Raw genomic sequence first — 72,089 nt, 5'->3', positions numbered from 1 at the left:
GATTCTCTATTTTATGGATGGCACCATTTTGGGGGGATAACTTTTTACTTGGAAAATGTTATGTTATATATATCCAAAAGTAGACAGGATAGTATAATGAATCCCAGTAGTTAAAAATCATCAACTCATAGCCAGTGCTGTTTGATCCCTGATGCTACTCTCTATCCACTCATTTTATTTTGAAGCAAATCTCAGACACCATATCATTTCATTTGTAAATATTTCAGTATGTATCTCTAAATGATAATGACTTTTAAAAAATGTGTTATCGATATTTTACTGTTATACCCCTAGGGAAAATATCTATAATTTGTGGCACTTTTTTTGTAAACAAATTTTTTATTTATCTTAATTAGATTTTAAGTTGCTTTTGTCTTTGGAGATTTTTAAAAAGAAAATTGAATTAGGTCTACTTCAGTGTCCGCTGATTTCTTTTTATGAAATTTGTATGATGCTGACATGTCATATCACAGATCTGCAATAATATTTATCTTGATTTTTCATTCTGCAGCCTTCTTTTGAATATGTTCTGTAGCTGATGATTTGTGAAAAAAAATATTCTTGCCATTTCCAATGAAGTCTTCAGAAAAGCCATATATGTACCTCTATTATTTTTGGTCCCAAATGGAGGATTCATAATTACTGTATCAAATGATTTGGACATTTCTTTAGCTAATGAGTATACATCACATTGAACCATGTCAACATTTGTTAATTTAAACTCTTCCACATTTCTATTATAATAAATATTTTCCATGCATCTTCCTCTCTGTCAAATCCAACACACACATAAAATGTGTATCCTGGTTAGAAACTGTTCTAGAAGTAGCTTGGGTTATTTTGAGTCTACTCACTTGTTTCAGGCAACTCTTTAATTTCTTAAGCCTTAGTTTCTTCATTTATTTTTATTTTTATTTGTTTTTTGAGATGTGGTCTCCATGCATTGCCCAGGCTGGAGTGCTGTGGCTATTCATAGGCATGATCGTCATAGCACACTGCAGCCTCAAACTCCTGGGCTCAAGCAGTCCTCCTGCCTCCACCCCCTGGAACTACAGACACACAACACTGCACGGGACCCTTAACTCAAGAGGCACCCAGCCTCTGCCTAGGCTGCCCAATGGCATCTTTTTAAAATTTAAGTTTTGTTTCTATTAAAGTAAAAACATGTGGTTTGAAACATCATAGTACTAGAAGACTTATAATGGGAAAACAGCAGTCCTCATGCTCTAATCTATTAATATCTCTACTCCAGATTTCTGTTTTTCAAGAACACCCACTTTAATTCTTTTAACTGTTTCTTCTGATGTGCTCCACTTTAATTCTAAATAACTGTTTATACTGCTATTTCTCAACGTATTAAAAGTATCAGATCCACTGATTTTCTTCTATAGAAATGAAGATTTAACATTCATACCTAACTCTTACACACAAAATTTCTCCTTTCTCAGTTCTCCCCATATCACTATTTTTGATTAAATAAATATACAATATTTATTTTGACAATGTAAATTTTATTTATAGCTTATTATATTTTTTATTTGTATAACTTTCTGTTTTCTCAAGAATTAGTAACTGAAGTGTTTTTATTTGCTTATTTTCTGTTATGCATATCACAAATTATCCCCAAGCAACAGAACTGTGAATACTTTCTCCATACATTTATGTATGTCAAATAATCTGTCAGTTCCAGTTTTTTCATGGAGATATCCTTTCTTAAGTCCTCTTGAACTCTGAACAGTTCAGATTGTTGTTAAGAGACTTCCATTCACCATCATTCTAAGAAATTTTTACCTTTCTCCTGCATGGGATTTTCTGATTCCTGGGACCAGTGTCTTTGTCATTCTCCACGTTCCTTTTGGTGGAATGCTTCCCTCAGGGGCTTCCAAAAGGGCATGCTTGGGAGATATATGGAAGACTTGTATGTCTGAAATTGTCTTTATTCCCCCATCACATTTAATATTTTGGCTAAGTGCAGAAATCTGGATAAGAAAGAATTTTTTGTGTGTGTGCTTCTGTGTTCCTACTGACAAATTGAATGCTTCTGATTCTTGGTCCTTTCTATGTGACCTGTTTGTTATTGTTCCCCCTCTGGAAAATTTTATTTGTAAAATCTCACTGTGATGTGCTTTGGTGAAGATCTTTTGTTATTCAAGGAGCTGGGTACCTTGTAAGTCCTTTTCAGCAGGAGACTCACTGGTGCTCTTCAGTTCTTGGAGTTTCCTATGTTATTTCTTTGATAATTTCTTCACTGACATTTTCACTTTTCTTTCTCTATGGAATCTCTGCTATTTGGATGTTAAACCTTTTTCTCATGATTTTTCATCTTTTTGACAATTTCTTCTTGGCAGATTCCTTCAAATCTGGGAGATTTCTTCAACTCTGTCTTTCATTTCTGACATCTTTATAAAATTTCGAAGAACATTTCCTTAATCTTTTAATGTTCCTTTTTATTGATTCCTGTTTCCTATTTCATGAGTGTAATATTTTTCTTATATCTGTGAAAATTAATTATGATGTTTTGGTAGTTTTCTTCTCTTTTCGTTATCTCTGTTTCTTCCACATTCCCCTTTTTTCCCTCTTTCTTTGCTTCGGGTCTCTGCAGTTCATGTTAGAAACTTCCCTTGATTGTCTGATAATCTTTGGTTATCTGTTCATATTTAAGTGTGAGGCACTAAAATGCTCTCTATGCCTGGATGGGGCTTGTTGGCCATCTGCTTCACAGGAGCATTGGGGGCTAATGCTTCATTGGGGAAGAGCTACATGTGTCTCTGGTTGGTTAGTTTCCTAAGAGGTAAATCCTCTACTGTCCTGTCTGAGGAGTAGTATGCTGATTGCCTCTGTTCTAGGAGTTGAGCTGGAGAAGAAGGCTGGCAGGGATCTCACATTTACTCTGTAGACTTTTATGTAACCTCCTCGTATTCAACATGGCAACCCAATCTCATTTTCTCGCATTGCCAAGTTCAGAGCCTCTCTAGTTAAACCTTTTTACGAGTAAATCTCACTTCCTTTGATAGACTAAAGAGAGGTTATTGTTACCGCCCAACTGGGCCCCTTGCCCTCCACCCAGTGAGGGCCAATATACTGAGACAGCAGGGGTTGCAGTGGAGAAAAGCTTTATTTCTCAAGACAAGGAGATGGGAGTAATTTCTCCAATCCATCTCTCTGAGAATTTGGGGGCTAAAGTTTTTAAAGGTGGTTTGACAAAGGGCTAGGGAATTGGATCTGCTGATTAGTGAGGGATGAACCTGATAGGGTTGGGACACAGAAATCATCTTTTTAGGTGGGAGATTTCCTGGGTAGGGGGTTTCAGGGTTGTTGGATCCATTCCCACGCCTATCCACGGGTCTGGTTGGTGTCAGTAAGACCCCCCTGGAATGCAGAGTCTGAAAAATACCTCAAAGACCAGTCTTAGGATTTACAACAACAGCAATGTTATCTATATAAGTAGTGGGGGAAGGGACAAATCTCAGGCCCATCAGGGAGGATAGTGCCATTAAGCAGTAACCATTTACAGTAGCAAGGAAGTTAGGGAACGATGGCTGGTTAACTTCTGGCTATAGCTATACTTCTATAAAAATCAGCCTTTGAGTACTATTTATACCTTATGGCTGTACATTATTTTAATATGGATGGTGGAGACCTTAGCCCTAACTAATTCTATGAAAACTTTCAACTAAACCTCCTGTTTCGGCTTCATCCTTCACTCCCATTTTTGGAGAAACTGGACACCTCTAACTCCTGAACGAGACTAAGATTCTGTGCTCTAAATTGTATTGCCTCTGACTCACGTCCACCACTGCAGGCTTAGTCTAGTAGGCTGAGTTGGCTACCCCTTGTCCATCCCTTTCAGCTTCCAGAATTGTGCTGACATCTCATATGTACTTCTGCTGCCCTTATTCTTGTGGGTTTGTGCCTTTTTGATTTGTTTACTCTTATGTTGGTAGGATTTCATGTGTTTTATGTGTTGTATATAAGTGGAAATGCATGACACAAGTTTTAAGATATTGATGGAAAAAGACCTAAACTCTGTAAAATAATTTGAAGAGGTTTATTCTGAGCTGAATGTGTGACTGGCCTGGAGCACATGGCCTCAAGAGGCCCTGAGAAAATGTGCCCACAGTAGCAGTGTTAGAGTTTGGTTTTATACATTCATGGAGACAAGAACTACCCTAAGTCAATATGTGGCAGGACATCTCAAAGTCGGGAGGGGATTTGCAGGCTTTAGGTGGATTTAAAGATTCTTCGATTTGTAATTGGTTAAAGAAATGAAGCTTTGTCTAAAGGATTGGAATGTTTTAACTTAAGATAAGGATGTCTGTTAATCATAGACAAGCCATCCTCCACTCAAGTGATCTGTAGAGTAAATTGATGGCCTGCAGGTGTGGTTTAAGCTTTGCTTTGTATGGCCTGAGGCCTGTTAATGAGTTACAAAGGATATCTCCAAGAAGGGAGGAGGGCATGATGAGGCATGTCTGACCTCCCTTCTCATGGCCAGAAACTCAGCTTTAGGGTATATCTGGAATCCCCTTGGCCAAGAGGAGGTCCATTCAGTCAACTAGGGGGCTTAAGATTTTATTTTAGTTCACCATTAGCTCACTTAAAAGGAATTAAACACATAAAACAGTGTTTAGGTACATCAGCAATAATGACTGTGAGATGGCTGCAAAAACAGAACATGGGATCACAGAAGCCAAAAAGAACCTTTCAAGAAGAGCTTCACATGTATTAAAGGCTAAATAAGATAGGAAAGGAAAATGAGGCTTGGATTAGACCCCGCTCTGCCTTCAACCGAGCATGTACTCCCTTACCCACCCTTTGTGTAGGTAAGGAGTGCTAATTATTCCTGAAATGTTTATGATCAGAGCTATCTTTGTGTTAAAAGGAATTTGTCTTGAGCCCTGTGTGTGTGTATGTGCGAATGTGAATGTGTGTGAATGTGTATGCATAGTGGAGGGATTGTGATAGGGCAGCGGGCTCCAACCCTTTTGGCACCAGGGACGGGTTTCATGGAAGACAATTTTTCCACAGGTGGAGGCCAGGAGGTTGAGGGGTGGTGAGGGGGCGATGGTTTTGGGATGATTAAAGTGCATTACATTTGTTGTGCATTTTGTTTCCATTATTATTACATTGTAATATATAATGAAATAATTATACAACTCACCATAATGCAGAATCAGTGGGAGCCCTGAGCTTGTTTTCCTGCAACTAATGCTGCCACTGATCTGACAAGAGGCAGAGCTCAGGCAGTGATGTGAGCCATGGGGAGCGGCTGTAAATACAGATGAAGCTTTGCTGGCTCACATGCCACTCACCTCCTGCTGTGTGGCCTGGGTCCTAATAGGCCATAGACCATGGACTCTCAGCCTGGGGGTTGGGGACCACAGTGACGGGAAGAGAACCAGGACAGACTATGAAGTAAGGGATTGGGAGGCTAAGAAGGACATGAGTTGCTCTTATATAAACAACCTATAATGTATTCTGGAATTACTTAACCTGGCTTAACCTGAATAAAAATGTTCAAGTCAAGGAATGATAATCCTATAGAGCAATTTGCTGCAGGCCATTAGTACTCTTTGTCACCAACCATTGAATTCTCCTGCAGAAACATTGTAGCCTGGAATCTGGAAATAAGTAAGCTTCAGTCTTACTATGTTTCTATTGATTCTAAGGTGCTTTTTTTCCATATCACTCAAATCAGGATCCATCATAGTTTAATTAGCAGCATTTTATTTTTCCTTAAGGGCACATGAAATTATGGTGCATTTTACCGTTGATGGCACTGATGAAATATCATTGGAAAGAAAAAAATAATATTCACTCAGCAAACATATCAAACCATGTATAATCATAGCTCTAAAGTGTGTTAAAAGCTACTTTTTTGTTTGTTTTACTTTATGAATTGTTGCAGAAGCCCAATCTAAATGGTCTGCTTCTCATAAGTGAATGCCTTTACCTCATCTGTGTGGTTAGGGTTAGTAGTTGTCTTAAGAGCAGGGTACCCTGCTTGCCTCCAAGTCCCTGGAAACACCCCAATTTGCTTTGACTTTCCTGTCAAATGTTTCTAGTTAAATGCCTTCACTATGTTCTGCTTATATGTAAGCAAAAATTTTGCCAAAAGCATCAGGTTATATTGGCAAAACTGTATCCATTTAATTTTTGTGCAAACATAAGTTTATCATATATTTATTACGGTTTTATTTAGAAATTTAATTTTAAAACTAAAATTTATAATTGAGAATATAAAAAGAATCCAAATTGAGTATTTTTGTGACAAAACAGATTAATAGTTATATTTTGAAATGTCCTTTTTCTTTTGTTGATGAGAGACAAATTTCGTCAATCCTGCTTATGTCTCACCACATTTGCTGCCTCAATGAAAACAGTGCATGAGATGTAGGAAACCACAGTGAAAGCTGGAAAATCAGCATGACTTTGAAGCAGATCATAAATATATTTGCAGGCAACCCTGAATTCTGTGCCTGGCATGGATCTTCCTGGCTATAAATCACAAAAATAAACTTGGGATAAGTATTTTATTCATGAAAGAAAAGGGGGGCGAACCTTTGTTGTCATTTTAATGAGTGTCAGTAGAGTGTTTTTCAAGCTAATCACCAGAGAAGAAGGAAAGGAAAGTTCTGGAATGTGGCCTTAGGGAGATCATTATTCACGAGCATTATACCACTAATATGATATGCTGGATTTTATGTGGGAAATGTAAATGCATAATTTGAAAGATTTTTCATTCCTCTGTGCTGATAATTTTTCATATTGCTTCTTTTTCTTCTCACGTTCATACCTGTATAAAGTCAAAAATTTCATTTTATACATGCTTCAAATGCTCATAAATAGCCTTAGAAACTTTTTTCTTTTCTTTCTTTCCCTTCTCTTCCTTTCCTTTCCTTGCCCATTCCTTCTCTTCCTTCTCTTTTAATTTCATGAAGTAAAGTCTTGCATTATATCCTTTGAAGTCCTCATCTGTCCAAGTCTTCCTTGCACAGATACAGTGCTGCTTAGCATTTGACCACATATGAAACAAGATGCAAACTTAGCCCTTATCTGAATTTGCTAACTCAGACCTATCTATTCAACTAATCTGAATCTGAAAATTTGCCCATCTGACTTAAGAAAACTGACTCCCTTGTGTTCTGGGCTCAGCCAGAGCCCAGCCCCTCACGTGGCAGGGGGCTTCCCATCTACTCCTTATCCACAAACCATCTGTGCCCTTGCTTCATGTGCCCTTAGAGATGTGCTTCCTGGCAGGAGGTCAACTGGTTTTGGAGAACGTTCTCTAATGTCTTGAAAACCATCCACAGACATGCATACGTGCAGAGCATAATAAAGAATTAATGGGAACCATGAGCTTAATTAATCATATCTTAAAACTACATTGGCTTCAGTTATCTGTTAGTTTGGGCCTTTTTCAGAATAGAGTTGCCTTTCTAAGTAAGAGTAAATTTCAAATGTTTCACCACAAAAAAATGTCAAGTAAGTGAGGTGATGGATATGTTAATTAGCTTGACTTAATCACTCTACTTTATACATCACATTGTACTCACATCATACTCCATAAATATAATTAGGATTTGTCAAGTAAAAATAGTATAAATGCAGAATGGTTGCCTTTCTCCTCTATTTTACCTTCACCTAGACACAGCCATCACCGAATAAGGGGTGGAAAAAGAGAGCCTATATCTGTTTCTGCTAGATTCCCAAATCTCTGCTTGATGGGCTGATTGAGGGATGTCACCATTATGATTTCAGTCAGACTCTAGAAGGGCCACAAGTACATACAGTTAGACAATTCATGAGGGAAACTGGAATTTGTCACATAGGTTAAAGAGAATTTACTGGTAGTTTTTTTTATGGTTGTTGGGAAACTTTCTTAATTACTTTTAGAAAAGATTTAAAGTGACGTATTTATAATAAAGATATAGGGCAAATAGTATTGAACCAAACTAGCCACAGGCTTTCTTCTGATGCCCCAATCAGCTTTGGATCAATCTGATTTTTAGGAGAGGAAACTAGAAATATTATTGTCATTGTTTTCTTTTTTCTTTCACCTAGAACGAGAATAGCCCAAGCTGAAGAAATAATTCAGTGGCAAATATTTAGACAGTGCTGATCTTGAATTTATCAGCTACAGAGTCACCTTGTGTGTACTCCCTGCCCTGCACAACTTCATTGTTAAATGGAATGCTTTTTGTTCTGTTTTTCACTACTGCTAAAAAAAAAAATGTAAAAATAAAAATAAGTTTTTTAAATTTGCCTGAACTCTCTTTTTAATCCAGAGGAAGAGAAGAATGTGTTTTCATCTTGTAGTTGTTATTAATTACAGTGAATTGTATTTTGAGGGTGACATTTTTGATGGATTTTTTTCTGTCTTCCTGGTGTTGTAGCATGAAAAGAAAACAACAATGACAATAAGAAGCAATTAGGGAAATCTAAAGGAATTTGGAACTTTTTGCTTTCCAATGAATTCAAGTAAACTCAGTCAAGTTAGTGTATATCTCTTAGGTGATTTGGAATATTTTACCAGCTGCTAGATATATTTTATAAATAGTAGAAAAAAGTAAACCGATATTTTCACCTATAAAGGAACAGGTATGATGTGTTATGAAGACTAAAGCGTGTGGAGGTGGATGGAAAGAAAAATGAGGGAAAATGCTGATTTGAAGACCCTGTCACACTGACCGACGACTCCCAGAGTAATTTAGGGAGACTAAAATCACTACATGTGTAGCAGTGTGAACCAGGAGCTTGAATTCATTGGATTTTCTAAACCCAAGGTAGCACTAGATTTATATTTTAGCAGGGAAGGATATTTTTATTATTATTAAATAGTTATTTCAGAATTACATTAATACTACCAGCAATTCATATCTCCTTGGACATGTAGCCTCAAGAAAGAATAATCTAAAACTCATATTTTTTGGCTCTGTTGTATAATTTCTTCTCACAAAATATTCTTGTTTAGAAACTTCCAGGTCTATAGTACATTTGCTTCAGGAAAGGAAAGAGCTTAATTTTCAGTGGCAGAGGAACCGTTTTTATTCAAGAGTCCTGTTGGTAGATCCCAGAGGAACACTGTTAAGTTGTGAGGTACAGGTGCAGTCCTTGCTTTGATTATTCCCGGGTCTGCAGTTTAGTTTGAACCGAATACACTATGTATTCTCTTCACTCTTCTGTCAGTCCAGAATTGTACCTCCGTGGTTTCCAGAGGCAGCACAGGAGAGTCATTACTAGCACGGCCTCAGGACCCGAGCAGCAACAGTTCGCATCTCTGCTACTCGGTCAGCCGTGTGACCTTGGAAGGTTGCTTACCCTCTCTGTGTCTGAATTTCCTCAGCTGCAAAATGGAAATAATTATTCGCTTCATAAGATGACTGTTAAGATTAAGTGAGTTAATATAAGTAAAGCCTATAGAATATTGCCTGACACGTTGTAAGCACTTTGTAAATATTAGTTGTTATTATTGTTAGTTTCACAAAACCTTAAGCTAATACTTAATTTTTTAAATTAAATTTTGTTTTTAAATGTATTCTGTACAACATTTTTTTTAAAAACTGGGATAATCCCAAATTAGGCAGATGATATAATGAAGCAGTATTTACTTTGTGGATTGTCTTTTATTTATGTATAAACATTATGAGTCCACAAGTATTTGGGTTGTTACAAGAGATACATAAAAAATATCTTTTTTCATCTCATGTAGGGGTTACGATTTTAAAGAAAGGAGTTCTGTCCCCTCCAGTTGAGTCTCTCATTCATTCCATGGGGTGCTTAATAAATAGACAGACTTCTAAGAGGTAGGGTTACCCCGTGGTACTTTACAAAGAGCCTCAGGGGGCTTCTTGCTCAAAGGAGGCAGGACTAGTTCCTTGACGCCAGGCTACAGGATGAGTTTTCAGAAGTAGCAGACCACACTCCTTGCTACCCCTTTCTTCCCAACTGGGAAGGAAAAAAAAAAAAAAAGACGTGAGGCAGATAACCCCACAGTTTAGCACTGAAGTACCAACTGATCTCTGGGGGTGTTTGATCTGGCAAGCGTGACCATTTGATCCTTCCCTTTGGGTGAGTTCACGGCGATGTCCCCATCCACACAGAGAGAAATTACTATAGATGAGGTGAAAGAGTTAGGAAACTCAGGATTATAATCATATTCTTTATCTTGGCTTAAAAAATGATCTACAGATTTTCTTTTCTTTCAGTTGAGAGATTTGCAGTTTATTAGTGCTGTTATTGAATACTGCTGTTTTAAAAAGTGCATTTTTCTGAAAGGGTGCAAAGTGCATTCCAACAAATATATATTGAGCACTCCGAGTGCCAGGCATTGTACCAGTCCATGGATGCCCTAGAGGAGCATAGAGGCCAGAGGGGAAAGAAACAGGAAACAGATCATTTCAGAACAATATCAGAGATCTGACATACAGCAGGGAATTCTGATGTCCACCCCAGGTGAAAACCCCCTGTAGTGAGGGTGTGATCAGGAGGGACAGCACAGTGAGCCCTTTTCATGTTCACCTGGATTCCTGTGAAATGGGTGGTACTGAAGTCAATGTCTGACCAAAAAAAGGGTGAATTTTTTATATGTAAATAATACATCAGTAAATCTAAATTAAACAAAACAGAAAGTTAATATCTATATTTTTTTATTAGTGAAATGGACATAAACCAGGCAAGTAACTTAGGTTTAACCAGGTTGAAGTCAATAGGCTGGTGAACAGTGAATAAAAACACTGGAGATGTCTGTTGTGGCCACCTTTTTGTTAGAGCAGATGAGGAGTGAACTTAAACTGTCCTTGTCCTCGAACCCTGCCCTGCCACTTCAGAATGCTGACTCGGCTACAGAAGAGGCCTAGTACAAAGGAGCAGATGAACGCAGCAGGCTCGTGGAAAAACAACTCAAAGGGCATTTCATATCAGTACGGGCTCAAAGGATCATGCATTGCACACTGACTATGATTTGTTACAGCACAGATTGTCTAATTAATAGTAAATAGGACATTAATAACCTAGACTGAAAAAAAAATAAAGTAAGAAGTAACTTTTTTCTACAAAACATTTAACAAAGCTATTTAATGAACACTCAGTGAGCAATGAGTTAAATAGCATGTGCACAGGCTTTCTTCTGCCACCCAAAGCCATTTTTGGTATTTCCTCTTTGGGGGACAGATAATTAGATCTAATTGTTGTCTTTGTTTCCTGTTTGGGGGACAGATAATTAGAACTAATGGTTATTTTCCCTCCCTTCTCTTTTCCCATGCAGTCATTAAATCCCATTGATTCTACCTTCTACATATTTTTCACCTCTGTTCATTTCTCTCTCTTACCACTGTCATTGTCTCAGTTCAGGCCACATGAACTTGCCAGAATTTATTTTGGCAGTCTCCTAAATGATTCTTCACTTGGAAAAGTGATCTTTTACATTAGAGGAGGATATAATATAAATAAATAGTAATACCAATAATGAGTACCATTCACTGAATGCATATCATATACCTGTAACTGTGCAAAGCACCTTAAATGCTTTGGTTCATTTAATCCTTAGAACAACCCTACAAGGTAGTTATCATTACTCTCCCCATTTAGCCCTAGATGGGGTAAGCAACTTGTGTAAGGCTACCACCTGACTAGGGGTAGATCCCCTATGAACTCTCTGCAGCTTGTAGTCTTAACTACTGTGCACACTCCCTGTCATATTTGCCAAGTTTTCCCTTAACTAGTAAGGCTCCCCCACAGTATTAACCTGTGCTGCATTACTCAGCACAATGCTGAGCACATAAGCATTCAAGAGGTTTTTTCAATGGATAAATTCAGGAACCATTATGTGAAGAGTAGAAAGCTAAAGTGCTATATTCTTTTACTTATCCCATATCATTAGGAAATGAAACTTTTTTAGATAAACCATTTTTAATTAAGGTAAAATAGACATAAATAATTTACCATCTTTACCATTTTTAAGTGTACAGTTCAGTAGGTAAACCAATTTTTTAGCTAGCTGAAGTTAAGCCATTTAAGGGTAAAAGATTTTTTTAAAAATTCTGATGAAATGTTTCTAAAATGTAATCCATCCTTTACTACTTTAGTAGTATGAGAATTCTAATTTGATCTTATCCTCATGACAAAAAGCTATTGTTATGAACAATAAGTGTTGTATATGCTAATTATTTAGTAATTCCTTCTGAGCTATGGTTTTAATTACCATCTATATGCTGAGGAAGCCCAAATCTTTGTCTCTGACCTGGATTGTTCGCCTGATCTTTACATCCATCTTCACTCTACCACTTGGTCCTGAAAACTCATAATGTCCCAAAACCTCTTACATACCCAGACCCCCAAATCTGCTTCTCCAAAATTCCATATCTTAGTGAATAATTCCACTGTCTATCCAGTTGCCAGCCATAAACATGGGCATAATGTTTGTCTCTTCCTTTTCCTTCACCAACCCACCAATCAATCAATGAACAAAGATCTCATCAATTCTACCTTCTAAATATCTCTCAAATCCTTCACACTTCTGTGTCTGTCCCTTGCCTCATCCCGCCATTATTATCTTTGCTTGGGTTATTGTAACAACCCTGTAAATTGTGTCTTATATCCATAATTTCACCACAGTAAAATTTATTCTTCATACTGCACAGTATATTTTTAAAACTGAAGATATGATCATGTCATGTTTCAGCTTGAAAACTTTCAATAGTTCCTTATTGCTCATGGGATAAGGTTTGAACTTCTTCAACATTGCTTCAAAGCCTTCCATGATCTGATGCTGACTTGCTTTTCCATGTCTTGCCATCCCTGGTCTTACCTGTCCCTCTCACTGAGCACCAACACTAAGTCGTATTGAGCATTTTCCCCTTACACGTTGTGCATTCTTTTGCTTCTAGGGCTTTGCACGTTCTATCTGGAGAAGCCCCGACCTTTAGGATAGGCATCTCTCCTACTCATGGTCACAGCACCCATTTCCACTTGTATTACTGGGTTTTACCCTATTTGTGTCTCTGTATCATCTTCCCTCTTCTCCTCCCTCAAGACTGTTGGGTCTACAGGACAGAGCTGTGCCCCTCTTCTTTACCCTGAATCCCTAGTACCAACTCTGTGTTTAAAGCATCATGGGCATTGACATATTCTAATAAGCTTTTAATTTTACAACAGTTTTAAATTTACAGAGAAATTACAAAGATAGCATGGGAGAGGTCTGTTATACCAGTTTCTCCTTTTGTTAACATCTTACGTTAATATAGTACATTTGTCACAATGAATGGGCCAGTATTGATACCTGATTATTAACTAAAGTCCATGCTTTATTCAGGTTTCCTTAGATTTTACCTAATGTGCTTTTTCTATTCCAGGATCCCACACAGGACACCGCATTACGTTTAGTCGTCATATCTCCTTAGGCACACACCTCTTGACTGTGACATTTTCTCAGATGCTCCTTGTTTTTTAAGATCTTGAGAGTTGTACTGGTTTGGTGTTTTATGGAAAGTCCTTCTACTGGAGTTTATCTGATGTTTTTCTCATAATTAGACTGGGGTTATGGGTTTGTGGAGGACCACAGAGGTATCACATCATATCAAGGTTACACACTATAAACATGACTTATCACTGGTGATGTTAGGATTGATCACCTGGCTGAGGTAGTGTTTGTCAGGTTTCTCTACTGTGGTTATTCTTTTTCTCCCCCTTTCCATACTGTGCGTAGTAAGTTACATGTCTAGCATACATTTGAGGTGTAAGGGGTCTTGTTCCACCTCCCTGAGGGCAGAGTATCTACAGAAATTATTTGGCCACTGGGAGCTCTTTCAGTCAGCTGCATTGTTTATTTGACATACCTTTATTTGATTTGTCTTGAGCACTCCCTGACTTTCTGGCACCACAAGATGCTTCAGGTTCACCTTGCTCTGCCCCAGCCCTAGAATCAACCATTTCTCCAAGGAGCCCTGGTTCCGTTTATTGTGAATATGTTAGAAACCATGATCTGAGTGTTGGGTGGGCACTAAACTAATTAAATTAAAATTTTTACAAGCCACAAAAGTGCAAAGAATAATATATGTTCTGACCACCTTAAATGACCAAACATTGTTTTTCTCTTTATTCTTCAGATAGAGTTTAAGAAATAAAACACTTCCAAAGTGGAAGGTCATTTTTTTCCTCCTCAATCCTAAACTCCTCCCTCTCCCTCTCTTCCCAGAAGCAACTACAATCTTAAGTTGGTATGTAGACATTTTTTTCGAGCATTCATGGAATATTTACAGAAACAAATATGTATCAATGACTGTTGGGGCTAAATGTGAGTTCCCACACTCCACGCTGTTCTAGTTGGCAGTTGTGTCTCCACTTCAGCCACTTTCCGTATGCTCAGTCCCTGGCATTGCTATTGCAGCTAATGTTCCATTTGTTTCTTCTCTCATGAGATGACTTTTCTCTGCTGTTGCTTCCAGCCACTCTCTCTCTGCTCTAGTCTGTTTCACCCCATCTCCTCCCAGCTTGCTGCTTGGTAGGCTTCCCGTAGTGTCCTCCTTATCAGAGGGAAGAAGACCAATAACCTGATGTTGTAGGCTTTGGGAAAATAATTTGTACACTGAGAAGTGCTAGGCAAGTATAAAATCTTACTGCTCTGTTCACAGGGCCAAAAAATGGGGGCTTGGGGCATCATTCATTTGTTTAAAATACCTGGATTTTTAACAGCTATTTTTGAACTTAAAAATATTGTCAGTTGCTTCTAGTTATTTCTGAGTTGTACTTCTTCTGGAAGGTTGAGGCTGCCGGAGTTAAGACCACTGGATATCTGGAAATCAGGATAGTTAATTTTATCATTCTTCATTTTAATTTTTCTTATAAATACTCTTCTTTAAGATATAGGAACAATACCCAAAATAGAGCGGAAAAAACTTATCATTGAAGAGATTGCTCATGAAACTAATGATTTCTTTGGCAAATGATTTAAAATGAAAGGCTAATTGTATAATTATAAAATGAAAGTCCACAGCTACAATCACCATCCATACAATCACCAAAAATTTTAATTTAATTTAGTTAGTGCCCACCCAACACTCAGACCATTGTGTTGCAATGTGGGCAGTTCAGTTGATAATGTTCTGGGTACGTAGTGTGTTGTCTGCTTACCTCAGTAAGTGGAAATTTTTGATTTGGGGTTTCCAACCCCCTTATTAATAAATATATCTAATTTCTTCCCACAGTTTACACTTATTTGACAAAGGCAAATTTGGCAGCAATTACTTGAGGACAGTTCGTACTGCATCTGGATAGTCAACTCAGGCACAATGAAGCACTTCCTGAGGTAAGAGTTTATGGTTCCCTGACGAGCCCTCCAAAGTGGAGAAGCTTCCTTGCTGGTTAGAGTAATATTACTGTTCACCATTTATGATCCTGTGACCAGGTCTCTTAGGATTCCATCGAATAGCATTGCATTTTGACTAAGAATAATTTGGTCACGAGGTTCCTCTGCCAACTCTATCTGTATGTTGATGCTAAGTACTTGTAGGTGACAAGAGAGCATGGGGACAAAAGCATGAGTACTTTGGACAACGCTGATGCCACGTGTATCTACAGAATGGTATGCTGCTGGCCTGCAAGTGAGGTTTAAGGAATTAGCAGCCAATGAATCAACTACTACAATTTGTATAAAATCACTTTCCTGAAATAAGTAATTTTAAATATCCCTTAATTTAGATTTTGATTGGCTGCCTTATCCATACAGGCATTTAAAAAATTTTTTTTTTGGTCAAAGTATATATTCTAAGCTTCTGCTCTTTCTGCCTCAGGGATGTCTCTGAAGTCTGTATTAATTGTTGGTTTCCTGAAGATTATGCTGTATAAAGTATGTCATATGTTGGTCTTTTGGGTGATCTTGTTTTCTTTTGAAAGCCATTTGTCTGGTCTTGTAGTTGTAATTATTTTCAAGAATATTGATTGCCATTCACTCTTCTATTAATGAAATTCCCAGAGAAATTTTACATAATATTAAAATATGACAAAATGAAATTAGACTGGTCATGAATGTTAGAAAATACAACACACTTCCCAGAAGATTATGTTTCTTTTCCTCAGGACAGTGACCTACCTCTATTATACATTCTCATCTTTTGCTCTGGCTTGTTTTCTCTAAGCAAATAATTAATGGACTTGCTTCTTTTAGGAAATTATTTGATTCTTTCCGTGGCTGTAATTTAAGATTTTTTTCCCCAATGGTTTTGGTTCCATCATTTTTTCTAGAGCACCTAGATCAGTTTGTGGGCCTCACAGTGCTGTGGTGTGGCTACTGGTGTTTGCTGGATCTTAGAATTGTGAAAACCTCTCCAGAGGTTACTCTTAAACCATTTACAAACATCAGCATTTGTTTTATTGTACAGAATACTTCCCAGCCTGTTTATCTCAGCTACACACACACACACACACACACACACACACACACACACACAAATAGTATTTGAAAAATCACAGGAACATTTGCCAGCTGAGTATTTGACCTGATATGTTCTTGGTTGTCATGGTAATTAACTGATCTGTTTATACATTCATGAAAAATTGGTCTTTATGAATGCCTCCTGAATGTAAATGTGGTGTCTTTTAGCTGTAGAGCTATTTTAACAGAAAGCTTTAGAGTTAGAAGCAGCTTAGAAGTCAGGAGCTCCCTTTGTCAAAGGGAGTGATGGTGGTGGTGAGGTCTGTGCCAAGCCCTGTACTACTAAATTTCTTCTTCAAATGTCTCATTTGTTTTAGAAAAATCTGAGCAGCCTCAAAACCAGCCATTTTAGGAGCAATAGTAGCTTATGTTGTTGCATTGCATAGGTACAACACTGCCTTTAGTAGAGATTATGTTTTAAAATTAATTTGTGTACGATGATTTAGAACTGGTACAGTGAAAATCTACCATGTAATTTTGCACAGACTAGCACCAAGGATAACAGAACCAACACAGCCCTATTAGTTATGTGTTCTGATAACAAATTTTTCTCTTTTAACTTGGCACATATACTTTATAAATATCATTTGGCATCAATTATTTATGTGAAACTGAAGCTATGATAACAGATTACACATGAAGAAAGAAATTTGAGGATTTTCATTGTCCATTGGTTTTGAAATAAATAAATGGAAACTTGATCATTGTCTCTCCTTAGCTGATTATTGCTTTTAGCTTTAGTTTTTGTTTTTAATGATTTTAATTATGGTATAAAGTATGTGCATTCATTATGTGTTAATATTTATGGAATCTGAAAGGATAAGATGGCAAGAAGTGATAATCCTGTATTATAAACAATATCAGATTTAGATTGCTGTTTATTCCCTGTAGTCTATTCCCACAGATGTTGGACAATTTTGGCAATCTTTTCATTCAAATCAAAGAGAAGGTTATGTAAACATAGCCTGAATAAAATCAGGTGTTAATTCTTGAGTTCAGTAAATATATTATGAAGAATGAGGAGTTGACTTTCTCTGAGAAGAACTCAGCATTATTTAAAAACCCACAGAGTAATTAATCTGTCAACTTCCAAGATGCTCTAGAATGAAATGCTCCATGCACAGCCCTAGAAGAAATCTTAAGAAACCAGGTTGTGAGAAAGAATGGATTTTGATCTACATTTAAGATACATGATACGCAATTGCTACCATCAGAGATATATATATAGTACAACTATCCAGAGCATAAAGGAAGGAGAAAATATTCACTGTGTATTAAAAATTACATGAGATATAAAAAATAAATGCCACTGGATTAGTACACCCAGCTAAAGGGTGTATTTAAAATTGAGAATAGGTATGAGATAGTGGATACGTACCCCATAGTCATCCAATCGGACTTTAGCTTTGATCTTCATGAAAAGAAAACATGGGATAAATGCATAAGAAAATGTGCCTACATGTGATCAGAAAAAGAAAGGGCTCTTTTTGAGTCCCCAGTAGAACTAAATCTTAGAGTTTAGTTTTTATGATATTTTATTCACTTTCATTCAATTGATGTATATAATACAGAAGACCTAAGATTTATACTGAAGATCTTTTCCCTTGCTAGGATTTAGTTATTGAGGTTATATTTTTTAAGCCATCAGAACATTATTAATTTTGAAAATTTCGAATGAAGGGAATTTTTTCAGTCATCCTATATAAATAATTTCTTCCAACTGTTCCAGCCTCACAATCTGTTTCTTGGCCATGGACTTCACTGAGTATTTTCCTTCCTCAGGCAGAAAAGAGGAAAGGAAAATATCTGCCAAGCTCAAACCTCTGTGGGGGAAACTGAGCAATACAGCAGACTTGTCCCTATGTCCTTGCTTTGAAGCAATCGAGGGGAAAAAGTATTTTATTGTTGTGATTAGGTAAATAAAGGCTTACAATGAGCAAAAATAACTGTAAATTGGGTTAAGTCATTCACACTTGGTTAACATCTTACTCCACTGATTCATTTAGTAAGCATTTACTGCTAATAATGCTAGTATTTATACTACTTTTATTTTCTCTTTATAGCAATTGTAATAAAGTAGGACTTAATATTCCCGTTTTACCAAGAAGGACAAGGAAGCTTAGCAAAGTGAAGTAACTTACCCAGAGGCACACAGATATTTGAATGGGAAGACTAAGATTTTAGTATTTTAAAGTAAGGATAGAGAGAACAGGAGGTGGAGAAGATGCTGTGGACAAAGCAAAGAAAGTATGACCAGGGCTGCAAGCACTAATGTTGGATACATAGCCTGTTTAGGATGAGTAGAAGATGAGTTGCAAAGATCAAGTTCAGGGCAGTTCTTGGTCACCTATCCAAGCACAGCATGAAACAGCCCAGAAGCATCATAACATTTTCACCCTGGTTTAAAGTGGACTTCAAAGAGAAGGGAGAGTCAGATGAAAAATGTTTTCCCCTTCCAACACATATCTAGGCTTCTCATAAAGCCAGAAATCTAGTCCAATCCCTGCACCTCACAAACAAGAAAGCAGAGATGCAAAGAAGCAAAGTAGCTTGTCCCAAGTCACACAAGCTCATAGTGGCTAATTGGGACTAGACTCCAAGTGTGACTTCCAGACTGCTTAGTCAGACTTTCCATTCAGCACCAACCAATTCCCACTGCTTTTGAAGGGCAGAAGGTATAGGAACCTGTTGTTATTCCAGAATTTTATTAGCATTGCTTGAGGCATTGACTGAGCCTATGAGATGTAGAAGTTAAGTCCCGAAAAGGGGAAGGTTATGGCTTGTGCATCCAAATACTTCTCTCACCTAGCCATAGTTTTCTCTTTTCTAGGACACATATGCACGTATGTATGTATGTATGTATGTATGTTTGTATGCGTATGTATGTGTACATATATAAAGAACACACATGTATATCTATACACACACATATATCTTAAATTATTTTGTTTCCTGCATTAAAACAAACACAAACTGCTTCCACACTCTTGTTAAAATAGGTTAACCTGAATCTTTTTCTAGGCTATTTTCTGTAGGTGACCTCTCCAGAGCCTGCCTGTTGCCCTCAAGCTGCCATCTGAGATCCTTTGGGAACTCGGTCACCTGCATCCCAACTCTCCTGCCCCTGGGCTTACCCTCAGCTTTTCAGGGCCAACTCTTTGGCCACTTCACTTTTGTTAAGCTCCTCCTGCAGAGCATGAGCAAGACAAATGAAAGCTGTGGGCACTCAACAAGTGTTGCTTTGAATTTGATTCATTCACCTATTGGAATTTTCACTTTTGTTGAGAAGTGAATAAGGCACGCTGATTTTCTAGGCTGTCCTTGCTGCCCTTGTGGGATAATCAAGAGTTGGCTTTCCTGTCCAGTCTCAGAGGAAAGTACTTTCCTCTGCCTCCTTAACACCCCAGGCATTTTTCTTTTATGGAATTATCACACTGTTTTTCAACCTTTTGTTTCTATTGTCATTTTCCTTATTAGATTATAAGTTCCTTATGGACAGGGATGTCACGTCGCTTGCAGTGAAATTAAGTTTTTGACTGATGCTTGCTTTTTCTACCTCTATAATCCCCACTCTTTTTTCTTCTGTACTGTACAGCCGATCTCATTTTGTATTTGTTTAGTTCCATGAAGAAGTAAGTGAACTACCTTTCAATTATCATTTTTTGTTTCTGCCCCAATTCATTTCAAGTCTCTTTTCTTCAACTAGTGTAGGTCTTTAACTTTAACACTAATTAATTAATAAATTAATTTATTCACAATACTGGGAATATCCTCTTACTGATTGTTTAAAGTTTTTTGAATTAAATGTATGTAGTAAATCTATAATACTAACAGGCCCATTCCCTATCCCCTATAGAAGATTTTGAGGCCTATGTAATGGATGATGGAGCATTAATGATACGCTTTGATGACTTTCCTTCATTTACATATTTATTTAATTTTGATGTCTTTAAAACATTTTTATTTATCAGTAAAAGTTTATATTTGAGATTATATTTAAATACTTTTTCAATGTCAAATTATAATGTGTCTGCCACTTCCTCTTATAAATAAGACAAAAGAATTATCCAAAGAACAAAAACCAAATCTGATTTTTAAAAATAAATCTTGTAAAATGTGTACCTATTTAAGCTTCAAATTTTCTATTGAAATAATGTCATTAATAAATTAAGAGAAACCTGTGCCTCCTTTTCTTTGAAAGTAAAAAGAATAAACCATTAATTTATTTATTTTAATTATCCCTCAATCAGCTATTGCTCTCTAAGCCCTCAGACATAATTCCCCTGGAATGTAAAGACTGCCCTTTGCTATAGCAATAGAATTTGGAATAATATCGACCTATGATAGATATATACCCACAATCCCCTTAATTTTTCCTTTTCAGAAGGCAGTGTGATCTCTTCAGCAAAAAAATGGTGGACAAGACCATGGGGCCCCACACTGCCTGGGCACAGGGGCTCTGCCCTCTCTGGGGGGGAAAATACTCTTGTTTTTCTAGAGACCCACAGATGATTGAAAGCTCATTATAGAGATAGTCCCATTTACAAACTAAAGACCTGTTGATGAGTTAGTTCCCAACTGGTTGCCTGGTTAGGAACTTCAATGAAGCAACGAAATGAAATGCTGGAAACATTGAAGAACTTGCTCTTCTTTACGGCCATTTAGACGAAAAGTATTTCATTTGGGAAACTGTGGTCTGAACCAAGAACTATGATTATTTTTGTGCATATCTTTCCTCACCAATAGTATACTTCTTATTTATTACAGGATTTCTTCAAGGAAGAATTAAGTTTCATTAGCACGTTCATTGAAACTGTTCAAAATAAGCCACTTTTATTGTTCTAAAAGAAGACATCAGAGTCACAAATTTAAGATGATGGAGTAGTGTGGCTCTACAGGTACCCACACCCCCCACCCCCGCAGGAAAGGGCTACAGGGTTCTAGGTGCATCTCCTTGTTATGGAGCCCTCACCCCTGCTGAATGGATTCCTCTAACAAAGCGTCGCAAGACAGGAGCTCGCTTTTATTTGGCAGCTGACATATGATCCATTTTGAATAATTTACATTGGGTGGCTATTCTGGTTCAAGCTAGAGAATGAATGTTAAATAATAAACGTGATTGTAATTGCTTTATGGAAGAACACTGCTGTGAACTCAGCCATAAACATCACTCCACAGCGTATTAATAAATAGTTGTAACAGAAAATACTGGAAATGGAACACATGTAGTAGCTCTTATTATTCAGTCATATTCTCCCAGTGCTTAAGCAAGGCATTCATCTTAGAAACTACAGTAATTCTTTTTTGGAACACTACCAAAAAGCTGTCGTTAAGAAAACAGAAACATACCCCAAAAACTGCTGCGTATGCATGTAGTTATTAAAAAGAGGAGGTGGTGATCAGTATTTTCTCCTTCTAGTCTTAAAGATTTCATTGTTTTTCCTACAAAATCTAACATCTCTTCAGTAATGAGTTGAGAATCTTCCATTAGAACAAAGAAAACTAAGTCTAGTGTTAGGAAGAAGAAAAGCAAATATTGCCCCAGTTAAAATTAAGCTTATTGATTTGCTGATTCAGGCTAGGAGGAGAAAGGAGCAGAGGTACAAACCCCTTGAGCATAGGGTTCAGATGGTGGAGAGGATGTGGGATGGAAGGATGGGATTAGAAAAAGCAAATGGAATCTGTCTCACAGGTACATTTGAAATGCCTCCTCTTGAGGCATGCATTCAGGAATATAACAACATAAGATGAAAGAAATGAAAAGGAGGAAAGGGTACAAGGAATCCAAAAGTCCTTAAATTCAAATAAGAAACAAACATACCTTTTCGTCCTCCCTTCCCTCTTCCCTTCCTTCCTAAACCAAGCACTGATTAGCTCAAGAGCATTTACAGATCTGTTTCTTAATTTCTTCCCTTTCAGGGTATACATGGCACACCAATTTAACATTCTCTCAAAATCTTTAATCCTTCTTATTGTTCTGCTTTTGATCTTCAGTAGTTTTTCCATAAATTTTATGATTTAGGGACTTAAATAGGTCGAAATAATTTAAGAAGTGAGCACCTGGCAGTATCTGATGGTGAACAGCCATCCCAAGTTGCTCAGATGGAGTTTTGCTGATCTGGTTCTTTCATGAGGAAGCAAGTTGGATGTTGCTTCTGTCATTAAAATGGGACTTCCAAAGTAAAGGGTAATCCAGGTGTTTCCATCTCTGACTATGCCTTGCCTGGACCAGGTTTATGACCTAAACACAAAATAAATTACATCTGTCAAAACATTGTTTGATCTGATGATCTGGATTTAAAAAAATAATATCCAGCATAGCAAGCTGGACTTTTAATGAAATATTTGTGGGCATACTGGCCCATTAGAATAATAAGGAAAAAATTGAAAATATATGTTGGATTAAAAAAATTATAAATATATCTTGGGTAATAAATAGCATTATCAGTTTCTATTGGCCTATGATGAAAGGGTAAGCAGTATATTGATGTCATTTCATAATGGAAATAGGCATTCCTCTTTCCTGATTTGTGACATTGTTCACATGATTATGTGAGAGGGATGTGATACACTTCACAGAGTGGTGAGCCCTAAGAAGCGATGCTTCATCCCAAACCCCACTGTGGATTCTACTGGGTTTCATGTCTTTGACAGTGTGAACATCCTCAGGGGAGTTTAAAAAAAAAAAAAAAGATAAAAGCAAGCAGAATATGATGTCTTTGCTTTCCTTTTATGTAAGTTTGTCTTGATGCAAAACAGTAACACAGGCATTTTTCTCAGAAGCAAGGAGACCAGTGGGAGAAATTACAGTTGGGCTGTAGGTCACTCTACTTGTGGACACTTCCTGCCACCTAGGATGACACTTCTTCTTCTTTTTTTTTTTTTTTTGAGACAGAGTCTCACTGTGTTGCCCAGGCTAGAGTGAGTGCCGTGGCGTCAGTCTAGCTCACAGCAACCTCAAACTCCTGGGCTCAAGCAATCCTACTGCCTCAGCCTCCCGGGTAGCTGGGACTACAGGCATGTGCCACCATGCCCGGCTAATTTTTTCTATATGTATATTTTAGTTGGCCAGATAATTTCTTTCTATTTTTTTAGTAGAGATGGGGTCTCGCTCTTGCTCAGGCTGGTCTCGAACTCCTGAGCTCGAGCGATCCACCCGCCTCGGCCTCCCAGAGTGCTAGGATTACAGGCGTGAGCCACCGCGCCCGGCCAACACTTCTAAGTCTTAAGCCACATTATTGTATAGTTCTGATAGAGAGGTCACGGGGAAAATTTTCTGTGGGTTAATTTAAGCTATAGCATCGTTGGTGCCTTGTAACTTAAGTAGGGAGAACACAAAGATACTCTATAAACAATCATCAAGACCCTTCTCTAGGAAGATTTAGTACTACAGGAACTGGACTATCGTGTGGTTTCACTTGTGCTAGAGTTCTGATGCAGACTCGAAAGGGGGCTTCATTTGAGGGGTGAGCCCACACATGAGGCCCACTTCACTGAAAATTGCACATGACATAAATGTCATGGAAAGCTTTTATCCTTGCCTTCATAATAGGAATAACGCCTCCCAGTAACTAATATCATTACCATTTGGCTGGGGACCAGTTAACAAAGATATTACTCAATCGTTTTTTCTGGCATAGCTATTCAGTATTTGGAAAATGAAAAAACTTCCAAGAGAGCTTCCAAGAGAGCAAGTCGAGGTTTTATAAATCTTCTCACTTGTCTAATTAAAATGTTCCACTAAATTTATTTTTAGGATTATTTTTTTTTGGAAGCTGTTAACCTAAATCCTAACAGATCTTAGAACATATTTGACTAGAACAGTTGAATGTTAAGCTTTACAATATATAATAGTAAATCCATTTTTTGTCTTTCAGCACAATCTGGTTGATTTTGTACTGACTACACATAGAAATTTTATATACACATTTGTAATGGCTTTTGGTGATCACTTTATACATTTTAATTTTTGTTATAATTTTCATTTTTTTCTTAAATAAAATAATATATATTTATTATAGAAAAATATACTTAATCAAAAAATAAAATAAAAATTTTAATAATTTCATTACCTAGTGACACCACTGTTAACATTTTTGTTGTGTACCCTGCTTTATACATTACTATTAAATTTTTTGTTTCATTGTTTAAAGGAAAAGCAGATAATTCCGTACATACTCCTTTCTAACTTTTTTTTACTTGATAAACATATCATGGACACTGTCATGTTATGAGATATCCTAGGACATCTAGGATATTTTATTGCCTGCCAAGTATTCCATTGTGTTATCTCAATGTAGCAGCTTGGTTGTTTGTACTGTTTCTTTCCATTTCCTTTGCATTTATTATAAGATATAGACCCCATGCCTTTGTACAAATCAGACTGTTAGAATTTTCATTTTTAACACAAGGCTGTTGAAGATATGGAACCAGAGCAATTTGAGCAAAGGAGCACAGCCAAGGTATTCATGCATTTTCAGGCTTGGATCACATTTTGAGGCTATTAATTAACTACTCCAATTTATCTGAATAATCATAGATCACTAATAGATCACCTTATTTTAGAGCTGGAAGGAATTAGTGAACTTTTGAGAATTAAAAAAAAAAACTCATCTTTTAGACATTGCACTAATAGACCAGGCATGGTGGCTTACACCTGTAATCCTAGCACTTTGGGAGGCTGAGGCAGGAGGATCGGTTGAGGACAGGAGTTCAAGACCAGCCTGAGCAACATAGTTGAGACCTCATCTCTACAAAAAATAGAAAAATCAGCCAGTTGTGGCATGTGCTGAATAGTCCCAGCTACTCCGGAAGCTGAGGCAGAAGGATCACTTGAGCTCAGGAGTTTGAGGTTGCAGTGAGCTATCATGATGCCACTGTACTCTAGCCTGGGCAATAGAGCAAGACCTTGTCTTAAAAAAAAAAAAGAAAGAAAGAAAAAGAAAAAGAAAGAAAGAAATTACACTAATAGGAAGTAATATATAAATAATTCTGCCTCCTAGGAATGCATAGTATGAAGAGAAGATAGGTTGATTATATAAGTTCCTGGATAAGGTCCTCTTTACCTCTAAAGCTTGAGTCATTTTGAGACTCTGAGGTCTCTGAAGCAGTAGGCACTCACATTTTAAAAATTAAAAGTCATCATAAAAGACAGATTTACATGGGCCAGAGATATGTGAATAAGCACATGACTGGTGACAACATAGTTCATAGTTTGTTGAGGTATTATTGGAGTGAGGTAGAGTGTGCAGTAAGGAAAACTTTCTTTAGCAATAGCCAAAAACAAACTTCTCAAGAGGTAGAGTTTTTGCGAAATTTAAATTAGAGAAAATTGTTACCTCTAAGAGATTCAAGGGTCAGCAGTGCTTGTTCAGTGAACTGATGAGGAGGCCAGTCCAAGGAGTGTTAGGATTGGTCAGCAGAAGAGGCAGGTGGGCACACAATCAAGTCCTCAAGGAGGACAACAGTGCCTAAGGGTGGGAAGTGAACAAGGGCAAGCTGCCAGGCTGTTTATGGAGACCAGAGGAGAGTGCACTCTTCCCCCATGTCTAAGGAAAAGGCCACTCCTAAAACACTAGCAGTGTTAAAGGACTGTGTGTTTCAAGGTACTGATTTATTTCCAAAATGTTTTTAGGCAATGGTGGGAAAATAAAGGATTTCAATGCTTCACCCTCAGTTTGTTGGAATATCAAATTTACTAGAATAGGACATTCTGGAGTTGCTTTGAAGTCATAGTAAACTTAACTACCGCGAATAAGTAACATGGGATTAGGAACACAATGGCTGCAAATCCAGAAGTCTAATGGCTGATTTTCTTCTGGGCTTCTTTTCTTGCTGGTGGTGGCTGCTTTCTCTTCTCTTCCAGAGTTCTATTGGAAGGGTGCTGTCTTTTGTTTTTCACAGAATGTTGATCCAGGTATGCCTGTATTTTTACTGTAAATTTTTGTGGCGCTGCCTGAAATTTGTAATGCGGAAGCTCACTGGAAGATGTGAACTGCAACGGATCTGTTACAATACCAAGCCTGGAGCTTCTAGAACCATGAAAATCGGTAAGCATGAAACCAAGATGTAAGTAGAACAGTTGGTGGGATTAAGGATGCAATGTTATATTTCAGTATGGTGACTTTAAACCATTTGTAAAGAATAACTGTTTTTGTTACTGCTTTAACAGAAACGTCACTAAAGGATTCCAAAAGTAAGGTAAGTAAAATTATTTATTTTTCAGCAACTTTTCATTTGGAGGCTTAACTCTTTCATAAAAAGTAAAAATTTGAAGGAAAATATACCATTGGCTATGAAAACAAATGAAAACTTTCATCTGAAAGAATCATTTGCCCATTACAAACTACTGTACTTTTTACATGACAACAGCCACTGTATGTGAATTTCTAGGCAGATTTGTGAAGCTCTTATTACTTTATTGTCAAATTAATCCTTTTTTATCCATCTTCCAAAATCATAAATATTCCTTGAAATAGGAACAGTATTAACTCTCCAGTATTTCCTCCATATCCAAATCATTTAACATTATACTCAAGAGTTTCCAATAAAATCAAAGAAGCCACTATGCTATGCTAGCTTTCATAGCACAGAGAAATCCTGTTTTCTTTTTTAAGATTTTTTTTTTTTTTTTTTTTTTAGAGACAAGGTGGTTTCACTCTATCACCCAGGCAGGCTGGAATGCAGTGGAGCGATCATAGCTCACTCCTGCCTCAGCCTCCCAAGTAACTAAGACTATAGGTACATGCCACCACACTGAGCTAATCTTTTTATTTTTTTGTGGGGATGTGGGAGGGGAGATCTCACTGTCTTACCCAGGCTGGTCTCAAACTCCTGACCTGCAACAAGCCTCCCACCTCAGCCTCCCAAAGTGCTGGGATTACAGGTGCATGAGCACCTTGACCACTCCCGGTCAAGATTCTTAATTTTATCTTATTGTTTAATTTTGGCATCCTTATAACTATCTCCCCCATGTGCCTCACTCTTTAATCAAAAACATAATGTCCATTAACAATGGAAACTGTCAGGTGAGGAGAAGATACAACATTTCAATCTAAGTATCTTGAAACAGATGAAAATGGTAAAAACAAAACAAAACCCCTCAAATTTTATGTATTTTCCTAATAAAGGTAATCAGGAAAATTGCACTACCCCAATCAGGAAATCATACTACTCCAATTGTAAAAACATCAAATTTGTTGAAATTCAAGTACAGTAAATCAATTTTTGCTTTTAGCTTATATCTTTATATAGAAGCTTAAATAAATACTTAAAGCCTCTATCACAGTACATCTCAAGCCACTGGTGTGAATGAAAAGGAAACTGATTGAAACATGTTTTCCAGCTGTTGCAGACTTCAGTGAGTGTTCACTTTGATGCTATTGAAAAAACTATAGAAGACATCATGGAACTGAAAAAAATTAACCCCGACATAAATCCACAGTAAGAATATGTTTCTTATGTCAGAAATATAGAACACAAGTCATATGGCCACACATTCAGTGTTTCTCTCTCTCCCTCTCTCTCTCCTTCCCTCCTTCCCTAAAATAATCATCTGCAATGTTTTGACTTTCAGATGAAGAATAAAGAAAAAAGGTGCCTTTTTCATGTTTGTAAATGACAGCAACTGTATGCATCTTTTGTGGTTTATACTTGTGCTTCTGAGATGCAATGGATGTCAGAAATGTGATGGGTGCCCCATTAGTGAAAGATGAGATAAAGCAAGCCCATTCATCACCAGTCACTCTGTTCAATGCCTGTGTTTTACATTAACAGTAAATGTTCAAATTGTAAATGTGCCTGAGCTGATACTGCTCCATCTAGAATAGTCCTTCAGTTCCTTCATGAATATTCCTTCATGACAGGCTGATAATCTTGGAGACAGTTCCTACCTGCTTGTCAAGAAGACAGACGTGTGGGAGGGAGAGATGGTTTTTACATGAAGGCTGTAGAACTTTATAATTTATTCCTTTCATCTTGGAAGTATTAAAATGCATTTGGCAATGTACGTGACATTTAAAATTAGCTTTATATTTTCCACTGGGTGCAGTAATTTTTCAGTAAAATTTCGGGCTGAGGATATTAGGTAGAATAAATTCCAAAGGCAGATATATTTAGAGACAGTTTTAGGTCGATAACAATCAAACTGTCTTTTAGATGTTCATACCTGATAACTTCAGATGTTACCGCTGAGAAAGGATTTTAATTACCAAAGACAGGGGCTGCAATTGAAGAGAATTTCAGAGCACACTTTGCATAGGCTTATCTCTTGGAGGGATTTTAAGTACTAGCTATCCAGGGGATCATTACAAAAACTCCATTTTCATCTGGTCTCAATCTCATTCTTTTGCAGCCACTTTAGCTAATTAGCTGCCTTTCCCTTACTCAGCCGTTAAAACTTGATTCACTTAGGTAGTAAATGTCTTTTTGAAACCTTCTGACATATATTTTATTCCTCTGGGAAAGTGATAAGAAGGCAATTCATTATAAATTAGCTTGCACCAAAAATTTAAGATATAACTGGGCATGAGGGATATATTAGTTTTATAATCATATTTAGAGATTGGATTAGATTAAATAGCAAATCTTTTCTATGTCTGTTCTATGAAAGTTATATAAGTTGCATTCAAAAGCATTTCTCTGTCATCCATTCTTTTGATTTCATTTGGAAAAAAGAAAAACCCTTATAGGTACTGGTTGGGCATCCCTAATTTAAAAATCCAAAATCCAAAATCTGAAATGCCTCAAGTGGAAAATTCCACACCTGACCTCGTGTGATGGGTTGCATCCATTATTAAAAACATTGTATAAAATTACCTTCAAGCTATGGGTGTAAGGCATATATGAAACTTAAATGAATTTCATATTTAGACTTGGGTCCCATCGCCAAGATATCTCATTACATATATGCAAGTATTCCAAAGTCCAAAACACTTCTGGTCCCAAGAATTTTAGATACGGGATACTCAATCTATAGTGTTTTTTGTTTTGTTTTGTTTTGTTTTATTTTCCATCTCAATATGGATTCTAGTGCCTTTTTTTCCAGACTGACATTGACAAAATCTGATATAAAAAAAGTTAAATACTTTTCTGACAAAACATGGAAATAGGAGGTTAGGGATGGGGAAACATTTTATAACTGACTAAACTATTACTACTGTTAACCTCACTTTGTTTTAATTACATTTTTAAAGTGCTGCTTATGGGGATACTAAAAATTACTATGGAAAAAAAATTTAATTGACTTTCCTTGTTCCTGCCTCTTTCATTTCTTCCATTCTCTCCTTTCCCTGGAAATTAACTCTTTTCTCAGTCCCACATTGATTTCCTGGGTGACCAGTGCCACTGTGCCCTTTTCCAAATTTAAATATCTGATGTAGTTTTGGTGATATGATAAGTAATATAAAGGCTATTTAATTGAACACACAATTTTATTAAAGATTAGTAATCCTAGGTTGTCTGACACTGCCCTCTATGTTTGGAGTAGATATACAATCCTAAGACCCGTTGCCCTCAACTTTAGATTTAACTTCTGTACATCTCATTTACCCCCCAAAAAAGAAGACGACGTCACTGTTGTGATTGTAACCACCACCACTACAACAAAAATGCTCAAAGTCAGAAAGTGAACTAGGAACAGGGATATATTGGACAGCATCATATGAAATTGCCAATGTTTAATCGTTTTTGAACCATAGAAAAATACATGTCTGTAAATAATTTAGCCAGAATAAATAAACATGAAGTACTACCTTTAGATTTATTAATAATATATAGTTGATATGAAAAAAAGATCTTGTGATTAGTCACTGTTTAAAACACTTGTGATGTTATGCAACTTCTTAAAAAGATTCTATCTTACCTTATAGGTTGTAGGAAAGGAAAACAGTTTCTGATCACAGGAAGTAATGATCCTCTGTGTGTGATGATTGCCAGACTGTTTTCTGTTCTAGTGATATATTTTAAGGGGACTGTTAATCAAATAATGTACATTCAGAGCAGGCTGAGCAAGATTGTAAAGCATGTCCCATGAGAGAGAATTGAAGGAATAGGGAATTTTTTTAACCCTAGAGATGAGACTAAAAGAAAGAATCACTATCTTAAAATACATAGGCATGGCTGGGGGAAGGTGGAAATAAATTTGCTTAGAGGACAGAATTTGAACCACTTGGTAATAAGAAAAGCAGATTTTCTTTCAGCATAAGAAAAAGTGTTTAGACAACTAGAGTGGTCGTAATGGAGTGGCAAATCTTGTAAAGTTGTGACATTTCTCTTGACACTGCCTCATCTGTCAGGGGTACTCCCAACTAGAGATATTTTGGTTGTTGTTATTTTGTTTCATTTCATTTTATTTTGGAAATGTTCTTCCCTCGAAGCCCCTGAGGACTATTTCTCTCCCCGTCTCATACACACCTTTCTAAAGTGATTCTGATATGCCCACCTCGGGGGCCTATATGATCCCTAAGAACCCATTGTCACCTATATTTTCTACATCTTGCTTTCAAGTCACCTGCATAAAGAAGTACCTTGTTTTGTAAGCCACACTGTTGCAACTTAGCTGGAGAAAAATTTCAAGATAAATTTTAGCCAGGTTGTATACCTGTCCATGTGTAGCTTCAGAAGAATTGGGCCTCTATTAAATAGATCATATTTGAGCAATTTTCTAAATATTATATTAATATGAAAAGTTCTGTCGTGCATACATCAAGTGAACAAATGTCAGAAGTACATGTTTTGTTTCTCCTCATGTCTGTTTCTTCTCATTTCGAACATCTTAGGCTGGGCATCTCTCTTCAGGCTTGCCTTCTGCAAATCGTTGGGTATAGAAACCTTATTGCCGATGTGGAAAAACTGCGCAGAGAGCCCTATGATTCTGATAATCCCCAACATGAAGAAATGCTTCTGAAGGTTAGTCCTTGAACATAATTCAGTCCTTCACTTAAGTCAGCTAACATTCGCCAAGCACCTGCCATGTGCCAGGCACTAATCTAGACACTGGGAGGAGGACAAAGATGAATCAGACACAGGCACTGCACATGGTTGGTAAGGCTGAGTTTTCTTGCCAATTGAGGTGTTGCAGGTAAATTTTTCATCAGAAAATTCATGTGAAAAGTTAAGTTTAAAGGCAGTTTTCTTTTGGAATCTGAGAAAGCATCAGAGGTGATCTCTGTGGGCTCTCACGTTTGGCTCAAGTTTAAATTGTTTAACATGTGTTGAAAGCCAATAGGAGAAATAGCATTTGTCTAAGAGTGACTTGGGATTTTCATTTATGACTTTTAACACACATCAAAGAAGATAAAGTTGGTTTTTGCTTCACCAATAGCCCTCTTGGGAAATTACCCAAGATCTTCATGCTGATTATTTATTCATGTAACTTGGAGTGTATTAGAAGAGGAGGTAAAGGATTATATATGGCATATTAGAGCTGTTGGAAAAATTAATGTGAAGTTATAAATATTTCTGGCTGTCAAAGCCAAATCTTAAAAATCTTATAGGATCTGATGGTGTATTATGAAACATCAATATAACTTTTCCTCAAAACACTAAATTATGAGTTAAAGAAACTAAACCCAAAAACACAAAATTAAGACCAACCTTTAGAGCTACATATTTATCTGAAATGTTTTATAAATTCAATTCTGAAAATAGATGCTTTTTAGAATTAGCATCTTCCTTACCCTTTCCTGGAATTCAAAAAGGCAGTAATAAAATTGGAATAAAAAATTTGTTTAGCTGCCTTAATTTTATTTTAGTGAAAAATGTCAACAAAAGACATAATTTTAAAAATGAATCCTGTTGTGTTTTTGTGTTAAGGAGTATATGTTTTTGTGTATGTGAGTATTTAAGCGGATGACTCATTTGTCTCTGCTAATTAGTGCTGGATCTGATGTGAATCATTAAAAATTAAAGAAGCCTCATTCTTGGCAATAGTTTTTCTTCTTCCCTTTCTCCCCTGCTTAATTTTAGCTTACGTACTGGCTGAGTTTCATCTCCTTTTATTGCCTTTTTTTCCTGATGATTTTCTGATGGAGATAGTGTGTTCAACAAAATGACCTAATGATGGGAAAGAAGAAGTGAATGAAAGAAAAAAAGATGCCCAGTGTAGTGGCCCACACCTGTAAGCCCAGCTACTTGGGAGGCTAGAGCAGGAGGATCATTTGAAGCCAAGAGTTTGAGACCAGCCTGGACAAACACAGAGAGATCTCATCACTATAAAAATTTGATTGCACATGCCTATAGTCTCAGCTACTCAGGAGGCTGAGGCAGGAGGATCACTTGAGCCCAGGAAGATCACTGGATCTCAGGAGTTGGAGGCTGCAGTAAGTTATGATCATAATACCACTCCAGCCTGAGCAACAGAGTGAGACCTCATCTCTAAAAACAAAGAAACAAACAGAAAGAAAGAAAGAAAGAGAGAGAGAGAGAGAGAGAGAGAGAGAGAAAAGAAGTGGTATAACTAATAGACTGATCACAACAACCTGAACAACTCATTAGAATAGCAATAGCTGAGGTGCCATCAGAATCAATAACATTCGGGTGCCTGGCTGTTGTATGTGTGCCGGCACATAGTAGGTTTTCAACAGATATGGGGGAATGCATGAATGTAGTTCATTAGCTACATGTCAAGAACTCTTATGATATGACTTGTATCTGTGGTTGTGATTTGATTACATATGTTTTATCATTTTGATTGTCACAGCTATATGAGGTAGGCGGGGTAATGATTGTGATCTTTATTTTAGGGGTGAGAAAACTACAAATATTGTAGCTCAGGCTCTGATTCACACATCTAGTAAATGATAAAGCCAGGACTGTCCACTACTATGTTAGGCACTTTGAGAAAAGGCATCTTTTCTGCCCTCAAGTGGCTTGCAATCTACTTGGGAAACATTCTGCATCTACAAAAATCACTAAGGCCCAAGAATATCTCTCCAATGTTTTCCATGCCCACCACCCTATTCTAACCACACCTCCAACTTGGGCTGTTACAGCACTTTAATTCTGCCACTAACCATTAGATTCTTCCCTTTCATCTTCTAAAATACTTCTAGAGTGATTTTTCTAAACCAGAGGTCTAGTCATGTTATTCCCTAGATTAAAACCTTCAAAAAAAAAAAAAAAAAACCAACTTCAGGCTCCCTATCTTCTATAGTAGAAAGCCTATGCACTTCAGCGTGGCATTCTGGAGCCTTTCCAATGTATTTCTCGAAGCTGTATCTCCTATATCCCTATTACGTACAACACATTTCTGTCACACTCTGCGATTCACTGTGACCCAGAATAGGCCACACCATCCACATGCCCAGAAATCTGCTCATGCTGTTCCTTCTGCTACGCATTATTCTCACAGCAGAAGCTGGCTCATTTATTAAATCCTTACTCACTGAATTTTGAAATCTCCTTTAGCCTCCTCAAGCAAACTTAGGAGTGGGATATTCAAGTTGCAAGTATGATAATAATAAAATCAGTAACAATAAAACACTCATTCAGTGTTTATTATGTGCCAATCATTACAGTGTTTTACAGCATTATTTCATTTAATTGTCACCATACATACCTTTGTGATGATATACTGGTATTACCCCCCCTTTTTTTTTTTTTTGAGACAGCATCTTTCTCTGTTGCCCAGGCTAGAGTACAGTGGCATCATCAGAGCTCACTGCAACCTCCAACTCCTGGGCTCAAGGGATCCTCCTGCCTCAGCCTCCTGAATAGCTAGGACTATGGGCATGTGCCACCGCACCCAGCTAATTTTTCTATTTTTAGTAGAGATGGAGTCTTGCTCTTGCTCAGGCAGGTATGAAATTCCTGACCTCAAGTGATCCTCCTCCCTCAGCCTCCCATGGTGCTAGGATTACAGGTGTAAGCCAGTATGCCCTACCAGAAAGGACTCTTAACCACTGAACTGCAGTATGTCTTGAGAGGGAAACCATGTCTTGCTCACATGTGCATTTCCAGGGCTGACCCATGGTTTGTGTTTAACTGCCTGAGCTTAGACTTCATCTCTAAAATGGGTAATAATACCCTGTAAATGAAGTTACCTATTTCACAAAATTGTTTACAGCAAGAGTCAGCAAGCTAAGGCCTGTGAGCCAAATTTGGCCTGCCACTCACTGTTCTGTAAGTAATATTTGATTGTAACACAGCCACACACATTCATTTAGGTACAGTCAATGACTGCTTTTTACTACAAAGGCAAAGTTAAGCAGTTACAACAGAGACCATATGGCTCACAAGGCCTAAATATTTATCAGCTGGTCCTTTACAAAATTTGCTGACCCCCGGTTTATAAGCTCAGTTAGTCTACAGTATTGCCACATTGTTTAAGTGCTTTGCTCTGGAAGTGTAGGAAAGCATTACCAGTGTTACTACTTAAAGTCCTAAAGTATAAAACAAATCTGGATCTAATGATTATTTGAACATAGGCTGGGATGAAATTGAATAATATTACTATATTCATACTGTACTGTCCATATGAATTATTCCAAACAGATATTTCTATTAAAAGTATTTTGACCAAATTAATAATGAAGGCAAAATTTTTAGTGGATTCATGTACTTAATAGAAAACATAACTCAGAATTAAAAGGCCCTCTCCTGATGGGAAGAGATAGTGTTTTGGTTTCCTTGGTAAGAAGCTGCTTCTCCTTGAACTCTCTGGCTTGAGCGTGGACGAATGGCTTTGCCCTTTCTGTCCTGCAGCAAGCCTAAGACGAGGTGGCGGTTATAGAATCCATGCAAGAATGTGCGTAAAGGCTCAGTTCTAAGAGAAGAGAGTTCAGCAGAGAGAACAGACCATGATAGATGCTAGTCTGACTCAGAGTGCAGCCTCCACATCTGAAGCTTGCCCACCGCCACAAGAATCACTCTTCCTCACCCCTGGTCTCCTGCACTTGGCAGGTGGCTGTGCAGTAACTTCTCCCAGTAGCACAGTCTTAGGCGACTGGATTCCTCAGTGCCCCCATCAGTGGCCCACACCTTAGCTCAGACTTAAAGTTGGCTTCCTAGTGCAAGAAACGACCTCACCCTTCTGGAGCACCCTGCCTTATTTTTTCAAGGAAGAGCCCATCAGAAAAGAATCAAAATAGCTCAAGGTGGTTTTTTTTATTTCTTACAGGAAATATGCACATCATTGTACTTCATAAAAGCATTTTAGCATAATGGGCTTTCATCTTCCAAAATAGGCTTAACAACTTAACTGAGAACACTTTTTAGCCATTTAGTCTAGTCTGTTATGATCCATGAAATTATGAAAATGAAATTTCTTTCAAAGCACTTTATTATTCGAACTTTTTACTCTCCCAAACTAAGCATTCACCTAATGGTAAGGTTCATGATCTACAATGAAATGCCTGCTTTTGCCATTTTGATCTACTCACTTGATAATTCTTAATTGTGGGGGGCCCTGAGATTACTTCAAATTATTATTCAAATGAAGGTGATGAGCTTTACATTTTGTTTCCCTTCTTTCCCTCCCTTGTGGTAATAACCAAGTCAGTTCCTAAAGGATTTTTTAAAAGAGACCTTTTCTTGATGATGATGACTTGGTCTCTCATAATCTCGTCTCTTCTAATGAACACAGATGTTTTCTGTTTTGATGAAAGCAGAGCCCTGGCAGTCTTGTATGGATTACATAAAAAGAGATTTTTGTATGCCCACATTTGATATTTTGCTTTGAAGCACGATAGATTTACTTTCTTGCCCCTGAAGCTTTTCTCTCTCTCCCTTCAGGTAAATTGAATTTACTTATAGTGGCACTAACATAAAAAATTGTATATTGTGAATAAGAAGTAATTTTAGATTCTTGTCTAAAATAACATTAGTGAAATGAATTATAGCTTTTTATCTGTTAGTATTTTCCGTCATTGAATATTATGTTTTATATTATGTCAGATATATGACAATTGAATATAAAGCAAGATATTTGAATATTTCAGCTTTAAAATCCATGTAATATAGAATAAGCAATTCAGAAATTGCACTATTTCTGAAATACTAATAAGTATAACAATATTAACAATAGTAAGGAAATTTTACATTTATTTGTATTTATACCCTGTCTATAAAGAAGATATAATGTCCAATGTTAATAGTCTAAAAGTAAAATTGCTCTCGTTCCCATCTCTGTCAGAACTAAGTTTGGTCATTACATATTTATACAACCGTGGGTCTCAATATCTCTCTCTGTGCTGAATCTTCCTACAGAAAACTTAGAATAGAGCTAGTTTATTAAGCAGTCAAGAGCATAAAGTTTAGAATTTATATTTGTCCATTAATATATAATTGATTTTAACTGAAACTCTTTTAGGTAACTCTTAAAGATGATAATATATTTTGAGCTTTATTCCTGAACATTATTGACATTTCTTTCTCCACCTACATGGTGATGTTTACTCTCACCCCTGTCACAGACAAGAGCTAAGAAATGGAACTCAAGTCAGTCCATTTTTCTTTTTGTTAACAATGATGCTAGAAGTTTTGATAAAACATTAGAAAAGCATTTTTTGAGGATTTGAATAATGGGTGGCCTCAAAATTTTTCTTGTTCTCCCCTTCCCTCTGTACTCAATATTTCTGAAAGCACCAAAGAGCTTTTTTGTGGGAGATTATCTTTCTATCCATCTATCTATCTAATTTCCAATTAAAAATTAAAACAGAAAGATTTAAAACACTAAAATATTAAGTATACCTTCCATTGCTTTCAGAGCAGTGATACCACGGCGTATCTCGCAGCCTCTGGAAAATTCCACTGTGCACTCATGAGAAGATGAGAATGAAAAGGCAAATGATCTCTTACTTTATTATGAAATAGGTTTTTGGCTTTTTATTTCCCTCTCAGACCATCTGAAAAGGTCTTGGGTACCCCGAAGCAGTCTTCAGAACCTACTTTGAGAACTGCTGTCAGAGATAACTGAAAGATGATCACATCTTTAATTGTAATGTATTTGCATATATTCAGCTTTGCAAAGCTCCTTCTAATAATGTAGTTTACAAAATCTGAACCAACAGGAAATGATATTTGTATGCGTATATCAACAAGGTAATTCTCTTTTTTGTCTCCAGTTATGGAAATTCTTGAAGCCGGATACTCCACTGGAATCTCGGATTTCTAAGCAGTGGTGTGAAATTGGTTTCCAAGGTGATGATCCTAAAACAGACTTTCGAGGAATGGGACTTCTGGGACTGTACAATTTACAGTAAGTAAAATGAAGCATAGTTGAGTGTTAACATGATATTCCTCATATTGAAATGACGAAGTTGAGTTATTCATTAGTTTCAAAAGCCACTTCCCAGAGGACCCCAAGGAAGCATTCAAGTCCCCTGAGAGGTAACTCAGGTTCATAAAATTTTAAAAGCTTCTACTACTTTCCTTCTATTTCAGCAACTTCATGGATTCTTAAAGCAAATCTCAAATATATTTTTTAAAAATTTTTATTATGAAAACTTTCAAACATATACGAAAACAGAGGGAAGATTGTAAAGAACCTCCTTATATTGATCACCCAGATTCAGTAATTGTCAAGGTTTTGAAATTCTGGCAACATTATTCTTTTGGCAGAAGAATGTTAATTAAAATCCTATACTTTCATGTCACCCTCATATTTCAATACATAGTTCTAAAAAAATCAATATTATTTACATTAATCACAATGCCATTGTCACACCTAACAAAATTAACAGTGATTTCTTGGTGTCATCTACATCCAGCCCATATTCAAATTTCCCAGTTCTCTCAAAAATGTCTTTTTACAATTGTTTTGTTCTAATGTAGTTCCATATAAGATCTACATATTGCACTTAGATAATATGTCCCTCAGGTCTTTTTTAATTAGAGCAGTCTCTACCCCACTGTCCCCTTCTTCCTCCCCTGCTACCTGGTGTCATTAACTTGTAGACAATTCCAGGTCAGTTGTCCTATAAAATGTCCCATGGTCTGGATTTGTCTGTTTGCACTTGTACCCATTCCCAGTATTTCCTGGAAAACTGGAGGTATTCGGAAAGGCATGAAGGGATTCAATGTGACATCACGGTGGGAGGTCTACCATGTCCTACCACTCTCAGCTCTGTGCTAAGATGGATCAGAAGGACCACAGCCTGATGGCTCCATTGTAAAGTCTCCCATCAGCCTTTCCTCCTTCCATGATCTTTACTGAACCAATTGTTCAAAAAGTACTTTTCTAACTCTGTTATTCTTCCCGTAATTGTTGGCTGGAATTCTGTAAAGACTAAATTTCCTTTATCAGCTATAGTTATTTGTTTCTCTAAAATGCAGGCAAGACAAATGCTCAATGTTTCTATTTAGTTGTCAATTCACAGAGTAAGGAATTGGTGCCCTGGTTCCCTTGTTAGTGATCAAAAAATATTTTTTGCTTTACCTATTTTTAAATACTATTTAACTCCTGTATTTTATATATTTATTGTGATTCAACTAATTGTGCTCATTATTTTTTTCATGCTTAAATTCAGCCATTTGTAGTCATTATTTTTTGAGCCAAAGGAATCCGGTCCCAGGTATGTCCTTTGACCCTACCCTATTAGTGAAGGTAGTGATGTATTTTTAAAAGAAATTAAGCCTTAGTCATTTTTGGTGACACCCAATTCCCCACCCCCATCTTGCATTTATTTTAAATTTAAGAAGTTTAATAATTACCCATTCTTTTATAGGATGTCTTAAGTGCTATATTATCTTGTAATGTGAGTGAATAGAAAGTAAATCTTAACGACAAAGACGGTGTTAAAATAAGTGGATAAATACCGCTGTTTTAAATAACTGGAACTGGGACAACTGGCCTCCCATTTAGGAAGAAAAAAATTAAATCTCTACTCATCTCATTTCACAAGTTGAAAGTCAAAAACTTTCCAACTTTTAGGAGAAAATCTTTAAGATATCAGAGTAAGAAGGGGTCTCTTAAAGATACAAACAGAAAAATCGTCAACTGAAAAAGAAGAATCAATAAATTTCTCACATTCAAATTGAAAGCTTGTGTAAGATAAGCCCCCATAAACAAAGTGAAACGAGGCAAGACTGACAGTCACATAAAGATAAAGGATCTACGTTCAGTATGTTATTCTCTATAAGGTCATTTGTCTTTATTTGAGGACATTTTCAGATATACTGAACCAAGAAATATGAACAGAGGAGACATAAAAGAGGAAACCCAGATGACCAACAAAAGTATGAAAAGAGACTCGGTCTCGTTAACCATCGTGGACGTGTGCATTAAAATTGCTGACTTTGACATTTTCTGAGAGGAAATTCAAGAGCTTGTTTTACCCTTTAGACTTATGCAGGAAATATGTACCCATCAAATTAAATAATACATGCTATTGTTTTATAATTGTCTCTATGAAGCACATTTTATGAATTATTTTTGAGGGTATGTAGCTTTTTGTACTTATTAGAAAACTTCATTACCCCTTTTCCCCAGAATAGAATTTTTTTTAACATATCTAAGTTCCATAAGATATTTTCATTCATCCAGAATTCAAATACCCAGTGAATATTCTCCAAGAAAAATGCATTTAGAAAACATCGTCTCTCATCTCTTGAGTCTCCCCCCTCTCTGCCCTTTGGCTGTCATGGCCCCACCATGTCCCGTCATTCAGGCTCCTGCCTGCCAAGGGCCCTCAAATGCTGAGCTGTCCTGCCCATCCCCTGTAACCCTTCTTAGTGATAAAGTGCTTGGCTCTCTGGGGAATGGTAAAGCTCATAATTACTTTTCAAATCTACTAGATACATTTCTGAATCTATGTGGCTTTCACAACTACCCTACCATGTTATTATATTTGGAAAATTCTATTACGAAAAATAGTTTGTTCTCTGAAAGAGCTGGAACAAGTGATAATCTGCTGCTGGTATCCATCTCTGAATCCAAAGTGGCCTCAAATTGGATTAAAATGAATATATTCAGTAGGTATGATTTTCTTTCCCTCTGACTGCAGGTATTTTGCGGAAAGGGATGCTACAGCAGCTCAGCAGGTCCTCTCTGACTCTCTTCATCCAAAATGCAGGTAATTGTTGAAAATAAAAGATAGATTAGGCTTTACAGATTGGGTAAAATTAACTTCATCTTCTGATAGATCTGTTGAAATTCTCTGAAAAGTCAACTCATCAAAAGTGAGGCTTAAAGCTCTTTTGGACAAGCCCTTGTGAAAAAGGAGGGTTAAAACTTCAGGTACTTATAGTAGGATTTAGGATGCAGAGTGGCACCATTCATGTGAGCTATGTATTTAAAGGGACTGAAAATGTCACTAGTGTTTAGGAAGATAGAAGAGGTGGGCACAGAGGAAGAGCAGGGTCTGGGAGAAAGAGTGCAGAGACAAGGGGGCAAGGCAGGGCAATAGGAGGGAGAATGGAAGGCTTGAAGTCAGGAACCAACTGAGAAAATCTGGAATTGCTGAGGCTTTTTTTTTTTTTTGAGTAAAATTCTAGATTCTAAATTATTTGCATTTTCGTTTACCTTTCTACATTTTTTTTTCTTTAACTGATTACATAAAGGGATATCACTAAAGAGGAAATAAGGTATTTTTTTTCTTTGCTTTTGTGTTTTATTGTATTTATTTTAGAAAAAGTATGGGTAAGAATTTTTAAAAGAAATATACATTTATGAAAAATTTTCAAAGAGCAAACCTTTCTCAACTTTGTATCTATTATAGGTAATTGTATTTGGGCTGTGTTTTAGTGAAAACCAGATTAGCCTAATCTGGTAGAAAATGTCCAAGAGCCTTTCTACAACCATGATTGAATCTGGTTGGTGAAACATTTTGAAGACTCACCTAAAGGCAGAACATCTCACCACGCATACTCTGATTCCATCTACTCCCAGAGAGGGGCATTTTATTTGGAAATTTTGTTGCCCAGAGCAAATTTGTTCTTCTATTAATATATTTATAATTTGATTATTATAAATATAGTTAGTATGTGTGTGTATTGGTTGCTCTTCTTATATGAGTTCCACTATTTTGCAATCATAGTTGCATGTCACTTTTTTATCCTCAGTATGATGGTAGGTTAGTTGTTAGTATTGATGTTTGCTAAATACATTCAAAATGTTATCATAATATTCTCAAAATTCAATACTAGGTTGACTTGGGTTTTTTTAAGGTTCATTAAGTCACATTACCCTTCCCAAATTTATATGTATAATCTTTTATAAGATTAAAAACTCATTTTCTTATATTTACTTTAAGAAAAACACTAAAATCACTTATCTCTTTCTTGATATATTACATGGTTAAAATCAAGCTATTTTAATTTTTTTAACTACATCTTCTGAATTGCATATTTCTGTAATATAGAGACTCTGACCTCCCTCTAATTAAAATTGGCTGGGAAGTCTGTGTGTGCCGTCAGGTGGCATTTCCTAAAGGAACGTCAGCCAGAAGACATGAAGCCTCCATGGTCCTTGGAAAGTGACAATAAGTTTAAAATATTTTTGATTAACCATTGGAGGGGAATTAATTTTGTCTATGAGTCATTCTCAAAGAAAGACCTTATAGTTGTATCTCCTGTGTCAGACATGAGAGAGAGGAGGGATTGAGGGTTTATGTGACTATTCTCATTTAAGAATAGATTAGAATTCATGTGTGTATGCATGTGTGTGTAGTCATGTAGATAAAATTACCATGCTTTATCCCTCAAGCTACAATAAACTGAATAAAGTTTGTGTACTGATTACTTCAAATTGATGGTAAATGTCACTGAATACAAATCAGAGCGTTTTGAAAATTCTAGTCCTTCTTCACCAATGTCTGAAAGAAGAATATATTGATCAATTACGATATCAACATCGGCCCTGAAAAGCCCTGAATATTTCAGGTGTTCAATCGGGAGATATGCTAAGGAAAGCTCTTTCATGTGTGTCCCTTGGCAAGCATGATACTTTACTGCTCTTGCAAATATCCGTCTCTCAAGTCCTACAGTAACTTGAGGGATAAAAGTAGATTCAAGTGTAAGAGGAGAAATTTTGACTGTTGGTTTTTGCTTTTGTTTGTTTCTTCCCAAAGAGAGAGAGCCAATCTGTTGGGGCCAGTATGTCTTAGAAGTAATCAAATGAGTAGAGGTCATTTGGCCTTTTCTTATATTTCCAAAGCAGATAGAGATTTAATTTAACAAATATAGAGACACTATGTATTGACAAAGCCTTGTTGAAGAGAAAATAGATGTGTATATATTCTTATATATAAAATTTCTTAAATTTCACACATCACTCATTTTAGTTTGGCTATGAGTCTTTTAAGGTAAAAATCTCCTGATGGCTCTTTGGCTGACTGTTTGGTTTTTGTCTAGAAGTTACACTTTAAAACAAGTGGCATATTTTAACATGATTTAAAAGCAATTACTTTGAATTATAGCCAGTCATTTACAGAGCAGAAAGTACATATAGCTAAATATCAATTTTGCATGATGTTTTTGTGATTGTATGTTGTATGTACTAAGTGTGTGTTTTGTAGTGTTTGCTGTGTATTTTAGAGAATTCTCCTTTCTCCTACTTGGGTGGAAACCAAGTGTGTGTTTTAACTCTGGTGTTAAATTTTATTGAGTTCAAATGTTAACTACAGTTTTCAGGGTTAAAACACTGCATGAAAGTTATGTCAGACACAAAGAAGAGTGGAACATGGTTCCTGCCTACAAGAGTTGGCAGTATGGAGGAGAATGGGGCAGATGCCCGAGTACACCAAGTAATAGGATGTGAGGCAGCATTTCTAGAATGTTCCCATGATAGAACATTTTCTTCAGTCTTATTCAGAAGCTCAACTTATAAAAGAGATTAAAGTGTAGCTGCTATGGCTTAGCTGAGTCAACTTGGCCCAAAGAAATACCACGGTACTTATCAGAACATAATTTTTAAGACCTATAAACCCTTCCTTCCTCTCACCCTTCCATCCTCCTCCTCTCCCTCTCTACTTTCCTTCCGTCTTTCCCTCTTTCCTTCTGTCCCTCCCCCCTTGCTTCCTTTCTTCTTTTCTTTCTTTTACTGACTCCATCATTTATTTGGCATCTGCTGTGTACCAGACATCACAAAAAAAGGTTGAGTAGGATAAATGCCATTAGATAAAACCAAACAGAATGCAGTGGGGACTCGAGTTGGTGAGGTAACATTTAGTTAGAGGAGACAGAGATGCCAGGTAAGGTTTCATGGAGGAGATGTTTGATAATTAATGAAAGTGTAAAAGAGTATCTTAATGTTTGGCCTTTAGGGCTGTCTTTGACGGCTGTACAAAGGTGAATAGTGGGTAAATAGCATGGCCTTAAATGATTCCATTTCTGAGCTCCGTATAAATTGTATTGTGGCTTTTAAAGTCGATAGCATTTAAGTTGATTAGTGTTGGATAACTGAGTTACAGACGTCTCTGCATATAGTTAACAGCTTTAACATAAGCATTAAAAGAGAAAAGTACCAATTAGAGATTAAATCTTATTTATTTACTTATTAATTCATTCATCTACTCAGCAAATTCAGCAAAGCAGAATGGGAAAAGAAAAGGATGGATAAAGCAATTGGGTGAGTATGGCATCTCATATATAAAGATTGTCAATCTGACCCAGAACCAGAGCAAAAATGTCCTGAGAGCACTGTGAAGGAAAACAGGATGAAATTCCACTTGTCCTGATGGAAATATATAATCCAGTTGAATTTTTAAAAGTATTTTTTATATGTTTTTGGATTTATCTGTTTGATTATGTTGATATTACTTTGCCCATGACCAGCTGACAGGGTAGAAAGTTATAATTGTATGGAAATGACTTCCAGAAATCATTTAGAATTGTATTTGGTCGTTTTCTTTTTTTTTTTTTTTTTTTGAGACAGAGTGTCACTTTGTTGCCCTGGCTAGAGTGAGTGCTGTGACGTCAGCCTAGCTCACAGCAACCTCAACCTCCTGGGCTTAAAGCGATCCTACTGCCTCAGCCTCCCGAGTAGCTGGGACTACAGGCGTGCGCCACCATGCCCGGCTAATTTTTTATATATTTTAGTTGGCCAGCTAATTTGTTTCTATTTTTAGTAGAGACGGGGTCTTGCTCCTGCTCAGGCTGGTCTCGAACTCCTGAGCTCGAGCGATCCACCCGCCTCGGCCTCCCAGAGTGCTAGGATTACAGGCGTGAGCCACCGCACCCGGCCTGTATTTGGTAGTTTTCTTTTAAGGATTTCTATCAAGTGTTGGGCTACTGGATAAAAATTTACTTTAGAATTTTTTTTTTTAACAATGCCCCATTTCATGCAAAAATATTTGTGAACAGAAAACTTTTTTTCTGTGCTGGAGTTATATTAGCAAAGAGAATTTAAGAACTCAGTTTTCTTCCATTTTTAGTAGATATGTAGAAAAGGACCTAGAAAATATACACTGTGTTAAGATATTTATTTAAATTTTTTCTCATCTTTAAAGTAGTAAATGATTTATTATAGAGAATTTAGAAAATATGAGAAAGTAATCAAAAAAATTACTCAATCTTATTACTCTAGCATACTCATATTCATATTTTGTATCATTTAGGCTGGCCTTTTTTCCATGCACATCTGTGTATGTTTAATAAAACTCAGCTTGTTCTATCCATAATGTTTTATATCCTGCTTATTCTTTTAAAATATAATTTTAATCAGCTATAATATGTTATATGAGATTACCCCAATTTATTTCATTTGTCATCTTTTTTAGAATATTTGTATAGTTTTCAAGTTATTGCCATTATAAATAATGCAGTGATGAATATCCTTGTCTATAAAGCTTGGTCCACTTTGGATTTTTTTTCTATCATATGTTTGGAAATGGAATTGCCAAGTCAAAGCATATGAACTTTCAATTCTCTTGATAACATATCATTGAAATTTTCTAGTAAATGACAAAAGTCAAGGTTTCGATAGGGTAGAGAGAGGGAAGAGCAACAGCTTGCCACTCTAATAATTTAATGGTAATTTAAAAATCAGATTAGCATTTTTTTAAGTGCTTATTTCCCATATGTGACACATGGTTGGTTTTATGGTTTACACCTTACAGGTACTCATTTGCAATTGTGGGCATCAATATAACTGACCTGGCATATAATCTACTGGTTAGCGGAGCTCTAAAAACCCATTTCTACAACATTGCCCCAGAGGCTCCAACGTTGTCTCACTTCCAACAAACGTTCTGTAAGTGTCCTATTGCTTAATTATCGATATCAGTTTCTATAAAACACTCCACACAAGGCTTGAAGCTGTGAGGTCTTTGTGATTTGGCTGCTTTGGGGGCCTTGAATTTCCTCTTTTGGTTTTAATTTTGTTTTCTCATTCAAAAACCTACATTTATATTTTCAGGCATGGTGGATTTTTCTCTTTCCTGGCTCTTGTGTAATATCCAATGTATCAATATCAGGTCTGACTCAAAGACATCATGGTGTTTTTCGTCCTCTGTTCTCATGGCATAGCTCTCAAAAGTGCATGTTCTGAAGACAGCCTGAGTCAACTCCCAGATCTATATTTTAGCAGAAATGAAATGTCCAAGAAGGGATTAGAAGATAAAGTTGAAAAAGCTTCCCAGAAATTAGAACAAAAAGGCATAGATGAAAAATAGAAAATAAAAAGATTGAAAATTAAAGGACCCTTCCAGGAAGTCTTATGTCTGAAAAATAGAAGTGCCAGAAAAATAACAGTGAAAACTAAGGGAAGGAATCAAAGAAATAAATCAAGAAAAATTTTCAGAACTGAAGGATAAGTTTTCATATTTAAAGTAGTAAGCACCAAAATAATAGATTAATATAGACCCACCCCAAGATCAATATCATTAGGAAATTTGATGACACTGGAAACAGATGATCCTGAAAATTTCCAAAGCTGTCACATAAGGAATTGGGAATGAAGGTGACATTGGACTTCTCAACAGCAACATTGTACTCTAGAAGACAGTGGAGTACTGTCTTCAAAAATTAAGAGAATATTTTTAAAACTAAGGAAATATGATTTCTAGTTTAGAATTCTAACTTACCAATTAATTATGGAAATAGAATAAAGACATTTTTTCAGATGCAAAGTCTTAAACCTTTTACTTCCATGTACGTTTATCAGAAAGCTCCTGAAGGGTATGTTTCCCCCAAATAAGATAGTAATCCTAAAGGGATAAATGGGATCTGGAAAACAGGAAATCTATTCCAGAAGAGTAGTGAAGGGAATCTTCAGGATGAGGGTGAAGGGAAAGCTCAAGATGATATTTATGCAATAGGCTGAAAATAAAAAATCTAGATTTTAGAAAGTCAGAAGGCTCTGGGAGAGACTCTTCGAAGAAAATGACATTGATAGACTATCTACCATGTTTGAACACATTGAGAGGACATTGACATACTTAGGGGATAGTTTAGGGTTAAATTAAGTAGAAAACTGAGCAAATGAACAATGAAGGCTGTTATTAATACTAGGTAAAGAAAAGTGTGAGAAAGTAAGTGACCATGGGGCTGGGGTGGGTGAAAGGAAGCTAAATCTTCAATAAAGATTTATAAAAGTAAGTAAAAAAAAAAAAAGCAATGGAAAGCATGTTATTCAGAGTTATAAATAATCAAAATAATCAGCTGAAAGTGTTGAAATGTTGCTTTAGGGAACCAGGAATTAGGGCAGGATATACTGCTATTTTTTGTTTGGTTTGGTTTGGTTTTTTGTTTTTGTAGTAAGACTTGTTAAACTATTTGACTCTGAACTACACGTATGTATAACTTAGATAAAAATCAGTAGGAAATTTTAAAACACATATACTGTATACTTGTTAATGGAAAATGTAAGTCCCTTAAATACATTAATTTCAGCTCCTACTTCAGCAATTGAATGATCATATTCACTCCTGCAACAATTCTGACCATCTCCAACAGTGTTATTGAGGTTTTACTACAGATTGGATTCTGTGCCAAGGAAGACAGGAAGCTAAACAAATAATCGAAATGTAGTAGGAAGAATTTTGTGATTGAGGAAGTAAAGATACTGTTTTTAAAAATTGAAAAGGCCTAGAGCTGGCACAGCTCACTCAGTCTGGGACTCAGGGAAAGCTCCCCAAAGCAGATGCCACTTTTGATGGGACCTGAAGGATGAGTGGCAGAAAATAAAGCAATGGTGGCTAAGTGGTCCAGCAAAGGCCATCAAGCAAAAGAATATGTGGATTGAAGGAATAGACTGTAGGACTTGAGAGGATGGTGACAAGAGATGACATTAGAAATGTAAGAGTGGGGACTGGAGGTAAAACCAGAAGAGCTTTGAAAACCATGTCAAAAGCATAAACATGTAGATAAATAAAACCTCTTGCTGTGTTTCCCTAGCCCCTTATACTTACTCTATACTTATGCTATTCTATATATACCATACTCTTAGGGAAATCAGGGAAGCAGTTTTGAGTGGAATAGAATGAATTTGGTTCTGGGTATACTGACTGAGGGTAAGTTCCTCTTGGGAAATCCATATGGAGCTGCAGAGTGGCCATTCTGATGTGAGGCTCTGGAGCTCTGAAGAGTTAGAGGGCTCGTGCTGCGGATTTGGGATCCATCAGCACCAAAGAGAATATCAGAGCCACGTGGTGGGGGAGCTTGCCCAGGAAAGAATCAGAATCATAAGGAATTGGTATTTAAGGGTAGGAACATCTGTTTTGTTCACTGTGGTATCCTCAGCACAAAGCTGGTAGAGAGCAGGTGCTCGGTAACTATTTACTGGAGGGAGGGAGGGAAGGATGGATGGATGGGAAGCTATAATACTGGACAATGTTGGCAGGGGGAAGGGGAGTCTAGTTTCTCTGGAAAAATTTAGCCTTGGCCTGGATTGATACGCTTCCAAGAGAATTCTAGCCCAGATGAACAAGCAGATTACTTATTTCCCAAGGCCCTCACCAGGTTTTGGAAGCAGCAGCAATCCCCCTGTGGACAGGGGTGGGGTGGGGTGGTGGCAGAGGGACTCAGGGCTCTCCAGGGGAAGCAAACAGTGCCCCAGATTCATTGTTCCTCCATCAGACATGATCAGTTCTGTACGTCTCCTCTGTAATATTCTTGCAATTACCTATGTCCTTGCAGATGTCTCTGCTCTCTGCTAACCGAATGCAGTGAAGCAAAACCAAAGTACATTCAAGCAGCAACAAATATGCTTTAGGCTTGAGCTGGAAAGTCAAATTAGTATTCAAAATAAGTATTTCATCTAGGTTGAAGAATATAAGAATATAAAAGCTCCGTCCTTCTGACTTCACAGTATTATTCAGTGACCATGGAATACTGCCAAGGCAGTATGTTAAAAAAATTGCATTCAATTCTAAAGCTCTGCTGAACACACAGTCCCATTGAAGTGAACTGAGGTTAGGTGTAATGAGCAGAAGGAAAGTACAATGGCCAGAAGAGGAAAAGGAAATATTTTTTCTCTAACCTCCAAAGGAAGGAACTATTCAGTAGGAATAAGAACCAGAAGGAACAGAATGTACCGGAAAAGGCAGCCTGTTGCAGTAGTAGAAAGGCAGCTGATTTCAGGGCTCAGCTTCCAACTTCCAGCTGTAACTGTAATTGTATACCATTCTAGTATCTTGTCTAAGTCCCACGTCCTTGTCTGCAAAATAGAGATATAATATTTGTATCACCTACTCCACAAAGCTGTTATAAGAATTAAATGAGATACTATAAGCAGTAGCCTGGCCTCTGTTTTCTCCCTCTCCTTTGCATGTCACTTTGTGAGCTTCCTTAGCTAACAAATCATCAGCTGAAATCATATACCTATCTGCCTCTCTCCAAGAGACTGAGAATCAGGTAGCCCGGGAACTCTACCTTTTTCTTCATCCTCAGTACCTACTACTGTGTCTGTTACATATTTGGTCATCGGCAGATGGGTCAGTGACCAACTGACCAAATGAATTTTGGAAGACTCTGTAATTTATATAAATGAATGGAGTTTTATGACCATATTATAATAGGTACTTTGGGAGCCAGGCCACCATTTTTGCATTTTGATTAAGATCATGTTATATGGTCTCTAATTAGTTTCTTGATTGGCTAGAGAAAGAGAAGCGCAGGGAATCAGTCTGCAAGCTTTAGAGGAAGGAGCCTGAGATTATGAGCCACCCCCACTGCTATCTTTACCCTGGCCCTTCAAACCTTTCAAGATGTTTTTCTGTAATTGCACGTAAGGCAGAAACATGGGGAAACCAAATGGATGTGCATTCTTCTATAACTTTGTCACAGTGCATCACCCTTATGGTGAGTTGCCAATATACCTGCACATTATAGAAAAGTGAACATTTTTATGTACATTGCAGAAAAGTGAATTCTTCATTAAATGGTGATTTTTTTTCACAGTGCTTATCGTTGTCAGTAGGAGTAAAGATGCTGTCACTCATGAAATACTAATGAGTGCCTCATGGATGATTTTAATTTATAGTGCTGGAAACCTGACTCTACATACAAAATAGCTCAGGTGTGTTTATTTGAGCTTAGAGAGCAGTCAGGAAAATTATGTGTGTATTTTATATAGTAACAAGAAAATTATAAATTATCATAGATTTCTTTGAGAACCATAAAAATTGTAATATTTAGAAGGAAGCTAAGGGAATTTACTTAGAAAAGAGAGCGTATTCTAGACCAAAGCTTCTCAACTTTAGTGACATGAGATTCATCTTACTGAATTCCAAGTCTGGTTAAATCTGGAAGGATCTGTATTTTTTACTAGTACCCCAGACTATTCTTGGGGCATTTTAGGAGTTTTCCCAGTCCCTGAAATGGACAGATGGCTGAATTCTTTTTGTTGAATAAGATACTGAAATCAGAGGAAACATGTTTCTGTTGATGTGCACTAAAACAGCCAGATGACAAGCAGATTCCAAATCATGGCATGTGAGGAATGGTGAGAAGAAAAAGAAATTCTTAACCTGGAAAAGAGACACGCTGGGGGCATGAAGCACACTTCCAGTACTTGCGCTGGAGAAGGGTTGAATTTGTTCTATGAAATACAGGGCAACAGATTTTGGCCCAGGGGGAGGAAGAACATTTAAGAATCAGGTTTCTCATCCATGGAACAGTCAGTGTTGTCATCAGAGAAGTTCGTGCCTGGCAGCCTCCTTGAGGAATCCAAGCATCAAATGAACAGAGACAGATGAGATGGCTCCTAGGGTGGCTGATACCTCTGATCTGAGGCTCTTCTGGTGTGGCCTGGTCCCCAGGACAGTGGTAGTGGGCCCTGGCTTGCATAACCCAGAGGCCAGTTGGGCAATGGTTGATGTGTGCCCCTGTCAGAAGTATTCAAAGCAGTCATGTCAGTTATTGTGTGTCAGGGCCCAAAGACAGGCTACTCTTAAAAGAAATGGAACAGTCAACCCAAAAGAAATGTAAAATAAACAAATTCTCTCTCTTCTCCTCCTCCTGTGTTTGTAGAGAAACCGCATGCTTAAAGATGTGAAAGCTTACTTACCGATATAATGAGATGAGTAACCAGAGGGGTGAGTCTGTGGGAGTGACCTACAACTGGCAGTGTGTGTTGGGGGCAGTGAAGGTCACTTCAAATTCTGTATTATAGTGACATATGAGTAAACATTTTTAAAAATCACTTTAGAGCAGGGGACCCCAAACTATGGTTGAGTTGTATAATTATTTCATTATGTATTGCAATGTAATAATAATAGAAAAAAAAAGCACAATAAATGTAATGCGCTTGAATCATCCTGAAACCATACCCCCCCATCCCCAATCCCTGGAAAAATTGTCTTCCATGAAAACGGTCCCTGGTGCCAAAAAGTTTGGGGACCACTGCTTTATGGAACTATGTTGAAGGTTTCCTGGACAAGCTAGTTACCAGAAAACAAAAGCTACCCATTTTTTTTTAACTGTTAGAATTGCGCATGTTTGTTCCAAATTCTTTTCCCATCCCCCCACCCCCAATCATGTCCACTGCTCACTCCTTCCCCATTTCCATTTATACAGGAGGTGGGACAGCAAGGATTCCAACTGGGTTCCTGGCTCCTATTTTCTACTGCCTTCTAACATTAAGACAAAGACAAGCTTGTGTAATGCCTGTTTTTCTTTTTTTTTAAAACTAGGATTATTTCCTTAAATACTTTTCTTCTTAATACATAGATAACACCTGAGCTTGCAATGAGTTTATTATATACAAATATCGAATGTGAATTGAATTGACATTTCAATTCTAAGTGTGTGGATAAAAAGCAAACAAACAAATATGGTGGAGGGAGGAGGAACAGTGGGGAAGAGAACACAATGCATAGGTTCTTGTATCAGATAGTTAACATTTATCCCCCCCCAATTTTTCCAATCCAGATCATTCATAGACAACATATTTGAGACACAAAAGCACTTCAATATGAAATTATGCTTCTGAGCAAGGAAGTCTTATTAACAATTTCATGTAGTTTAATGACCAGTCTTTGTTGTTCAGAGTTAATTTACAATTTTTATCATCTCATAATAGATTGTCAGAATGCATTTGTTTGATTTGTCAGGGTAATTTAAAACTTTAGTTAAACCGAATATCGAGAGAAAAAAAGGCTGAGTGGAATAATTTTGAAAAATTGGACCATTATGTTAATTTAATTAGGAGGGGAAGGATGAAGTAGTCACTGTCAGCCTTTCAGAGTGTGTTCCCAATGTGATTCAGATTCAAGAAACAGCAGAATGGATTTGTCTTCCTGCTCCAGAAGAGAATAATACCCGGACCAACTGTAAAAAGCTTGCAGATTCTGCTGCACTGGTTTTAAAGAATAATCTTAAACAGTGGTATTTGCTGTATTTTGATGTCTTCTTGAAACTCCATGGTTGACGTTGTTTGGTCCAACATCTCCTCCAGCATGCAGGATGATTTTGAATGTGGTTGAAGGACTTTTTCCTCTGCATTCTTATCATTGTCTTATCTCTAACAGGCTATTTGATGCACGAATTTCATAAGTTTTGGATTGAAGAGGACCCCATGGACATAATGGAATTTAATCGTGTGCGAGAGAAATTCCGCAAGAGAATCATCAAACAGCTGCAGAACCCAGACATGGCGCTGTGCCCACATTTTGCTGCCTCGGAAGGTTTAATCAACATGTAGTCGCCCACGCTGGTTTTAATGGATACCCTGGAACACTGCCTCATTGTCTTGTTAGATCTCCGCTTAGGTCACAGCTCACACACTGAATGCACACAGTGATTGTATGCATGCCTTTTGGTACAGTATTTTCATCTCTTGGTCATAATTCCAAGATCCCCAGATACCACTATTTCTGGAGTATCTGTCATCCAGTGACTGCTCATATTGTGGCATTATGCAGTGTTACATCTTGCCTTGATACCCAGGTATGGAGAGAGTTTTCTATTTTTTTAGATTTTTTTTCCTCCCCCCTCATAATTCAGCATTAAAGAATTGTATTTCTCTAGCTGTATTTTGTATGTAAGAGGTTTAGCTGAATCTTGTTCTGTGAAAACCCTTTAATTTATTGATATGTTTCATGACTACTGCTGCTAGCTTTTCAAGCCAAGTTCATGCTTGGACCTCATTCTGATAAAGTATAAGACTTTAAAATTATACAGACAGACACATGATAAGCCAAACTGTTCCTGCAAACATAGCTGCGCTTCATGACAATGTAACGAGGCTTACAAGAAGTCGCTTTAGGTAGGAGCTGTTTCTGTTTGAAATACTGCAGAATTATACTGTAACTCCCCCCGCCCCCAGTTGCAACTGTGTCATAGTCATCTGGATGTCAAATTAGCTTATTCCCATAATTTCACGGACTTGGATGCCTAAATATGTTCATGATGCGTGGAGCCGCAAAAAAGAAGTAAACATATTTCAAAAGCTGCAAAAGGTTTTTCACTGCCTGCCTCTTGCTGAGCTCAGAGTTACACCCTGGCACTGTTCTGATCCAAGCACCTTTACTTGGGGAACTAAGTGCTGACTGGTTTGTTTTCTATGTCAAGGAACAATATTAAAAAACAATTTGTAAGAAAATGTGAGGCAAGAGAGCGACCTAAGCTATGTCACTCTGCAATATTTCTTGAAAATAATGACCTTGTCTTGTATCACTGAAAGAAGTAAATTGCTTGGAAGGGGAAAAGTCAAATCATTCCAAAACTGCTAAAAATTATTTTAAAAACCGTGATTTAGTTTGGAATTATGATTGTAGTCTGTTGAATAGTATTTACCATGGCATTTCATACCCATGGTATTTTATACCTTCTGACTATCAATTTTAGTATTATTAGATGTTTGTGTAATCACTTGCTTCTTTAAATGAATTTTGAGTACTGCCTAATTGTCAGTTATATGAATAAATTACATGTCATTCTACTGAAACATATAGTGGCTTTCATTTTAATATTATTGTGCTCGTACAGCTTCTGAATATGCAAATCCATGAGTGGGTAGAATGCCAAAGGCAGATAACCTGGAGCTGACTATAAATCATGCCATCATTCAGGGTTCCCAGGTATGGGTTAGAATGTATTATGTCTGAGAGACGTCTTTAATCTTGAGACCTAATGGTGCTTTAATGAAAGAACAAGATCCAGCTTTGTCTTCATAACTTCCTATGAAGGCTGCCTTGGCTACTGCTAGACAGCCAACAGCGCAGAAATACTAGCTTCCCATTGTTTCCTTGCCTAGTCTAACCCCTCTGGGAATTCCACTATCCTTTGCCTTCCGGCCATGTACCAGGTGGCAGCATTCTGCAATGCTTCTGTTACAGCCCTGTGCTCTCTCTCAGAAGGGGGAGAAAGGGGGCAGAAGGGGGTTAGTTAACACATGATGTGTACAATGCATAATGACAAGAATATATATTCCTCCTGAGCAAGTGAGAACTTGTGAACCTAGTAAATGGCCCGTCTTGGGAGCCCTGAATTTCCACCGTAGCTGCTGCAATGAAGGCATGATTTCATATGCAGTACAGCCTCTGCCAGCCATGTGTTCATTGTCTCTTTCTATCTGCTGTGGTCCCATGTCACTGACATGGCTTGATAGCATGTGGCACTTACACCAGCTCACGTCTCTTCTGTGCAGGTAAAGATGGTTGATGCTAACAAAGCTAAGAGTTCCCCTCCCAGCTCCTTGAATGCTTCCTTTCTGTTGTATGTTAACATGGCTGCACGAGTTTAGGATGAACAAGCTCTGACAGCTCCTTCTAGTTCTGAGTATTATTAGATTTCTCATTCACACCACTCTGTAGACGATGCATGCTCCCCAGTAACACAAAGTGAGGTGAGAAAAAGAAGAGGAGAGGGTTTCAACGGCATCAAAAATGTGTGATATGCGTGCGTATGTGTGTGTGTATGTGTTTCCTTGGAGTATTTTTAGCTTGCTTATACTTATTCCATTGAACAAGGGTCGGCCATATAAAATGTAAATTGTGTAGCAAGCTTCTTCCAAGCTTTCCAAAACACTACTTGCTATGATACAAATACATTCCGGTTTGCACTACAGAAAGAAAACCCTTTGAAGCACCATCTCTGAAACTGGAGACTTCAGTCTGACTTCCCTTCTCACAGTTGTTATTGAAAAAAATTTATACTGAAAAAAATTTTGCCTGAGAACCCACCATATTTTCTATATTTGAAAAGAGGCTTAAATATATACCAATCCCAAGAGACAGGTTGACCTTACAATGTATCTTCCAAACCAGACAAATTGGGACAGTTGAGGAAACCAAGAAGTTAAGGGACCAAAAGAGACCAAGAGACTGATGATAGGTATAGGGATTGTCCACCCACAACTTAATTAGGCAAATACAACCCAATTTCTGCACTTTCTAACCTCTGGCACAAGTACATCATAGGCACATAGACATTTTGATATCCAGGATATGACCCAGAATCTTAGAGACCGCCGCCTCACACAGGTATGGAATTGGTTTGAGCGGAGAAGCCCAGCTGCACAGACTGGGCCTAACTTGGTGATGGGAAAATAAAACCTCACTGTCAAACTCCATGGCCACAAATTATCTTGATACATAAACCTACGGGGCCAGATCCAAATTGAATGGGAGTGAGGAAGGGACCAGAGTTGGTGGAGGGTGGGGAAAAGGGATGGGAGATGATGGAGAGAAGAGGAAGCGGATAGAAAAAAAAGAAAGTGGCCAGGAGTGGTATCTCAAGGCTACAATCCCAGCCGCTTGGGAGGCTGAAGCAGGAGGATCACTTGAGCCCGGGAGTTCAAGTGAGTTATGATTGAGCCACTGCACTCCAGCCTGGGTGATAGCTCAACACCCTGTCTCTTAAGAAAATAAAAATTAACAATAAATAAATAAACAAAAGGGAAGTGTCAGCTAGGCCTATAGCCATTGAGCCATTGTGACAAATCAATGCCTCTGATTCTTTAGGGAGCTCAACCGAAGTAACTGCTCTAATCTAGAAACAAAATGACAGAAAAGCACAACCAAGTATAACATCAAGTCCTAGAAGCTGAAAGAGATTCTGGTATAGATTCCATTTCAACAGCTAATATTTCGTGACTTCTTATGTGATTAATGTATACCAGGAATATGCTAGTCCTTACCTTGCATTATTTCATCTCCTTCACAATGCACAAAGTCAGATGGGTTTTGTTTGTTTGCTTGCTTAATTTTCTAGACAAACAAGCTTAGAGAATTGAATACATTGCCAAGGGTCTCGAGAGAGAGAAGTAAAATGGCATAGCTAGACCTTGAACCCAAGGCCTTAAGCCCAGACTTTTAGTCATTAAGCTGCCCACCTCATTGGAATTCTTCTCGACCGTCCCAGGGACTGGCGAATTACAAACATACATACACACGTGCACACACACACACCCTACCCCCAAGTGATAATCGATATGTTAATAAATATTTCTTGCTCAGAAAGGGTGAATGCAAATGCTGCCACACTGTCCCTCAGGACTTCCCGCATTTTTGGTCAGAAATGTTTCCCCTTGACACACAAAGAACAATTCTGACAGGATCATGAGCTCTTTCTCCTGATCCCCGTCTCTCTCGGGGGAGGAAGGCTGCTGCCTCCTTCCTGCTGTCCCGCAGGAAACCTCAGCAAGGTGGGTTTGCAGAGCCCGGGCCGCGGCAGGCTCAGGCCGGAAACTACAGGGCATTTCTGTGGAAAGCGAAGCAGCGCTTTGGGTGTGTGGCCTCTTCATAAATAAAACATTCCTTTCACAATTGAAGTTCTTGTGCCTCACTGACCTGACACTGCCTCCAGAATGCAGCTACTCACAGACACACTAACAGGAATTATGTCCTCTGTTAACATCCCCGGGAGGCTTCGTGGAAACCCCACAGGGGTGGTTAGGAGAGGGTCAGGACAAGGTTACAAGGATCAAAATGTTGACTGTTTTTTATCATAGCACTGTGTTGTGCTTCAGGAAAAACCAGAGAAGAAAAGCTTATGACAACTGGGAAAGTATGACACAAAGAAGAGAAAGCTGAGATTCAATTGGAAAAACCACAGTTAAACTCCCTTTGTCATGCAGGTTAAGCAGTCTCTGTGTGATTGCCACCTACCGTACAAGAGCTCAGATGAATTCCACAGTATCCCAAGGCACAGGTTTTGGAGTGGGGTTTGTCAGGAAAATTTCTAAAGCAGGGATCAGCAAGAGAAGGGGGTAGCAGTGCTTCCTGTCACCCCCAAGGCATGCAGGGCCTAGGTGCTGTGCTAGGCACACTGTGGGTCTGAGTCAGGCAGAGAGAGCCCCGACCCCCTGCTGTTCTTCCTTTTAGGGCAAGTATGAAAGCAGCCTTGGCAGAGGTGTGACGATCTGACCGGAAGACTTTGCGGCTGGGCAGCCTGGATTGGCCACCAGCCGCCCTGCACCTGGAGACCTTGGGGTCTGTGGGACATCACCCGTGGGTAGGAAATCTCTGGTCCTACAGGAAGCTGAGCGTGGATGCGACGCCTCTGCTGGGAGAGAGAGGAGCTTTCAGTGGCAGCTGGTTTGTCCAAGCAGCCCAGAGAGAGCTCATGAGTTAATTTTTGAGAAATCTTGTCATATCACACCCATATACTTACATCTTTGACATATTAGCGCTTCTGTGCCAGATGTATAGCAATTATAGAGGAATAAGGACATGGCAGCCTCAAGCTGTATGATACTAAGAGTTACATAATCCACTTTTGGTGAGGTTTTTACTCTTTCTGCAGAGTACAACAGGAAAAATTTAGCAGTGAAAAGGGCTGTGTTCTAGGGTACATGCTGCCAGCCTTCCTTAGGTCAGTGACTTAATCCCTCTGACTTTACTTTTACCATCCATAACATAAATATAAAAATGGCAACTCCTCTTGGGAGGATTACTATAAGAATAAAAATCAAATGGTTTGGCTATGGTTTGGTTTTCATCCATTTGGATTTTGGCTGTGAGCTTACTCTAACAGAGAATTAAGCTACAAAATTTGTCCTGGTACCTAGTGTTCCCCATTAATTCAATTCAGTAAATATTTATGGAGAACTTATTTTAGTGCTAGGCATCGTGCCAAGTCTGGGGATCAAATGGGAAACAAGACAGGGCCCTGGTTTCAGGGACCTCACAGTCTAAATCTAGCGCTTTGCTTCTCAAAGTCTGGTCTTTGGGCCACCAGTGTGAGCATTGCTAGACACAAATAATCCCAGCCTCCTCCCCAGACCTACTGAATGGGAATCCTCATTTAACACTCTCCCCAGGTGATTTGTGTGCACATCGAGTTGAGAAAACACTGCTTTAAGAGGGTATTGATCTGGTTGTCTTTCACTGAAACCCAACAAGGTTCAGTCTTAACTGTTAATGGTTTAGAAATAAATCAAACACTCCCTTTGTTTTCTCTAAATTTACTGTCAGTATAACTTGACCCAGCTTCCACCTCTAACAAAGAAGGATTGCGTGTTTGTTGTCATTGCCCAGAGGTACAAACAGGAGCTGGCACAGAGAAGGAGGAAGCCCATCACTCTGGACACAGGCCTCCGAGGACAGCCTGCCCACACCCCAAATGCTTCTGGGGAAGCTTCCTGCAGTAGCCAAAGGGGTGCTGCCCCCCGCCACCCCGTGCAGACTCCCACTGAGGCCTTTCTGAAAGAGTTTCCTTCTCTCAAGGTGTCCGTAGGGTGGCCAACCTCCTAGATGCTGGAGAAAACAAATAAATAGACTCTTCGCTTGTTGGCTTGTTAGTTATCCCTTCACTAAACAGAGCTACCTAGTTGCAACTTGCGACTGCATTAGTGTGCTCAGGCTGCCGAAACAAAACACCATAGGTGGGTGGCTCAAACAACATTCTCACGCGTCTGGAGGCTGGAAGTCTGAGATCAGGGTGGCAGCGTGGTTGGGTTCTGGCGAGGGCCTTCTTCCAGACTTGCAGATGGCCACGTTCTCACTGTGTGCTCACGTGACCTTTCCTAGGTGCATGTGTGCGAAGAGAGAGAAAGGGGGAGAGACTTCTCTTGCACTCTTCTTATAAGGCCACCAGTCCTATTGGATTATGACCTCATTTAACCTTAATTACCTCCAAATACCTCCCTCTCCAAATACAGTCACATTGGGGGTTAGGGCATATATATTCAGGGGAGCCACATTCAGTCCAGAAGTTATTTGAAGTCTGAGCTTTGTGCTTTCTAGAAGTGAACCCAGGAGCTTGAAGGCACCAATTTAATTTAAAAAATGCAACTCTCCTGCCCAATTGTTCTGACCCTATTTTAAGAAAATATCAAAACATTTGCAGAGCAAAGTAGAACCCATCTTAAATAAACCAAAGAATCTCACATGGACTAACGCACGACAACCTGAATCTTTTAAAATAATCTAGAATATAATGAATTTAAATCAATTAAAAATACTAGCCAATTACAAGAAAGCTATTAAAATGGCCTTACAAAACTATAGGTTTGGGGTAACATGAATCCTTACAATAAGCCACATAGCTGATGTCTTGGCTTCAGATCTTATCTTTGCTTATGCTTATATTCCTGACTCTATTTAAATAGGAAATGAATTAACATGTATGAACATGCTACACAAATGTGAGGGGGTTTTCTTTTTAAAAATTACTACTATTTATATAAACATAAGGATACATGGATCACCTAAACAGGATTTATCTAAAATACCATTAACTTGCTGTGGATTTATTTGATTTTACAGATTAATATTTTTAAATTACGTTAATTTGGGTTTTTTTTCCAGCTTTCAAAATCATTTTTTATTAAACTTCTTAAGATAATTGTATTTCTTACAACAAGAAGTTATAAAGAATAATATGAAGAGATCCCATCTACCCTTCACCCAGTTTCCCCCAATGGTATGATTGGGTTTCCCCCAATCTTGCATGATTATAGTACAATATCACAACCAGGAAATTGACATTGATACCGCCTACCTACCTTACTCAGATTTCACCAGTTTTACATGTACTGACTTGTGTGTGTGTGTGTGTGTGTGTGTGTGTGTATGTGTGTGTCTTTAGTTCTATGCAATTTTATCATGTTGGTAGCTTGGTGCAATCACCACCACAGTCAATATGTAGAACAATTTCATCACCATAAGGATGTCTTGTGCTGCCCTTTTATAAACATACCCCTCTCTCCCCCACAACCCCTGTCTCTCAGCCCTGGCAGCCACTAATCTCACTAATCCGTTCTTTATCTCTATCATTTGATCATTTCAAGAATGTTATAAAGGGACCCATACAGTTGGTAACCTTTTTTGGATCAATTTTTTTGCTCAATATAATTCCCTTGAGATACATCCAAGTTATTTTATGTATCAATGGTTCATCCCTTTTTACACCTGAGTAGTATTCCATGAAATGAATATACCACAGTTTATTTGACCCTTCATCTGTGGAAGGAAATTTGAGTTGTCTCTAGTTTTTGGCCATTACAAATTAAGTTGCTCTGAATGTTAGTGTATATATTTTTATTGAAACATAAACCTTTATATTTCTAGGATAAATGCCCAGGAGTGCAATTCCTTGATCATATTGTAATTCATGTTTAATTTTAAAAGAGACAGCCAAACTGTTTTCCAAGGTGGCTGCACCATTTTATATTCCCACCAGCAATGTGTGAATGATCCAGCTATTCTACATCCAAACTGGCATGTAATGTAGTCATTATTTCGTATTTTAGCCATTCTGATATGAGTACAGTGATATCTCATTGTGGTTTTAATTTGCATTTCCCTACAACTAATGATGTTGAATGACTCTTCATGTGTTTATTTGCCATTTTATTTATTTATTTATTTATTATTTTTTGAGACAGAGTGTCACTCTGTTGCCCTGGGTAGAGTGCAGTGGCATCATCACAGCTCACTGCAACCTCAAACTCCTGGGCTCAAGTGATCCTCCTGTCTCAGCCTCCCGAGTAGCTGGGACTATAGGTGCCTGCCACAACACTCTGCTAATTTTTCTATTTTTAGTAGAGACAGGGGTCTCGCTCTTGCTCAGGCTGATCTCAAACTCCTGAGCTCAATCAATCCTCCCGCCTCGGCCTCCCAGAGTGCTAGGATTACAGGTGTGAACCACCATGCCTAGCTTTATTTGCCATTTTATATCCTCTGCAGTGAAATGTGTTCATATCCTTTGCCCATTTTCTAAATGAATTGTTTGTTTAGTTTTGAAAGTTCTATATATGTATGAGATACTGGTCCTTTGTTATATATGTAGCTTGCAGATATTTTTCCTAGTAGGTAGTTTATCTTTTCATCTTCTTAACAGAGTCTTTCACAAAACAAAAGATTTTAATTTTAATGAGGCCCGATCTATCAATTTTCCTCTAACGGATTGTACTTTTGGTGTCAAGTCTAAGAACTCTTCACTCAGTCTAGGCCCTGAAGATTTTCTCCTATGATTTTTTTCTGAAGGTTTTATAGTTTCACATTTCACATTTAAATTCATGATCCATTTTCAGTTAATATTTGTATGAAGGATGATGTTTAGGTTGAGGTTCATTTTTTTGCCTGTGGATGTTTAATTGCTCTTGCACCATTTATTGAAAAGGCTATCCTTCCTCGTTGAATTGACTTTGCACCATTGTCAAAAATCACTCAAGCATATTTATGTGGGTGCCATAGGTATTTATAAAAATCATGTTATCTAGTCTTCAGTTTCTTATCTGAGAATAATAATTCATTCAAAAAATAATTATTCAAAAGCAAATTATGTAACCAAAATGTTTGTACCCCAATAATATTCTGAAACTTAAGAAAAATAAGTAAAAATAAAAAATTATTGATCTTCTGCTGTGAGGCAAACAGTGTGCCAGGCACACCATCCCTGCCCTTAAATTATCAGTCTTGCAAGTGAATAAACATCTAAGCAAATATTAATATGTCACAATAGGATAAGGATTATAACTGAGGTTGGAGAACTTTGAGAACACCAATTGTGGCTGTGGGGAAGGGTGGAAGAGTTTCCCAGGAAGAGCACTGCTGAACCCAAGTCTTAAAAGAATAGGAATCTCCAGGTACAGCAGAGACTGCTAGCTGTTCCCCAGTAGCTGTGTGAAACTTCCCTAGTGGTAATAGAAATGCCTGTTTTGAGCTGGAGTATTGGCTACCCAGAATAAAGAAGACTTACGTGTCCTGGCTTCAGTTGCAGCTAGGGATCATCATTTGACTGTTTCTAACTAATCGCATGTAAGTGGGAGTGTTGCTGGAAAGAATCTAAGAATGTTCCATAAAGATATGTGGAATGTACCCTCTGCCCCTTCATTTCTTGGTTCGTTCTGCTACTGTAAACCAGATGCGATAGGGTCCATCTTGGATGCCAAATACAAGAGCCACACCCAAGGGATGTCAGGGTGGGGAGTTGGAAGTAGCCTAGGTCCCTGAGAACCTCAGCAGACCTGGGAAGCCCTGGACTGTCTTCCTCCAGACTTTAATGTGAAGGTGAAATAAATTATCTTGCTTAAGCTACTATCCTTTTATTTAGGTCTCTGTTATTTACAGCTAGGCCTAATCCTGACTAATAGACCAGGTACAAACACATGGAGACATACATGACACATCCAGGGAACAACATTAGCTGAGAACAGCCAGGGCATAAGGTGCTTTGGGTGCTCTTTTTTGTCTGTTTGTTTGTTTTTAGAGAAAGGGTCTCACTCTGTCATCTAGGCTGGAGTGCAGTGGGGCAATCATAGCTCAATGCAGCCTCAGACTCCTGGGCTTAAGCGGTCCTCCTGCCCCAGCCTTCCAAGTAGCTAGGACTACAGGCATATGCCCATGCCCAGCTAATTTTTTAAATTATTTTTATAGATGGGGTCTCACTGTGTTGTCCAGGCTGGTCTCAAACTCTTGGCCTCAAGCCTTCTCCCTGCCTCAGCCTCTGAAAGTGCTGGGACTACATGCATGAGCCACCACGCCCAACCCACAGGTACTTATTGATACCTAACTAGAAATAAGGCAGGAGCCAGAGACAAAGGCAGAAGCCAGGTTACGGTTATGAAGGGTGTGGTATACCAGGTCTGCTCATATTCAGGAACACAGATCTTTCATGCAAAATCTTCCCTGGTGAAAGCTTTTGGAATACCCACACATCCAGATGTGTTCTTCCACAAACCATTAGAGAGAGAGAGAGAGAGCGGCTTGGCCTTGGTTCTATGCCAGAGCACTGAGCAGGCTGCTGTCTCCTGCAGCTCTGCTGGGCAGCTCAGCCCTCCTGGCTCCCCTGCTGCTTCAGCAGCTGACACTGCAGCTGTGGGTCATGCAGACATTATGACAGATCATTCAGAGTCCACTGGTCACCAGGTCCCTCCAACAGCACTGCTTGTAGATGTAGCCTCACCGAAGATGCTTAAGAGACAGTGTCTTCAGACTGTGGCCTAAACTCCCCTCCTCCATCAGGGAGAAGCCAAGACCAGATGGGATTTCAGACACCGTTCTACCCTCTCCTGGGACCAAAGCCCCAAACTCCTTCCCTCACCTTCGGAATCCCCAAACACACACACACAGATGCACATGTATATGGGTACATACAGCAGGCTTGGGACTATCATAGGGGTGTGATGTGGTCAGATTTGCATTTATGAAATTCTCTCTGCTTGCTCAGAGTGAAGAATGGTTGGAAGCCAACAGGAGAAGAAGCAAATAGAACTGTGGTGCCCAGGTGAGAAATTCCAAGTACCTCAACAAAAGCAGAGACCGAGGGGATATATTTGAGTATGCCATCCCCTCAGAGAGGAAGGGATGTATTTGAGTAACACAAAATAAGCAGAATCAACAGAATTCGGTAACTGGTTAGACATAGGGGTGAGGTATAGGGAGGAGTATGGGATGACTTCTGAGACTAGAGGACCTAAGTTATTAATAATAATGATAATAGCAATAACCACCAATGACTGACCACCTACTCCATGCTATTCCTTGGATCAAGTACTTCATACTCATTGTCTCTTTTAACCCTCAAACTAACTCTACAGTATAGTGTTTTTATCCATAATTTACAAATAAGGAAACTGAGGCAGAGAAAACCTGAGTGCCTTGCTTAAAGTTCTCCAGCTAGAAAGGAGCGAGGATATCCTGCAAATCTAATTTTTCTGGCTTGGGCCAGGTCTTCATTACACAACCGTATGCTATATCCCACCAGCTCAGCACTTAAATCCTCTATTTTTAAGAAAAGGAACTGAAAGAAAGTATATCAAAATGGTTACCTTTGGGTGGTAGAATTATAAGTTATTTTTATTTAATACATATCTATGTTTTCCACGTTTTCTTCTATGAGTACATGTGGTGTCTGTAATCTGAAGAAAATAATAAATGTTTTCATTTAAATAACACAAATAACACTCTAGGAGAAAAAAAGAATAGCCTCGGGAGTCTAAATCGATGCATGTTCTTTGGCAGGAAAGAGGAGACTGTCTTAAACAATAAGGCTCAGGTTGCTACTAAAAGTGAGAGCCAACCCTAACGATATTCCCAGTAAAAGCCTTGACAGACAGGAGCCCCCTGGGCTGGTGCTGGCCGGGACCCCCGTTTTGCTTAGCCATTGCTTGAGAGTTTCCCTCCATCTTGTTGGCTCTCAGAGACCACTTGGTTTTGTTTTTGTTTTGTTTTGTTTAATTTTATCAGTAATAATTTTAGGCACTGAAGCAAAAATTCCAGACAGTATGTCCTCTGCCGACACTTCATAACTCCCTAAATAATGACATCATGAATATTTATGTCTTATTATTATTGCTGCTGCAAGGAATGACAGTTTCAGCACAAGTGACCATATTTATTTTCCATCTCACTGGCTCAACTCTGAATATTCTGTCTTTGTTTTCTTCCACTCATCAGCTCCACACACCCCGGAGGCATACTTGCTTATGGTCCTGTTAGATAGGTGGAATACTCCTTGAAGAAGTGTTCATTTTTCTGTTCCTGTGTAATCAGAGGGCTGGGGAACCATGCAGTCTTTTATCCATGCTCCAAATCTTTATCAAGGGCCTGCTACATGCCAGGCATTGTGCAACGTGCCAGGCTACAAAGATGAATAAGGCATACTCCTTGCCTGCAAGTCTAGTTGGGAGGTAGACATATAAATAGTCTATTATAGTAGAGTCAGTTGAGGGCAATGGTTGGTACTAAGACCTGGGTGCTATGGGAGCAGCAACTCATGGAAACAACATGAATGAAGGCACTAAGGTGAGAAAGAGTGCAGCCTGGACAGAACATTACAAGCAGTTCAGTGTTGTCAGAAAGCAGGGAGCATGAGATAAGGATGGCAACTGCATCTTGGATGACAGCTTAGTTGAAGAACTGGGACCTGGGGGTGAATTTAAAGCATCAAAAATATGACAGCAAGATTGTTGAGCAATTGGCAGTACAGTCCATACGACATTATGGGGACCCAAACTGGAATTGTGGGGGTGGGTGGAGGAAGATACAGATTCAGAAAATACTTGGAAGAGTAAATCAGAAGGAATTGGTACATAATTACAGGAGGAAGAGAGTACTCATTTGGAAGGGGTAGGTTAGGTGTATCAGGGTGTGGAACAAAGAGAAGAAGAAACCAATACATAGAAAAATTTGTAGATTATTTTATGGAAATTTGATCTATTTAAAATATAGAATCTTCCCATCCAGATCCTTGTTGTTTCTTTAAAAATATTCAGATCTGCTGGTCTCTCAATAAGGTTTTGTCATTTTCTTCATATAGGTCTCACTTATTTCTTACTAGGTTAATACCTGTGGATTTGTTTTATTGTAATTTCCCTATTGCTATTGTAAATGGACTCTTCTTTGACATCTTATTTTCTCATTGGTTGCATCAGTTAGGATTCTTTTGGTTTCAAATGACAGAAAACTCAACTCAAATTGGTATAAACAAATAATAATATATATTGAGTGCTTATTGTTGCTAGACATTGATCTAAGCACTTTGTAGGTATTATCCTTTTAACTCATTTAAATAAAAAGAGATTTATCATGTCAATAAATGTGAAAGACCATGAGAAGGAAAGTCAAGTTCTCTTTGCCAAAGCTATCCTAGACAGCCAGCCCTGGCTGATCTGCCAGCTGACTACAGAAGCATGAGCAAGCCCAGCCAAGTCTAGCCAAGCTCAGCCCGGATCAACAGAACCATCCAGCCATAGATTCATGAGAAATAATAAATAGTTGTGGTTTTGTACCATTACATTTTGTGATGATTTATAATGCAGCAATAGGTATCTGAAACAGACACTCTCCATGTACTCCTAATAATATGAGTATCAAAGTTAACAAAGGTAACTAAGCCTAAGAGACTAATAATGGACTAACTTCGGTGGTTGGAAAGACAGCAGGAATCAGATGGACACATGGCTGGAGCCTAAGTAGGTTGCTACAGTGCGCATGCTGGCAGCCTAAGGCATTGGAAAGCAGGAACAAGAAGTGCTGAAAGCAGAAATAAGTTGCAAAAAAAGGTGGTTGGCAAATCAAACAAATAAACCTACAAGTTTCCATTCACACATTTATTGAAATACTGCTAGATGGTACAATGTATCTAGGCAAAGATAGAGGAACCAAGGAGAAGAGACTAATACTTATGAAATGAGCAGAGTGTAATGATCCTTGTACTATGATCACATGCACACCAAAGGGATGCCATGGGAACAAGAGAAGGGAGACCGGGCTGGGGTGCAGAAAAATTGAAAGAGAGAAACAGCCAAATTTTCCCTTGAAATGAGGAAAATATATTCCCTAGAAATTTGGAAGTTCACTTTAATGAAGTATCTGAATCATGTTGCAAACCCTTAAAAAATCTGAAGAAACATTATTTTATTGGCTATCTGCTAGAATGGAAAAAGCAGAAAGCTGAGATCAGGAGACCTGAGCTTTGTTTCTACTTGACCTTGGGCTGGCCACACAATGTCTTTGGATTTTAGTTTCCTTCTTTAGAAAATGAAGACGTTAGGTAATTTCTAACATTTCCTCCACTTCTAAAATTCTCCAACTCTCTATACAAAAGAAGAAGCCAGACATAAAACAGAAAACATAATTTGGGGGATATTTTATTTACCTTAAGTTTGGTCCAAGAATCAGTTCTTCATCAGAAGAGCTGTAAGAAGAAAAAGCCAGAAAACTGTTCATTCAGGAATTTGTATATTAACAATTTCTATGGTCTCCAAATGTTAATAGTTCTTCCACTACAACTTTCTCCCGTTAATCTATCCTACTCTTTGTGAAATTTAACTTCCCAAAGGTAGCTTTGATCACGTCTTTCTCTTGCCCAAAAACCTTCCTTGATTCCCGACAAACCATATTTTTTTGTGTGTAAGAAAATAGAGTATTTTATCCTCAAGGCATTTGAAACAACCATACACAAGGCTCTTCTTAGAATGATGGAAACTTAACACAGGGAAGAAATTTAGAGGCCACCTAAATTAATTTCTAGACCCACATATTTAAACTCACATCTTTAAATCTCTGTGCAAAATCAGTTGGTGGGAGCAGAGAAAAGAGGTGGTCTTGATCTAACTTGGCAGATTAGATGGAATAAACTAATGTTATAGGTTGAGTTCGAACCCATATCATTTTGTACTGCTAAATTTGCCTCCTCAAGGGAACTTTGCCTGTAATCTCTCCTCCCTCCAAACTTTTTATCATGTCACACTACGAGAGATATCTTTCTAAGACCTAAACCTATGTCATGACTTTGAGAATTTCTCATTCTTACAACATAAAGTCCATACTTGGCATTCAGATAATGATAACCCTTTGGTATCTGATCTCAGCTGAAATCACCTGAGTACAAACACATCTCCAGTTCTTCACCTGTGTCTTCTCTGTGTCCCCATCTGTTGCAATTCGACTTTGAAGTTCCCTGGGGTGGAGTCTACTTCCTGACCCTTTGAATTTAGGCTGATGTCGTGGCTTTCTTTGGTCAATAAAATGTGGCAGAAATGACAGAGTACCAATTCTAAACCTAAGTCTCAAGAGGCCTTATCTATGGCCACTTACTTTCATGGAACCCTGCCACTGCCATGTGAGCAAACCCAGGCTAGCCTATTAAATGATGAGGGACGCATCACCCAGTCACCTCTAACCACCCAGCCAATCACATGTGTGGGCAAGGCCATCCTATGCAATCCAGCCACCAGCTACCCACTAGGGCACCACGTATTTATGACCAAGCCCAGGTGAAATCAGCCAAGTCTGGCCCAGATCAGCAGAATTTCCCCAACCCCTTGCAAGCTGGCTTGTACACTCCTAAGCAATAATAAATACTTATTATCTAAGCTACTTCATTTAGGGTGATTTGTTACACAGCAATAGCTTACCTGAGATGCCAATCTACTTTCCAGCTTCTCCTCCCACTTCCCACATTGTACTCTGATCTTCACTCACCCCATACACCCCATATTTCTTGATATTCTCTGAGTACCACACAATCACGTCTAAATGCTTCTGTTATGTTGCACCCTCTACCAAGGAGCTCCTTTTCTCTTTCCTATGTTGGGAAAAGGTACTCATCATTCAAGATCCAACTCAAACACCATTCATTCATTCATCAGATATTTATTGAGGCTGGGCCCTGAGGTCTCAAAACTGAGCAAGACAGTCTGTGTGCTCAACCAGCTCACAGTTGAGAAAAAAGGCAAACAAGTAAATAGTTAATGTCCCCTTCTGCTTTCTTTTGCTACCACCCTTAAGTAGATTTAATTCTTTCTTATTCCTTCCCAAGCACTCTCATTCCTCAATTATAACACTTCTCACAGCATGATGCCAGCCACAGTAATAATAATATCTAACTTGAACTCTTAAGAATAGATGAGATTATGGAGGCAAAGCCCTTAGCATGGCACCTGAAACATGATAAGTGGAAAATAAATGTTAGCTGTTGTTATTTTTAGGTAGTTAGCACATACATTCCTCTCTCCTATTTGACCACGTATAAGCTTCTTGAGACCAGAAACTGAGCCAAATTCATCTTTGGGTCTAGAGTGCCTACATGTGCCTGTCCCATAATAAACCCTCACCAGATGTTTGTTGAGCAAATAGCACCAGAAGTGTAAGACTTGAGCAAAAGCACAGTGATCACAGAGTTGGCTGGGGGCCCCGGGGCTCTTGTGTTACACTGAGGCGCCCTCTGCTGTATATGTGCCTGTTCACACATCTGGGTATGAAGAGAAACTCTTGAGGGAGCCCAAGGGAAAGCTTCCAGAAGCTCGTTCCAGGCAAAGGGTCCAAAGCCTTAACTAAGGGGTACTACACCCCTCGCCAGTGCTATACCTGGGGTAGGTTCATTTTAAAGCTGCAACCACTGTGTTATTTGTTTTTTGAAGAAAAAAAATGTTTTTGCTCTGGTTTTGTATCTTGTTTAGATCATACATAAGCCCTCCAGGAGTAATGAAAGAATTAAATAAAGAGAGTTGGTGGGATAGATGAAAGGACAGATCACAGGACTCCATTTCTTGCCATATTTGAAATCCCTTTGAGAAGAAACAGGAAGCAACTACAGTTAACCCTTGAATAACACGCGTTTGATCTTTACAAGTTCAGTTATAGATGGATTTTTTTTTTCCCAGCACAATCAGCTGTCTGTATTCTTGGGTTCCTCATCTGCAATCAAACGGATCTAAAATACAGCATTGGCAGGATGTGAAAACCCTCGGATAAGGAAGGCTGAGTTTCATATTTGCAGGTTCCTCAGAGCCAACTAGGACACTTGAGTGTGAGAGGGTTTTGGTACCTGTGGGCGATCCTGGAACTAATCTCCCTTGGACACTGAGGGACGCCAAACATACCTGGGACATAACCATCACTTGAAATTTTCGCTAGACATCTAAAGGTAGATGTCTGTCAACTTACAAAGTAAATACTCATGTAAATCACATTTTTTATAAATCAGATTATATGCTATGATTACTTAATCATATTACTGTAAAGAAACTATTTAAACAAGAGGGATAAAAGTTGCAATTAATCTGATAGCAAATTATTTAAAATAATATATTTGCCTGAAAAGAACATCTAACTTATGTATTTGCAGATACTGTGGTATACTGTGGTGAGAAGGAGATGTGAGGGGAGGGATGACTTTTCCTTCTGGTAAAGATTTTTTTTTTTTTACTTAAAAGAAAACATATTCAAAAAAAGCTCCTCTGAATAACTTAACAGAGCTCTGTAGACACTGGCACTATGCCTGGTTATTTTTTACTGGTAGCAGATATTGTATATGAAAAGGTTTAAATGTAAGTTGAGGCCTAGGATTATGTTATCTTTCTCCCGAAAGCGATTTCATTTGCTTTGGCAGGCTGCTGTCGCCCTGGTAGTCTTGTGGCACCATTATCCAATCTGGGATTTAGATGATTAGCATCTTGATTTGAAGGACTTCTGGCTTTGGCTAAAATGAATAAACTTGTTCCATGCTCTCTTCCTCAAAACTCATAGAATAACCATTACAACAATGAGTTTCCTGGGTTTTTTTTATTTTTCCACTTGTAAGTCCTAACCTAGACTCTAGGACAGCCCAACTCCTGGACCTGCACAGCAGGTGTGAACACAATAGCTGTAAGAAAAAAAAACAAACTCTTTTTCTAGTCAGAGGACCAAGTAGGGAGGCCCTGCAGGACTGTGAGTGTAAAGGGAATCCTTGTTTTGTTTCTTTTATTAATCTTCTGGCCCTGCCTAGTGGCAAGTCATGAAGCTGCACTTTTGCAACTACAGCAGCAGTGTTGGGCTTGCAGGCACCAAAAACTTCGGAGAAAATCCTTATTGCCCGAAGAACTAGGAAAATGAGTCCCTGTGATCTGGAGAATGTTAGGGGAATAGCTATTAATTGTTTTCTTTCTCTTTTCTCTCTACCTTCCTCTCCTGAGACAGACTCAGTTATGAAAAGTATGCAACATGGAGAGGCTAAAACCTCAGCTTTCTAGCCCAGAGACCAGGGGCCCTTGAGAGGTAGAGAGTATTGGAGAAACCATAGAGAAGAGAGAGCTAAAGAAATGGATCCCTTAAATCTGTGTATGAGGTCACTTCTGAGCTCCTTATAAGTGGAACTGATACGAAGCAGCATAACAAAGGCATTGAGAACCAAACCATAGTGTAGCTCCCGACCAGTGTTTCAGAGTAAACTCTGGGTAGGACATACATGGAATGAACCAAAATAATACTGCAGGCCGGGCGCGGTGGCTCACGCCTGTAATCCTAGCCCTCTGGGAGGCCGAGGCAGGTGGATCGCTGGAGGTCAGGAGTTCGAGACCAGCCTGAGCGAGACCCCCGTCTCTACTAAAAAAATAGAAATAAAAATTATCTGGACAACTAAAAATATATACAGAAAAAAAATTAGCCGGGCATGGTGGCGCATGTCTGTAGTCCCAGCTACTCAGGAGGCTGAGGCAGTAGGATCGCTTAAGCCCAGGAGTTTGAGGTTGCTGTGAGCTAGGCTGACGCCAGGGCACTCACTCTAGCCCGGGCAACAAAGTGAGACTCTGTCTCAAAAAAAAAAAAAAAAATAGTACTGCAAAGGCTTTAAAAACTGAACTGATATTGGAACCATAGAACAAAGAAGGCAGATTGGGATTTGTAATCTAAGACTAACCAGATTGATTAACTGCTAAAACCATCGAATCGTCCACAGTACCTTAACAAAACAGAATCTCATAAAATAATATTCAAAATGTCCAGGAAACCATTCGAAGTTATTTGATACATAAAGAATAAGGAAGTTTGCAACAACTCTCAATAGAAAAGACAATCAATTGTAAGCAACCCAGAGACGACCAGATGTTAAAATTATCAGACAAAAGCTTTAAAGCATTCATTCTAAGTATGTTCCATGAAGCAAAAGCAACATTCTTGAAATGAATGAAAAGATGGGTTCTCAGCAAAGAAATAGAGCCTATAAAAAAGAACCAAATGTAAAATTTAGAACTGAAAAGTAAAATTAAAAATTCACTGGCAGAATGGAGATGACAGAGGAAATAGTGAATTTAAAGATAGATTGATAGAAATCATCAAATCTGAACAACAAAGACAAAAGCCATTTTTAAAAATTGAAGAGCCTTGGGGAACTCTAGGGCAATACCAAAGATCTAACATTCCATGCCACTAAGGTCTAAGAAGAGGGGGAGAAATAAACTGATGCAGAAAATTTTTTTTTTTAAATAATGGCCAAAAACATCCCAAATGTGTTGAAGGATATGGATTTACAGATTTAAAAGCTCAGTGAACCTCAAACAAGATAACCCAAGGAAAATCAGAGCTAAGTACATGACTAAACTGCTGAAAACCAAATTTTTTTTTAAATCTTGCAAGCATCTAAAAATGAAAAAATAATTACATATGGGGCACAAGAAATTGAATGATTG

At 38.1% G+C, this 72,089-nt stretch overlaps 1 protein-coding gene across 1 annotated transcript; it reads left to right on the top strand.

The window, feature by feature from the left end:
- The first annotated feature begins 25,391 nt into the window (after nt 1-25,391).
- On the top strand, nt 25,392-53,694 carry ELMOD1 (ELMO domain containing 1). Its single transcript, XM_045556673.1, has 9 exons — nt 25,392-26,478; nt 26,601-26,629; nt 27,774-27,871; nt 31,207-31,336; nt 37,492-37,625; nt 40,372-40,440; nt 43,884-43,934; nt 45,424-45,557; nt 52,276-53,694. Exons 1-9 carry the CDS (start codon nt 26,232-26,234, stop codon nt 52,446-52,448), a joined length of 1,065 nt encoding a protein of 354 aa, XP_045412629.1. The 5' UTR covers nt 25,392-26,231; the 3' UTR covers nt 52,449-53,694.
- The last annotated feature ends 18,395 nt before the right edge of the window (nt 53,695-72,089 follow it).

This window comes from Lemur catta, chromosome 7 (assembly GCF_020740605.2).
Source record: "Lemur catta isolate mLemCat1 chromosome 7, mLemCat1.pri, whole genome shotgun sequence".
Lineage (NCBI taxonomy): Eukaryota > Metazoa > Chordata > Mammalia > Primates > Lemuridae > Lemur > Lemur catta.
The sequence above is the reverse complement of the archived record's forward strand: the minus strand, read 5'-3'. Positions and strand labels throughout refer to the sequence as shown.

Bases quoted from the DNA above. Each gene is read 5' to 3' on its own strand.
- ELMOD1 (XM_045556673.1), top strand. From the start codon at position 26,232: ATGGCTGATTTTCTTCTGGGCTTCTTTTCTTGCTGGTGGTGGCTGCTT. The intron at 31,337-37,491 runs GTTAGTCCTTGA...TTTTGTCTCCAG, and splicing joins ATGAAGAAATGCTTCTGAAG to TTATGGAAATTCTTGAAGCC. The intron at 45,558-52,275 runs GTAAGTGTCCTA...TATCTCTAACAG, and splicing joins TCACTTCCAACAAACGTTCT to GCTATTTGATGCACGAATTT.